We start from the raw sequence: 72089 nt of genomic DNA on the forward strand, positions 1-72089 counted from the left end.
TTGTCCCTTTTTATTCTCTTTTTTTTGGGCCTTCTTTTTTTTATTTGGCCTTTTTGGGGGGGGCAATGCTCTATGAATGATCATCATCACACTTCTATTTATTTACAACTCAATGATTGCAACTCGATACTAGAACAAAGTATGACTCTATATGAATGCCTCCGGCGGTATACCGGGATAGCAATGAATCAAGAGTGACATGTATGGAAAATTATGAACGGTGGCTTTGCCACAAATACGATGTCAACTACATGATCATGCAAAGCAATATGACAATGATGAGCGTGTCATAACAAACGGAACGGTGGAAAGTTGCATGGCAATATATCTCGGAATGGCTATGGAAATGCCATAATAGGTAGGTATGGTGGCTGTTTTGAGGAAGATATAAGGAGGTTTATGTGTGAAAGAGTGTATCATATCACGGGGTTTGGATGCACCGGCGAAGTTTGCACCAACTCTCAATGTGATAAAGGGCAATGCACGGTACCGAAGAGGCTAGCAATGATGGAAGGGTAAGAGTGCGTATAATCCATGGACTCAACATTAGTCATAAAGAACTCACATACTTATTGCAAAAATCTACAAGTCATCAAAAACCAAGCACTACGCGCATGCTCCTAGGGGGATAGATTGGTAGGAAAAGACCATCGCTCGTCCCCGACCGCCACTCATAAGGAGGACAATCAAAGAACACCTCATGTTTCAAATTTGTTACATAACGTTTACCATACGTGCATGCTACGGGACTTGCAAACTTCAACACAAGTATTTCTCAAATTCACAACTACTCAACTAGCACAACTTTAATATCACTACCTCCATATCTCAAAACAATCATCAAGCATCAAACTTCTCTTAGCATTCAGCACACTCATAAGAAAGTTTTTTACTAGTCTTGAATACCTCACATATTAGGATTAATTTCCCAATTTAAGCAAATTAGCATGCTGTTTAAGACTCTCAAAATAATATAAGTGAAGCATGAGAGAATAATAGTTCTATAAAACAAAACCACCGCCGTGCTCTAAAAGATATAAGTGAAGCACTAGAGCAAAAACTATATAGCTCAAAAGATATAAGTGAAGCGCATAGAGTATTCTAATAAATTCCGAATCATGTGTGTCTCTCTCAAAAGGTGTGTACAGCAAAGATGATTGTGGTAAACTAAAAATCAAAGACTCAAATCATACAATACGCTCCAAGAAAAACACATATCATGTGGTGAATAAAAATATAGCTCCAAGTAAAGTTACCGATGGAAGTAGACGAAAGAGGGGATGCCTTCCGGGGCATCCCCAAGCTTTGGCTTTTTGGTGTCCTTAAATTATCTTGGGGTGCCATGGGCATCCCCAAGCTTAGGCTCTTGCCACTCCTTGTTCCATAATCCATCAAATCTTTTACCGAAAACTCGAAAACTTCACAACACAAAACTTAACAGAAAATCTCGTGAGCTCCGTTAGCGAAAGAAAACAAAACACCACTTCAAGGTACTTTAATGAACTCATTCTTTATTTATATTGGTGTTAAACCTACTGTATTCCAACTTCTCTATGGTTTATAAACTATTTTACTAGCCATAGATTCATCAAAATAAGCAAGCAACACACGAAAAACAGAATCTGTCAAAAACAGAACAGTCTGTAGTAATCTGTAACGTAACTAATGCAAACTTCTGGAACTCCAAAAATTCAGCCAAAATAGGACGAACTAGACAATTTGTTTATTGATCAGAAGCAATTGGAATCGATATTTTATCACGTTCTGATGATTTTTAACAATTATTTTCGTGAACAGAAAGTTTCTGGAATTTTCAGCAAGATCAAATAACTATCATCCAAGAAGATCCTATAGGTTAAACTTGGCACAAACACTAATTAAAACATAAAAACAAATCAAAATAGAGGCTAGATCAAATATTTATTCCTAAACAGAAGCAGAAAGTAAAATAAAATTGGGTTGCCTCCCAACAAGCGCTTTTCTTTAAAGCCTTTTTAGCTAGGCATTGAGATTTCAATGATGCTCACAAGAAAGACAAGAATTGAAGCACAAAGAGAGCATCATAAAACACGTGACAAACACATCTAAGTCTAACATACTTCCTATGCATAGGCATCTCATAGGCAAACAAATTATCAAGGTAAGCAAAAACTAGCATATGCAAGGAAGCGGAAAGAAACAATAGCAATCTCAACATAACGAGAGGTAATTTAGCAACATGAAAATTTCTACAACCATATTTTCCTCTCTCATAATAATTATATGTAGGGTCATAAGCAAATTCAACAATATAGCTACCACAAAACATATGCTTAACACGATCCACATGTATGCAAAGTTGACACTCTTCCAAAATAGTGGGATTAACATTAGCTAAAGTCATGACCTCTCCAAACCCACTCTTATCAAAAACTTCATAAGATTGATCAAAATCCAAATATGTGGGATCTAAAGTTGACACTCTTCCAAACCCACTTTCAATACTATTGCAAACATTATTATCAATCTCATATTCATCATGGGGCTAAATAAATTTTCAAGATCATGAGAAGAATCACCCCAATCATGATCATTGCAACAAGTAGAGGACATAGCATCCCCAAGCTTAGGATTTTGCATATTATTAGCACAATTTACATCAATAGAATTTATAGTAAAATCATCGCAATCATGCTTTTTATTCAAAGATCTATCATGAATCGCTTCATAAAGTACTTCTTCCCAATTTTCAGATTCACGAATTTCAAGCAAAACCTCATAAAGATAATCTAGTGCACTTAACTCACTAGCAATAGGTTCATCATAATTGGATCTCTTAAAGAGATTAGCAAGTGGATGAGGATCCATAAACTTTTAGCAAGCGAAGATGCAAGCGAAAAGAAGGTACATGGTAACACAAGATCGAACAGAAGGAGGGCGAAGAAAAGGCAAAAAGGGCGAATAAAACGACAAGGGTGAAGTGGGGGAGAGGAAAACGAGAGGCAAATGGCAAATAATGTAATGCGGGAGATAAGAGTTTGTGATGGGTACTTGGTATGTTGACTTTTGCGTAGACTCCCCGGCAACGGCGCCAGAAATCCTTCTTGCTACCTCTTGAGCACTGCGTTGGTTTTCCCTTGAAGAGGAAAGGGTGATGCAGCAAAGTAGCGTAAGTATTTCCCTCAGTTTTTGAGAACCAAGGTATCAATCCAGTAGGAGGCCACGCATGAGTCCCTCGCACCTACACAAACAAATAAATCCTCGCAACCAACGCAATAAAGGGGTTGTCAATCCCTTCACGGTCACTTACGAGAGTGAGATCTGATAGATATGATAAGATAATATTTTTGGTATTTTTATGATAAAGATGCAAAGTAAAGAAAGCAAAATAAAGACAACGCTAGAAATAACTTGTTGACGGGAGATTAATATGATGGAAAATAGACCCGGGGGCCATAGGTTTCACTAGTGGCTTCTCTCAAGAGCATAAGTATTACGGTGGGTGAACAAATTACTGTTGAGCAATTGACAGAATTGAGCATAGTTATCAGAATATCTAGGTATGATCATGTATATAGGCATCACGTCCGAGACAAGTTGACCGACTCCTGCCTGCATCTACTACTATTACTCCACACATCGACCGCTATCCAGCATGCATCTAGAGTATTAAGTTCATAAGAACAGAGTAACGCTTTAAGTAAGATGACATGATGTAGAGGGATAAACTCATGCAATATGATATAAACCCCATATTGTTATCCTCGATGGCAACAATACAATACGTGCCTTGTTGCCCCTACTGTCACTGGGAAAGGACACCGCAAGATTGAACCCAAAGCTAAACACTTCCCCTATTGCAAGAAAGATCAATCTAGTAGGCCAAACCAAACTGATAATTCGAAGAGACTTGCAAAGATAACCAATCATACATAAAAGAATTCAGAGAAGATTCAAATATTGTTCATATATAAACTTGATCATAAACCCACAATTCGTCGGTCTCAACAAACACACCGTGTCGTGGTTTTGTCACGGCAGATGTCCTAATGAGAGGACTTAGTCGTGAGGCCAATGCATCTATGTGGTAGCTTGAGAGGGGTTGAGCGTAATCGAGAGACGCAACACACAAGACAAGGATTTAGACAGCTTCGGGCCCCGGGAAACATCATCCGGTAATAGTCCTACATGCTGTTTGAGGCTGGGTCTCATTATCATCATGAGGGAGTCGTCGGTAAACCGGCCCTTTGTGTCTATCCCTAGAGATTGTTTCTTCTTTTTTCTCTCCCTCTTTGGGGAGCCCTGCCCCTCCTTATATATGTTGAAGGGGCGGTTTACATGACTAGTCCTAGTTGGATTAGGATTACTCTATTACAAGTGGAGTCCTAGTCTTGCTTCCTTTGTAGGAGAATATTCCTTGTGTCTTCCTCTTAAACTGGCCCACCATAACATGAGCCGGCCTTTCATGAACCGCCCGTTGGGCCACCGGGTCTTGTGGCTCCTTTGACCCGCCTGCCGGATTACCAATGACTCGTAAACTGCCAGGTCCAAGCGGGTCGCCAGTGAATCGCCAAACTCCAGCCGGGTCATACATCCGGCGATTTATACCGCGGGGTATATCCCTGACATTAGCCCCCAGTTTAATTTGGATTTATCCATGTTAAACTGATCCTGCAACATAAACACAAGAACGAATTTGATAGGTTGCGGTCCGGGTTAAATATTCTTGTAAGCCGGCATCTGATCATCCTTAAGTCCTTGTTATTTCCTTCTTCTAGAAAATCTGAGTCAATAGACCAGCTTCATAATCAATTTGCTTGCAGAAGATATTTTTTAAATAAAGAATCCATTTGAATCGGCCTTCAATGCTCTGATTTGACAAAAATATTGGTCTTCAAATATTCAACTGATATCCGCCGGTTTGAAAATGTAGAACTTGCCGGTTTATCATTGTCAAAATTGTCGGGTTATAAAAACTGATAATTCCAGGTCATGATTGTTTCCAACGCCGGTTCATGATTGTTGCCAACGCCGGTTCATAATTAACTAAAAATTGGAAGATATTTCTCCCTTATATCCATATTACCTGTAGCCCCCAAGTCTTGAACAGAACAAAGTGATGATTTGAGACTTGTTTCCATATAATTACTGCCACTTTGAAGAAATCCATGTTCATCTCAGTCACTAGTAAAAACTGAATACTCCATATATGTAGCCCCCAAGTGCCGGGTTGTCTTGCTTGCAGCAACCTGGGACTTGAAATTGCCTTATGCTCATAAAAACTTCAACCAGTGTAGCCCCCAAGGGCCGGGTCATTATGCAATAATGAGCAGGGACTTTATATATACTTCATTGAAAATAACATCATATGATGTAACCCCCATCATGGTGCTTGAATCCACGTCCACAAGGTTAAGAGCTTTGTGCTTTACCAACTGAGCAATAAACCTTTCAATAATATATGAAAATTTGATTACCTTGAATTGTTTTAGAGGAGCAATTGGTAGCCCCCAAGGGCCGGCTCATTATGACATGATGAGTCGGGTCTTCAATAAGACTAATAAAAATGACTTTGCATTAGCCACCAAGTGTCATGGTGCATGCTTGCAGTGACATGAGACTTGCATATTTGATATAATCTTAATTTAAATAATGTAGCCCCCAAGTGCCAGGTCGTAAGCCTGCAGCGGCTCGGGACTATTCCTTCCATTGTCTAATAAATCATATCTATTGATAATATAATAGCCATTGCGCTAAAGCGACTTTGAGAACCTTAATCATAATACTAGTTATTGATAACCATAATAAAAATCCAGCCATGTTGGCTATTTGAAGATTTGAGTAATATAATCCAATGATTTATGAGCGCATGATTCCAATGGCGCAATCCAAATATATGCTGGCGACTTATAATCCCAAGCCAGTCCGCGTTAATAAACACTGGATAATTTATCAGCATACTGGCGACTTATAGTCGAAAACCAGGCCGGGTTAATAAACACCGGTGATTTATAATCATGCTTTACTCAACCTGTTTCTGCATATAACAAGTTTAAAGTGTCCTGGCGGTTTGCCGCCGGACGGGTCATAATGCCCAACATATAACCCGGGTTTATAACCAAGGCTGCACTTAAGAATAATCAAATATGAAATATATCATACCTGTGACATTGAATCACATTGTTGGTTTACCAACTTTTGTAATGAGGGTGATAACCCCAATCTTGAGTAATGATAACTCCTTTCATATTGTGCCGGTTTATGATAAAACCGTACCGGGTTGTGATAAACACCGGATTAACCATACATAATACTGGCGACTTGTAGTCAAAACCAGACCGGGTTAATAAGCGCCGGATTATAACTGATCATGTACTGACAACTTGTAGTTGAAAATCAAGCCGGGTTAATGAACGCCGGTTTATCAAAAACAGTATAAATCTCATCAAAGGAGAAAAAACTTGGCAAATAAAAGCAGATGAAAACTTGTAGTCGAGGCTTTTCACGCGCTGCCAGGCCCCAAATTCGAGGCTTTTCATGGGCTTCCAGGCCACTGAGTTAAACCATTTCACAAAGCCTTTTAAGATGGTCCTCAATCCTTAACCAATCATCGTTTTAACTTGACAAGTTCAGGGTCTTATTTTAGAGTAACTTGTCAAAGTTCGAAGGGTCATACCAGGTTTACCTGGGCGGAGTGACTTACTTAAATAGGCAGGCTAACCCGGGGTTTTAGGTGTATACACCAGGCTTCCAAGCCATGGCTTGATAGCCTATTACAAGTGTAGATTCTTTGTTCATTGCGACAGCAAAGAATCCCCAAGTAACATCTTGAGCTGTGCTCAGTGGGTGCCTATGTTTGAGTTGTTCTTTTGTAACACTCTCTTTGGCCCCGAAGTAGTTTTCTGGTGTAGCTATGGTTCGGACACGACCAAGCCCCCAAGTGATTTTTCTGGTGGCCTTGCATCGATCAAGAGGTGTAGCTATGGTTCGAATACGACCAAGCCCCCAAGTGATCAATAATATGATAAGCCAATAAGGCATGATACCCATGTTTGAACCGCGCACCATGGCAGCAGGTCCTCTTCGGCAACTTTTAACTTTTTGCAAGAGATAAATTCTTCTTGAACTGGGATTTTGAACCGGATATTGAGAGCTTCAAAGCTTTGTGGGAGACATCTTTCCCTTGAACCAGATTGTAAACCGGAATCTTCATTTTCAGCCGGAAATTTTCTGACGGCCTTTCAACTCGAACTTGCGAGAAGTTAATTCCTTTTTGAACCGGACACTTTTAAACCGGATTTGAGAGCTTCAGAGCTTTGTGGGAGAACAGATTTCCCTTGAACCGGATTGTAAACCGAATATTTGAGAGTTTCAGTGAGACTGACTTCCCTTGAGCCGGATTTTAAACCGGAATCCTTTCTGATGACCCGGAACTTCTTCATTGAGCCGGGATTTTGTAATTGTCATATACTTTCTAAGCCGGAAATTTTCTGACGGCCTTTAAATTTTCATCAATATAACAGTAGCCTCCGGGACCGGGTTATCTTTCCCTCCATCGTCCTGGGGTTCTTAAATTTGCTGAAACTGGCAAGATTTGCTGAGTCATGTCATCGTAGCCCCCGAGTCTCAAAGGTGACTCGAGGATTTGGCTTGAGACTCTCCATATTTGACTGTGATATAAACCGGCATAACTTGTATATCATTGGTGTTGATAGCACGATGTGAATCCACATAATGTTGAGGTGACTGCGGCAGGTTATAAATGTTCCCATATGAGCCGTGTCAGCAACTCGGCCAATGGTTCCTTCTGACTGGCTCCTTGAAGTTTAACCAAACTGTAGTGGCGGCGACTTGTGCGCCTGTCCATTGAGTCATCCAGTGCAGACGGCGGCTGATAGTATATGATAATCTGCCTCCATTTTGTTTGAAAGAGAAACCGGGCTACCCAAGCTGTGACTTGCTCATACTTAATAAACAGCTCATGCAGACAGGTCCGGACGGCGGCTGATAATATAGACCGGACCACATGGTGGCGGTTTGTATACGTCCATTGGACAGCTTGCATGAACGGGTGTGACCCTGACATGCTGACATAGATTGGTCCGCAAGAATGGCAATTTAGGCGCTTCTATTGAGCGGCACGGAAAGAACAATCATCAATGATGTAATGCCACTTTGAAATAATTGTCCTGCATATAAAAAAGATACAAACCAACGTAATTGTTCTTTGACAAAAACAATATGTGTCCAAACTAGATTTAGATGGATTTCACCTGATATGTTAGGCCGGAAATTATCCGTCACGGACTTGATGATCACCGGATGAAGCTGAAATCAATCACGGGTGAACCGGCCGCAATGTGGTAAGCCGGTGCGGACGGGTGAATCGGCCGTGACGTTTGTAAGCCGGCGCGGACAACGAGTCGGCCGCATGCACGGACGAATGTAAACTGAACAGCGGGGGCGGTGATTTGCACATGTATCCGTCGAGCAGCATGGCTCGGAGGAACACCAGTGCAAAATTATGCTGGCACGCGCTCCATGTCCGCGGTATAATAGTACCCTTGTCATAAATAATTATCCTGCATAAAAACATTGCAGACGACGGCAAAGATAAATTGCTCTTTGACAAAAAACAATATATGCTAAATAAACAAACTCAGATGGATGTCACCTGATTTGCTTGGACGACCGATGATCAGTACTGCGCACGTCGCCAGACTTGTCCAGGTCATAGTACCTCCTTGGTAGACCAACTTTGATGTAATAGTTGGCATAGGAATTTGTGCGCTTGAACAATTTGATTCCCCTCACGAATTAATAATACATCATCATGCTTTGGTTAATCTGGATATCGTCGAAGCTTGTTGTGTATCTGGCCTCAGCCAATATTATACTGATCTTGGACTGTCTTGCTTGATGGGAGTACCAGTACACACGGAACGACGACAGCACCTGGATATTTCGTCAGAGCACTTGTGGAGACTTAGCGGACTGTGCGATCACAAGCAGCCGTGATTTTTTTTGTGCGTCCCAGACCAAACGAGACTGTAGTTACGCGGCAAAGGTAGCAGCGAGGCGCAGCAGAGGCGCGCAGACAGCGCGGCTTCTGACGACGGCGGCTTGAAACGGCACGGTGAGCAGATGGCGGTTCAAACGCAGCATCGGAGGCGATTTGGCGCGGACGCAGGGCCACTTGGAGGCAGTGGAAGCGGGCCCACAGCAGCGGGTTAGATTCAGCCGGCGGGGGCGACTTGTGACAGAGGCGAGGTGAAAACGCAGCGGAGGCGGGTTGGCCATCAGAGCGACCTACCGCGATGGCGGCGGAAACCGGCCCGGCGCGACAGAGTGACTCGTAGCAGAAGACGAGGCGGCGGTCTTGGCACGGGCGTGGTCGCGGTGGCTCAACGGGGTCCATCAGAAACGGACACGGCGACTCACCCGGGGCGGCCCAAGGTGGACGGCTCGACGGCGAGGCTGGTGAGGTGTGGATGAATCGGCAGCGGTTTGGAGAGGCGCGGCAGGGGCCATGGCCGTGCGACAGTTGGAGGTGCAGCGATTTGACCTGGCGGCGGCCGTCAATGTAGATGAGCCAGCTTGAGGCGGTTTGCCGTAGAAACGGAGGTGGCCTGCCACGATGGAATGGCAAGAGGCGTGCGTAGCTTTATTACAGCAGAAGCTCGGCGCTGCGGCGGCGATGGTAGGCCGGGTCAACTCGTGATGGCAGGTTGAAGCGCAGTGCAGGCGTCGGGTTGCAGAACCCAACTGTGTCAGAGGCGGGTGGCGGCGACTTGCACGCCGCGGGCGACTCGGCAACGGAGCAGAATCCAGGTCGTGGTCTTGCTGTACAGATTACCCCTTCCAAAATCTGAGTTACGAACAGTAACAGCAGAGTAGTACTATAGCAGTATTGCCTTCATAAGAACAGTAGCATAATTATCCATTGGAAATAGTACTTCTCCGGACCACAGTAGCATCAGTTTAACAGATCACTTTATGAAACCACCTCGGGGCTTGACCCTTGCCCACACGCGCATGTAGATTGATCTGACGCGGTGTACGACAGCTGGAGCACAATTCCTGTCGGCCTCGGCGATATGCGACTAGCAGCAAAAAAAAATGATCTTCTATCTGGATTCGACGGATCGCGTTTCATTGGCGATACACACAGGAATGCCAAACCCTAAATTCCCTTGAACTCAAAACTCATACTGGACAGTTGCAAACTTCTCGATCCCTGGGAGCGATCCCTTCAAGAACTCAACACCACCGTGCGCGGGCCCCACGGTGGGCGCCAACTGTCGTGGTTTTGTCACGGCATATGTCCTAATGAGAGGACTTAGTCGTGAGGCCAACGCATCTATGTGGTAGCTTGAGAGGGGTTGAGCGCAATCGAGAGACGCAACACACAAGACAAGGATTTAGACAGCTTCGGGCCCCGGGAAACATCATCCGGTAATAGCCCTACATGCTGTTTGAGGCTAGGTCTCATTATCATCACGAGGGAGTCGCCGGTAAACCGGCCCTTTGTGTCTATCCCTAGAGATTGTTTCTTCTTTTTTCTCTCCCTCTTTGGGGAGCCCTGCCCCTCCTTATATATGTTGAAGGGGAGGTTTACATGACTAGTCCTAGTTGGATTAGGATTACTCTATTACAAGTGGAGTCCTAGTCTTGCTTCCTTTGTAGGAGAATATTCCTTGTGTCTTCCTCTTAAACCGGCCCACCATAACATGAGCCGGCCTTTCATGAACCGCCCGTTGGGCCACCGGGTCTTGTCGCTCCTCTGACCCGCCTGCCGGATTACCAATGACTCGTAAACCGCCAGGTCCAAGCGGGTCGCCAGTGAATCGCCAAACTCCAGCCGGGTCATACATCCGGCGGTTTATACTGCGGGGTATATCCCTGACACACCGCAAAAGAAGATTACATCGAATAGATCTCCACAAGAGAGGGGGAGAACATTGCATTGAGATCCAAAAAGAGAGAAGAAGCCATCTAGCTAATAACTATGGACCCGAAGGTCTGAGGTAAACTACTCACACATCATCGGAGAGGCTATGGTGTTGATGTAGAAGCCCTCCATGATCGATGCCCCCTCCGGCGGAGCTCCGGAAAAGGCCCCAAGATGGGATCTCACGGGTACAGAAGGTTGCTGCGGTGTAATTAGGTTTTTGGCTCCATATCTGGTAGTCTGGGGGTACGTAGGTATATATAGGAGGAAGAAGTACGTCGGTGGAGCAACATGGGGCCCACAAGGGTGGAGGGCGCGCCCAGGGGGGTAGGCGCGCCCCCCTACCTCGTGCCCTACTGGTTGATGTCTTGACGTAGGGTCCAAGTCCTCTGGATCACGTTCGTTCCGAAAATCACGTTCCCGAAGGTTTCATTCCGTTTGGACTCCGTTAGATATTCTTTTTCTGCGAAACTCTGAAATAGGCAAAAAACAGCAATTTTGGGCTGGGCCTTCGGTTAATAGGTTAGTCCCAAAAATAATATAAAAGTGTATAATAAATCCCATTAATGTCCAAAACAGAATATAATATAGTATGAAACAATCAAAAATTATAGATACGTTGGAGACGTATCATGGAGGCACAATGCTCCCCAAAATGCCACTAGGGCCACCGTAATCTCCTCACGCCCTCGCACAATGCAAGATGTCGTGATTCCACTAAGGGACACTTGAGGGCGGTCACTGAACCCATACAAATGGCAACTCTTGAGGGCGGTCACCGAACCCGTACACTTTGGCAACCCTTGGGGCGGTCACCGAAACCCGTACAAATCGCTCGGAGCAATCTCTACAACTCAATTGGAGACCCCGAAACTTGTCCCGAAGCTTTCCACCACAATGATTGAGCTCCACAACACTAATTGTCTAGGTCACCAAAGCACCCAAGAGGAACAAGCAAAAGGGTGCCCAAACACCAAGAGTAATAAGCTTCTCACCTTCACTTCCACGTACCACCGTGAAGAACTCAAACCTATGCACCAAATGTAATGGCAAGGCCACATGGTGTGCCCAAGTCCTCTCCAAAATCCCACCACAACAACTAATGTTATGGAGGAAAATGAGAGGAAGAACGAAGAAGAGAACACAAAGAACTCCAAGATCTAGATCCAACGGGTTCCCCTCACATAGAGGAGAAAGTGATTGGTAGAAATGTAGATCTAGATCTCCTCCCTCTTATCCCTCAAGAACTAGCAAGAATCATTGGAGGGATTGAGAGATAGCAAGCTCAAAGAAGGTCAACAATGGGGGGAAAACACGAGCTCAAAGGATAAGAACCATTGGGGAAGAAGACCCCCTTAAATAGGCTCCCCCGAATCCAACCGTTATGTGCATAAGTCGTGCTCAAGCGGTACTACTGCTCGGGGGAGCAATACTACTGCTTAGCATGGTCAAAACAGCCCAACAAGACAGAAAAAGTTCCGCCAGAGAGGTACTACCGCTTATAAGAGGTATTACCGCTTGGGGAGGTAGTACCGCTTAGAGCTGAAAAACTGCCCAAGCAAAAGAAGGATGCTCCAATACTTAAACTGCTATAACTACTGCAAATGGACTCCGAAATCAGCAAACTCAAGCTTGTTCGATAGAAGACGACAAGTACTATCCAACAGCGACTGGATAAATTAAAAACTAGTGATGGAGAATAAATGCCAATAGGATAAGGAAGAGGACCTTCCCCAAGCATGAACCGACAAACTCTCCAACACCGAAAACTCAAATATGAAGCATGCGAACTCTGTTTTTGATGAGATTGAGTTTGATAAGAAGACGAATGAAAACTCTAAAACCTCACAAAGAGAAGAGTCAAATAAGAACCAAGAAAGACGATGCAAGGATCCAATGGTTTGAGCTCTCGACAAATGATAAGATCAAGCTACTTACTTGAGAGCCCTCCTTGATAGTGCGACAATTGATCCTATAACTCGGTCTCCCAACTACCACCATGAGACCGGTAACATATAAAACCTATCAAGGGTAAACCTTTGCCTTGCGCATAGTCCACTTGAGCTAGGTGATGATGATCTTGACTTTCTCAAGTTGGACCACCTTTCTTGATTGTGTTGGCTCGATGAAGACTAGTTGATTGCTCGCCCATACTCCACTATGGGTGAGCAACTCTTTGGCACATCTTCACAAGTCCATTTTCACCACAATGGATGGCAAGCTTCAAGCATGATCTCTTCGTGATGCTCCACTTGAACTTGCACACCGCAATCTTGATGACGATCACCACTTGATGTCATCCTCCATGGGTTGTATGAGATCTTCCTCTTGACGCAAGCCCATGGAAACACACCTAACCCCACATAGAACTCTCACGTAGGCCATGGTTTAGTACACAAAGCGTAATGGACAATGCTTACCATACCATGGGATCACTTGATCCCTCATGGTACGTCTTGTACACTTTGTGTGTTGATCAACTTGATTCACTCTTTGACTTAGTCTTGATCAACCTCGTATCATGTCTTCTCTATGACCAATCTTTGGATAATTCCTTGAATAGCACCTCGGTTATCACATAATCTACTTGAAACCAACAAATGGACTTCAACAAATGTCTATGTACAAACCTACAAATATAACTCAAGGCAACCATTAGTCCATAAAGAATGTCATCAATTATCAAAACCACACATGGGGGCAGCATGCTCTTTCAGGATCCTTGACATGAGGAAGTGCCTTTGTCCTACCCCAGGCGAGGGATCGAGCCACAAGCAGAGCAGTGGTGGCAAGCGTCACAAGAAGTAGATGATTTGATGATCGTGTCTCCTAGTTTAGTATGCATGTAATTGTTTATTGAGATGTGTGCAAATGTTATCTATAGTCAGTTATGTAATTGGGTGTTTATTTTGGTTATGCAACCATGTTGTTGTTCTGTAGACAGAGCATAGATGTTGTGCAGACAGAGCGAATCACATCGCGTACGGATTTAACTACGGAACCCATCGGTAATGATTTCATCAATCGCTGACAATTTTTTAACAGCAAGCGGTTGCCCACAACACACACAACTTATTAGCAGGAATCTTCTGTATTATTATCGGTCATCCCACACAATTCTAATGACTTACCTGTTTTCAGGTATCACACACATCTTTTTAAGCTGAATCGTTTGTGTTCTTCTGGATCATCGCAAATAGTTCATCTGAGTGACATGTATGTCGCCTATCGCACACATCTTGTCCTAGGTAATCGTTTGTGTTCTTCTAGCTCATCGCAAACAATTCACCCGAATGACATGTATGTCGTCTATCGCATACATCTTGATCGGAGTAACCGTTTGTGTTTTTTGGCTCGTCGCAAACAGTTCATATGGATCAACTGTATGCCATGATTCGCACACGCAACTCTAATTTGAATCGTGCTTGATGGATCCGTCATCGCACATAGTTCATTTTATTGGTGACGGTTTTATTACCATGCCACTTGCGATTAATGCATCGCACACAGTTTGGTCGATTGGTCTCCTATACATGTGTCGTCTTAGGATCTTCCTGCAGTTGTGCAAGTTGGGTTTGTCCGACCCCATGTTCATAATATGTGTTCGCATTATTGGTTCTACATCTTCATTTCAATGACCTATGTAACATGGTCATCAATCAATTCATGTGGTAGTCGTATTCATATGTGTCCACGTATGAACTCTAACTAGGGACTAGTTTAGAATAATCATTAAACCACAAAGTTTTACAAACAATTCACATACTTATCAATCAATACAAATGATATTATTCAAGTACAATTCAACAATTCATGGATACAATGAAATATAATCATCTCTATGACTGCCTCTAAGGGATATTTCCAACACATGTGTCTATCATCCTCTCAATAATTTTGGCCTCACCAGCCCCATACATCGGGTGACACATGGCACCAAGTGAGGTTGTGGGTGGGACCTTCATGCACTCACTTTCAAAACAAGTTAGTGTGTGCGCAAAAAAAATCTCCAAGTGAGATCAAGAAGAGATTTATTTTCATCATTGTCCAATAGCAATAGGGAATTTCCTTGCTAACATAGAAATCTAGGAGTTTTGCACATCACCATTAAGCAGACGAACTAAGATACGATAGAAGAATGCGTTTGTCCGGAGGTTCCCTAGTACGTCTCCAACGTGTCTATAATTTTTTATTGTTTCATGTTATTATATTATCAATTGTGTATGCTTTATATGCCACTTTATATCATTTTTGGGAACTAACCTATTAACTCAATGCGCAGTGCCAGTTGTTGTTTTCTGCTTGTTTTTGGTTTTATAAAAAATCCATACCAAACGGAGTCCAAACACAATGAAACTTTTTGACGATTTTTTCTGGACCAAAAGAGACCCCGGGAAGCTTTGGGGGAAGTCCAAAAGCCAGACAAGGCAGGGGGCACGCCCCAAGGGGGAGTCCTGCCCCCTTGTGGGCCCCCTACTGCTCCGGTTGACCTAATTCTTGGCCTATAAATTCACATATATTCGGAAACCCCTAGAAGCGAGACCCGAAACAATTATTCCGCTGCCGCAAGTCTTTGTTCTTCCGCGATCCCATCTGGAGGCCTTTTTCGGTACTCTGTCGGAGGGGGAATCGATGATGGAGGGCCTCTACATCAACCTTGTTGCCTCTCCGATTATGCGTGAGTAGTTCCTCATAGGACCTGCGGGTCCATAGCAGTAGCTAGATGGCTCTCTCTCTCTCTCTTTGATCTTCAATACAATGTTCTCTTCGGAGACCGATTCGGTGTAATCCTTTTGCGGTGTGTTTGTTGGGATCCAATGAATTTGTGGGTTTATGATCAGATTATTCATCGAAAGTAATTGAATCTTTTCTGAACTTTATTATGTGTGATTGTTATAGCTATGTAATGCTTCTCGATCTATCCATTTAGTTTGGCCACCTAGATTGATTTATCTTCAATGGAAGTGGTGCATAGTAGTAGGTTCAATCTTGCGGTGTCCTCACCTCATGACAGAAGGAGTAGTGAGGCAAGTATTTGTATTGTTTACTAAGGGTAAAACTATGGGGTTTCAATCATATTGATTGGTCTTATTTTGTGTACATTATGTCATCATGCTTAAAGCATTACTCTGTTTATTATGAACTTAATACCTAGAGAGGCAAGCATACAAGCGCTCTCGAAGTGGAGTAATAGTAGTAGATGCATAATCGTTTTGGTCTACTTGTCACGGACGTAATGCCTATGTATTGACCATGCCATGAATATCATCATAACAGCGTTTTTCTATCAATTGCCCAACAGTAATTTGTCTACCCACCGTGTTATTATGCTTATGAGAGAGATGCCTCTAGTGATGCTATGGCCCCGGGTCCAATTAAATTTATATTTACTAAAGCCCTAAAAATACCTTGCTGCGATTTATTATCTTTTATTTTACTTTTATATTATCTATCTATCACTACCAGATTTGATCCTTATAACCGGCAAGAACGAGGGGATTGATAACACCTTTGCCTCCATTGGGTACAAGTATTTGCTTTGTGTGTGTAGGTACCGCTTATCTGTTTCTCGTGGAGTCTCCTATTGGTTCAATAAACCTTGGTTCTTGACTGAGGAAAATATTTCGCTACTGTGCTACATCACCATTCCTCTTCAGGGAAATCCCGATGAACGATATAAGTAGCATTCCCTCTCAACACGACATTTCAGGCATACTAGTAGTATGATTGGGATTTTGCGCGTGACATTAGAAGGAAATTGGTACAACGTTGGTCGTTCTTCCCCCTTTGAGCTGCTAATTCATATTGTTGGACCAAAATCATGTGAAAGCTCTAGGATACAATTTTACATATGATTGATTGGAGATGTCCTGGCATATGATACACGTAAGCAATACACCGATGTTATTTTTTCGCGAATACGTAAAGCTTATGTATCATTGCATTGAAATAAGGAAAGCAGAGAAGTACATAAGAAGGTACAACACATAGCACGGGCGCATACATGAGAAGGCGTGGACATGAGGGACTCGATGGGGAATGAGTTAGCTGCAACGGCTAGCTCCCGCGACCCCGCTCCACCCCACCAGCCCCCACCGGCGGCGGTCGCTCCAGCCTCATCGGCTACCCTCTCTGCTCTGCGCGTCCCCCATCACGCATCGCTGAAGCCCCCCGTCGCGCTCCCCCGTCACACACCGCTGAAGCCCCCCGCAGGCAGGTTCAGAGCGGAGAATGGGGTTCATCGGCGCGCGCCCTTGCCTACCACCGAAGCCGCGTCGTTGCGCTCCGCCCCGGTTCCCCTTGTCGGCGCCGTCTCCTGCCAGCAATTGAAGCCCCCGGCGCCGAGCTCCGCGGGTCTCCCGCAGCTCCTCCCAGCCCTGGCGGATCTGACTCCCGCCTCCCCGCCGCCTCCGGCGGGCCGGATCCCCGCGATGCCCCCGGTGCCCGACGAGTTCGTGGTGGAGCTCAAGCACCGTCCTGCTCCCTCGTGCGCCGCCGATGGTGATGAGGTCGAGGATGGGAAGCTTGGCCCAATGTCTCTGCCGGCGGGATTTGTCTCCCGCGATGCGCATGCAGCTTCAGCCTGGTTTCGTCGTGGGTGAGGCCCCGACCCTGCAGTCGCCTCCAGTCGCCACGAGGATGCTGTCAAGGACCTGTCCATACAGCCGCCTCCAGCCACCGCGCAAGACCTCGAAGTTGGTGCTGATCCCCGGTCTCCAGATCTGGTAGCTTGTGGCACTAACAATGTCTGCATCCAGGAGATGGCGCCGCAGTCGCCCGCAGCTGGTGAGGAGGGCTTCTGTCGTGGTGTTGCTCGCGTGTCGTCGAGCGATTCCGCGCCGCTTCCTTGCGATCCCGCAGAGACGGTGGGCATGCTGCCAGGGGATGGTCCCTAGATCTTCGTGGGGACAAAGCGTCACTGTGACCGTGAGCTCTGCAGCCAAGCTTCTGATGTCTTGGCCAGGAGTGGTGCCAGGCTTGTGCAAGCTGCTGACTTTAGGGGTCGAACTCACGGCCGTTGTTTCCATTGCTTGGCTCCAGACCACAAGGCTGCCTCTTGTCGTGACCCTATTCGATACCTCACCTGCCTGCGCTCTGGGCACCGTGAGAGGGACTGTCGTCGTCGTCGCATTTCCTCCATCAGAGCTCGCCGCAATGCGCGTGCCTCCCCAGCTCCGCCTTCTCCTTCCTCATCTGGACGCTCTTGGGCTTTCGTTGTTGCCCCCGCAACGAACGCCCAACCTCCAGAGTGTGTGATGTCTTCTGAAGATCCTAGTGAAGGTTGTGATGGTTATGATGTTGTGGCAAGGTCCGCTGATGCTTTGCTTGCACCTTTTGCCGTTGAGCTGCAATCCTTGGTGGCGAAGGCGCTTCACCCTTTGAGCTTGTTGGTGGCCCGTGCAACCAGCTTATTGGAGCAGGCGGAGGTCTCCAGTGGTGACAAGGGGTCGATCCAAGCCTCTTTGCAGGGACCCTGCTTCCCTGACTCGGACGCTCATGGCTCGATGTTGACTGCATTGGCGCCGTGGGTGGCAAAAGATGGGGACCAAGGTGTCGAGGGCAGCATGGCCACTAAGTGTAGCGTGGCCATTTCTACTGCGGGCGAAGTGAGGGATGTTGCTGAGGGATGTGCCTTGGCGACTGAGAGCGAGGGCACTTTGCATGACTTCGCCGAGCTGCTCACAGGTCTGACTCCAATCATCCAAGGTTTGTGTCGCCTGGTCAATGCGAAGAAGGTCAACCAGCGGATCAGTGCCCCCTTGGGGGGCAACCCTACAGGATGTTAGTCGCTAGCACGCAATTGTTTCCCCGGTGGCTGTCATTTTGGGAGTAGTCCGCTTGTGGTTTCGCGGGATGGCTTGTTGTTGTGTGCCATCTGCGATATCTCCGTTGGTTTTGAGTCTTGTGGGTTTTGGCCCTCGATGTATCGGTTTTCGCCCGGTTTTCCATCAATTAACCGGGCAACTACCTTCTTCTTAATTAATGAAAAAGGCAAAGTTTTTGCCTCTGTTTCAAAAAAAGGCGTGGACATGGGACCCGGAGCAGAGAGACACATGATGCTCAGCCCAAAAGAAAAAGAAAAAGACCACAGCTAAACCACCAAGCCTGACCCAAGTAGAGGGGCAAGCCAAACCGGCAAAACGTCGAACATCTCTAAATCCAACACTGTGGACACTGCGAGCAAGCAAGATGGTACCTTCAAGAAGGGGAGCAACGTCATGACGCCGCCGCCATTCGAAGAACCAGATCAAGGGTTTCCCCCGGTGCTCGAAGAGGGGCACGGATAGAGGCCATGGCAGCGCCTCCGAGAAGGGAAATGACACCCGCGGATGCCGTCGCTGCCAGCGTCGGCGAGCCGATCAGGGATTTCGCCCTCGCCTAAGTCCGAGCGATCCCATTGCCGCAGATCAGGGTCCAATGTTATGGCATGGCATTCAACACCTGAAAGTAGGTATATCTTTTCCTTTGTAATTCTACCCTCGCCAACGCCAATGTGAGACTATGACACACACACACACAGAGAGAGTGTGTGTTATCAATCGCCCCACAAGTTTTGTTTCATCTAAGAAAGCATTCAATATTTTCCTCCCTTGTCCACTAGCAAAAGAGAATATTTCCTGCTAACATGGAAAGTTGGGAGGTTCACACATCACCATTTTGCAGACAAGCTAAGATTCAATGGAAGAATAAGTTGGCGGGTAGGTTGCCTCTCACCCACGAGGTTTGAGCCTATTGTAGTATGACACATGGAATTATGTGTATGACAAAAGTTTATTAGGAGGAAATCGGTATAGCATTGCCTTGCCTAATTGCTCTTTCTCCCTGTGTGTTGATGGTTGTTCTTTCTGTTTCAAGTAATTGATGTGACTTAACATGTTATTGATTGGAGATGCCCTAACGAAATGATATACGCAAGCAATACATCGATGTTACGACATGGCACCTAATAATTGTACTAGCATGGCGCATACAGTTGAATAGCAAAACCGCATGGAACATGTGGTTAGCCAGCACTAGAATAACATGCCCGCAAAAAAATCTTGAATAACATACTGCAGAAATCATTTTTAAATGCTAAGAAAAAAATCAAGAAAAATGCGGGAAAAAGTTGAAACATGTTCTTGAGAATTTTATTACTGTGAAAATGAATAGAAACGTCTCCAAGGAGAACTTTGCTGCACAATAAGCTGCATAAATTTGTAAGAAGTTTGTTATGAAATATAATTCATTTTAGAATTTATGCACGACTTGCAAATGGACAAATTTTAACATTTTTTATGAGATAATGCATTTAGCATCTTTTTCAATTTGTACACCGATTCTCTACGTGTACAATCATTTCCGCAGCTTTATAATAACATGTACTCATAGCAAGTACTGTACCTTAGCCGAATTAGTTATCGGGTGATGTTCACAGGACAGTGATGGTAGCACACCACAAGTACAGTGAAACACACCTACACACGGATACACATGTAAGCAAGGACCGACGTGTCGACCCGACGCGGCCACTCCGGCTTGCCGCCACATACATATTTTCAGCACCTCGCCCTCCGGCGACTCGGCGGATAGCGGCGCCAGATCACGGCGGACGGCGACGGCGCCTGGGGCTCGACGTGGCCCGGTCCGCCCCGCGTGCTCCCTTGTGGCGCGTAGGCATCGGAGACCACGACCGTGCATGGCCCGTAGTAGCCAGCTACCAGGTCCCTCCCGGAGCCAACCTGCGGCCGCCTGTCGATTCGGCGCTGCGCTACGCGCCTCCGTGAATTGATCGCAAACAGTGACCCTAGTACAGCCCGGTCTGGCCCCTAGCTGCGCGCGAGCCTGTGTGTGGGCTGCCCCTCGGCTCCTCGCCGGTCCACAGGTTCCCCGCGCCGTCGCTGTTGATGTCACTTGCGGGTGCCGTAGGGTCGGCAAAACAGTGTGAATTTTTTGTAGCTCGGGAGAGGTTGCGGGTTGCACTGGATATGCACGGTGGTTGGGGACAATCCGTGGGCGTGCCAGCGTACAGCGACTGATCGTGGTCGAAGACAAGCGAGTTTACTGTGCGTGCGGGTGGGTTTCGACAGGTAATCCGGCTGGATCTCTCTTCAGATAAACCTCAACAAGTTTTAAGGAAAAAGGTGGATAAAGCTCGCCAAGTTTAACTCTTGCACGCCTTCTCTGCCTGCCTCCCCCGTTGTTTCGAAATACAGTACACAAACAAATACACACGCTTATTCTTATGAACACACGCATACTCTACCCTTATGAGCACCTTCGAGAGAATAAGCCAGCAGGTCTTAAGATTAACAAAGTCATCACAAACGCCTCTGTCGGCAGGAACGTCGCCACCTCTGGTTTCTCTTCTTCCTTTTCAATTTTTCGGATGCAAAGTAGTCGTCTCCTTTTTCATGAAAAATCTCTTTCAATTGCAAGAATTCAACTTTTGAATACTTCAACTTGCAAACTTAATCTTTCACATACAAGGGAGTCCAGATAACTTGCTTTTGCCAAATATCTGCTTAAGGCCGTTCCTGCTAAATATCTGCTAATTTAACTCTAATATTACTCCCTCAATCCTTTTTATTTCTAGATTCTGTACAACTGTCCTCGCCACAAACTCCCGACCATATATTCTGAAACATACTTTGGATGGCATTGTGTTTGTACATATGTGCTTTCATTTGTCATCAAAAGGGCAATTTGGTAATACAACAGTTTACAGAATGACTCTAGCACCACACCTCATCCGCCACCTCGTCCCTTGGTCCTTGCCCACTTTACTGGAAATTTATCTACAGAAGAGAACATATCAAGGCACCTAAAGGGCATAGTAAACTAAAAACTTCAATTATGATCCTATGCAGAGATTCTCGAGACCAAAACCCAGGAACGCTTCGTTTTCAGTACTGATCAAGTGATAATACTGTTACATCAAACTTGGCTCAGGGCATATGCGATAGTGTCTGATTGCCAGCGTCCAGGATGATCTCATCATGTGCAGGTGTTATGCTGCACAAATGTTTCAAGTTAGCCAAGCTCATGCTCAGGACATCAAATTCAAATTGACGATGTGATGCATGCTTACCTCAGATAGCTCAAAGCTGACATTCTGTACAGCAGCGTGAACACAAGGAGATGCAATCCAATAGTGTAGAAGAATATAAATGTCCGGGCAAATCTGTGAATACAAACAGAACACATGCTACATTAGTTTCTTGTTTCAGTCCGCTTCATTGGTCAAATACAGAAATTCAAGCAATTCATTAGTGTAGGAGAATATAAAAGTCCAGGCAAATATGTGAATACAAACAAAACACTTGATATATTTATTTTCAGTCCGCTTCATGGATAAAATCATACAATAAAGAAACTCAGGCATCATGTAATACAAAATGGCAATCACTTGTACATTCTTATCCATGAAGGGCTAGGATTAATCAATGGTGGCCAGTTTTAAAGTTTAGACATGAGCACAATGACCAAATATAAAAATCTAAACAAAGATTCAGACGAAGGGTATAATTTAAGAAGTTGGAACCAAATTAACTACTCCCTCTGTAAAGAAATATAAGAGTGTTTAGATCACTAGCTAAACGCTCTTATATTTCATTACAGAGGGAGTACATCTCAGTGGCAGATCCATGCACACCTGAGTCATCGGTGTTGTACTTATTTAATTCAAAAAAGACATACAACATTGGGAATGGTCAAATAAAAAACTTGGCATGTATAGCTCTGCTGTTTCTACAACAATTTAAAAGTTATCATCAAAGATCGGTAATACAACAAATACAAAGAAAGGAAAACCTGAACTGCACACCCCACAAAAAATGAAAGTATCATACTTGTTACCGAGGAGAAAACGGCCACTACTGAGAGTGATCTTATCTCTTAGACCAAGTTCCTTGTATCTTTGATCCTTTTCCTGGATATGGCAAAAAAAGAACATAATTGAGCTGTGTACAATACCAGAGATAACATGTGTTGCTGATGATATGTTCAAATATATCTACCTTCCTCGAGAAAGCTGCAAAAGGATTTATGTCATCCTCGTACATTTTCTTGTACTTTGTTTCAACGTCTGAAGAACCACTTTCAATATCTTCTGCGTACTGCAAGGCGCAACATAACAAAGGTCAAATGCTAGACAATGTGAAGTATGTAAAGTCCATCATAAGGATTTATGCTAAACCTTCTTTGGTCCTCTAGAAACAATCTTCTCATGACTGTAGTCCTGGACGTATCGAATCTTTCCGTACAATTGAACATTATCAGCTTTTGTTTTTTCCAATTCTACAGCTAGCATTTCATACTTCTCTTTTAATCTCCTCAGTTCCTGGGATAAGTAAAAATGACAATACATGGTCAGTGGTGATGCATTTTCATATTTCATGAAGCAAAGAGACGTCATGGGATAAAAAAAATCCAAGAAAAGCCTAACAGAATCACAACTTTCAAGAAAACCAAGGAAAATGACCCTCTTATATCATTACCAAACCTTGTCGAAAATAGAAGCCTATAATATATACCTCTTCGGTTTCACGTAGTCGTGTACGGAAACGGTCCCTCTGATTGCAGATGACCTTGAGCATGGAACTTTGATCTTGGTCTGGTGATGAATTCCTTGGATCAGTACCCTGTAAATAAATGAAAAGAAACAAGTGAAGCTACACATGGATGTAGTGACCATCTGATTAGACAATTCAAAATCAAATGCACTGTTACAAAAAAAAATGAGTATTGGAATGATTTTTAGGCACATTCGGTGTTTGCCTTAACATCTAGAACTGTGGATACTGTTGATAACAACTGCATATACTGCTAAATATTAAAATCACACGCATGTTTGCAAAATCAGTGTATCAAGAGTTTTTTCTGGGAAACTGTGGTAGAGGCGCTAAATATTTCAGTGTCTGGTAATTCACTAACTTTTCAATGTTTCAGTGTTGTGTATTAACAGTTGTAACGGTAACATTTATGACAATTGCAGATCTTTATACTAGCTTTAAGATGATGTCTATGAGGACTTAAAGTTGATCATCTGAACTGTGTTTCCCGTGCATTTATTGTCCACGGCTGAATTATGCAGCTTCTAAGAGTAATGCAGAATTAAAGCGACATGGTTAGCTATAAGTGAACCCAAACTAGAATTTTACCTCCGATACTTCATTTGAGCCTATTTCTTGAAGATCCCAACCATTCAAAAGAGAACTCCTCCTATCAGTTGAACTGCAGCCCTGTAACAAAGTAAATAAACATATCAGCTACACATGTGCTTCAAGAAACAAAAGGCATAACAAATTCTTTGGTTTCTTAAGTATCGAAATCCAGGATTGTGTAGTTTATTGGAATAACATAATATCACTATTCAGACTGTAGCACTAAATAAGGTAACCGTATATGCAGAAGACATGCTCGTAAGGATTATATATTCAACTTCAAAGGACAATAGGATCAACTGGCAATATGTGAAATATCGCAAGGGTAAGGAGAGCAACCTTTAATATGTCATCCTCAAGTTTCAGAATCAATTTTTGCTGCTCTTCAACCTTTGAAGTTAGTTCAGCGATCTTTTTCTCAGCTTCCTCAAGAAGACTTGACTTCTCTGATATTTTAACCTTTAAGAGATGAAAAAAAAAATTACAAGACAGTTCCAGCAGAGAAGATAACATGTATACATGACAAATACTGATTGTCCTCCAAAGAGCCAAACCATTTTCCAGCATATAAACTAGGTACCAACCTTCAACTGTGTAAGTTCATGCTCCATTTTGCGGTTCTTATCAAGAAGCAAAGCTTCCAGTTTGCTCATTTCTTCACCATTAGTTGCTAGCTCCCAGTCTTCAGCTTCAATTGAGTTGTACCCAACAGCCTATTGGAAAAAAAATAGGAATTTCAACAAGCATGGGGACAGAAAATCAAAGATAGTGAGGATAATATGGAGGAATAACAAAATGTATCTCAAGCATATCTCTGTGATCACCAACAAAATGATGTGGGCAAATTTAGTATAAGATGCAACACTGAAAAGCTGATCTCATGTATCATGTGTATTTGAAATTTCACGAAAGGATAAAGAGGCAATGAGTTCAAGTTCAGATCCAGTTGATTATGGACGGTACGTCGTCAAACGTACGAACTAAAGTAGATGGTTTAACAAAAACATGTTTATCCATAGAGCTTGTTTTGTTCCAACCTGCAAAATCTGAACCTTTTTCTTGAGATCATCAACTAGTCTAGTCGTAGGTCTTTCTTGAAGTTCTTTCTTCAACTCCGTTATCGCAGTTTCCTACAAAGAGAAAGTAATTAGCAAAACAACAAATAAGTGGACCATGGGTGCATAGATACAAATCATTCCAAGAGCATATATATGGTGGATCGACTCGTGACTGGAAAATGGCTCACACATATAGTAGAAAAAGTGACTTATTATTATCTTCATTTTCTCTGTGTGATTTTTTCAGGTTCAGATGCAAGGCTGTAGCCATGTCTATGAAACTCACCTATCACAGAATGTTGATAGTGATAGAAGCAAAGAAATTAATATATTGAACAATATTTGGAATATGGATTGTAAGTAAATAGACAGGTTCATGATACACATAAGAAGACTACTGTGCCCTTCAGATGATGGAAAAGAATAAACAGGGGGACTCTCTAAATAAGAGAATGGTTGAGTCCCTCACTTATAGCTTGGCAACCAGTAGCCAACATTAAGAGTAGTGAGTTGGTTACTGACAACTGAATTTTGACATAGCAATTTGACTGGGTACCTTCTCACTGAGTAAAGCAGTCAACTTCTTTACTTCATTCACATGCATTTCTTTCTCACTTGATAAAGTACTTTCAATGTTACGCAGTTCTGCATTCAACTCTGATATAATCTTCTCCTTGGCATTCAAAGAACTCTCAAGTATATCACTTGGGTCCATGTAATCACTGCATAATTGCATAGTTCAGATAATAAGTTAGTATTAAGTTCTAGATAATCATAAAGGCCCAGCTAAAATAATAGCAATACTGCTGAAAGTCACTGTATCAACAGCATTATGAATGATAAAAATTATGCAAATACACACTTGCATGCATATTCATTCATACACAGGAAAAATGCAAACAAAATTACCTATTATTACTTGTGTCTTCATTTGTTGTCTGCAACTGAGACCGTAAATCCCCCTGCAGTGAACATAAGAATAAAATCGTATGTTAGGGAAGCCAATAATAGATGTGCACATAGTTAAAAAAGGCGCGCCTAAGCGAGCGCTTAAGCTCGCCTAGGCTCTAGGCATTGGCAAAACGCATTGCGCATAACTACACTTAATCTGCGCATAACTGCGCATAAGCATGCGCTTTGGTCAGTAAAGCGCAAGGCGGTGGCAAAACGCACAATTAACGCCTAGCGCTTTTTTGAACTATGGATGTGCACATTTTGGTCAACACATGACATGTCAGTCATAAATTCAATGTATTCACCGACTGAGGATTATTTGATAATAGTCTATCACCATAAGTTTGGTGCAGTAGTATGAGAGAATGTGCATAGATCTCAAGGCACAGATCTCGATTGCCATAGTGGGAAAATTGCAACCATATGAAAAGGGATTTTCCTAAAGCCAAAACAGCAACATGCAACATTACCTTTTCTCTCTCAAGGCTAACTAATCGTGATTGAGCGCGTTCAACTTCATCCATCAGAAGGCTCACTTCAGCTTCCTTTGCTGTCCGGTCCTCCTCTGAACAAAATATAGAACTTCATTAGAACTTCCATAATTATTGAACCATTAAGCATAGCGATCGTCAAGGTAACACAACTAAAGAAAGGAAGAAAACCTGATTGAGTACGAAGCTCAAACAATTGGCTTTGTGCCGATTCATGTAACTTCTGCATATTCTTGACACTTTCTGTAGCTTGCCTTAGTTGGTCCTGCAACGCCCGTTCCCTACAATCATGGCAATCGAAAATTCAAATCAGCATATGCATCATCATATATGATGTGGCAAATTCTCGAAATCAAGAAGCTTAAATTTAAATTGTGATAATCGTTAAGCAATTATTTTCTTCGTTGCAATTATTTATCATACCTATCTTTCAGGGCTTCGAGAGTTTTCTGACTATCTTCTGCCAAGCTTCGCTGTTTCATTTCAACCATCTCTCTAACTTTTTCTTCCATCTAAAATCACAAAAATAAAATAAAACATTAGAAAGTAAAAGAGATATGATTCAAGAAACAGGAAGTGTGTTAAAACTATGTGGAACAAGAAATCAGCAATGTTTTTTCATCAAAGTAGTTGCTCGCTATATACAAACTTCATAAACTGGAAGGAATGTATATATTTCAGCTGCAAGTGCAATGCCACTTGCATATTTACAAAATATTTTGACTAATGGTGTTATGTCTAAAAAGCAGTATTAGTGGGCCAATATATTCGCAGACAGACCATGGTACAACTGTTTTTAGTTCAGGTGAAATTTGGAATTCATGCATGAATGTAAAAGGACTTAAGTTTTCTATCATGAAAAGTATGAGGCTTCTGAAACTTTGTAAACAAGAACAATACGGCCATTCAAGTATGAAAATGAAAATTAAGAATACCATTGTATGGATACAGGAAGTCAATTGGATAATTTCATAAAGCACCAGTGTGAAGGAACTAACATTATTCGACTGTGAAACTGACACCGTTCATGCAGAACATCAAAACCAGAAGGAAAACTAACTAAAAAACAGAGCGGGAAACCAAGTGACCTTGGAACAGACCTGTTGTTCTAGTTGGCGGTTTCGCTCCTCAAGTCGCCTAATCGTCGCCTGTTGGTTCTTTAGGTGCGCAGATTCCGCCCGGTATTCTTCAAGCTCAAGTTTCATCTTCCGGTTTTCAGTCTCCAGTTCAGATAGTTTCTGGTCTTGATCCTGAATGAATTGAGATCATTAGCAACAAACTTTGGTGAAATCTGACTGAATGTCATTTATTATATTCGAAGAAGATGCTAGTTATTGACATTCAAGCAAAGGAATAAACAAAACTGAACACGTCAGACTTTTGTTGGAGGAAACTGCAGTGCCATATCATGTTTTTTTCCAAAGTTGCTAACTCTGATCTGCACTAGTGTTAACACGTGACCGCTACTTTTAAGTTGGAACAAACTAACTCGCATCTATATTTGCAGATTAACAGCTTCCCACCTATAGTTTAATTTAGTGCAAGTTGACACATATTATAGCAAAAGTTCTATGTTCGGAGAGTGACGATAGAATCATACAAATAATTATCTGTTATTATCAGATATCAGTAGGTGTCAATACTGAATACCAATAAGATGGCAAGTGATTATTGCGACAAGGCAAGATATTAAGTATTGGTGGCAACTTGCAATTTAGAGAAGTCGGGACAGCCATGAAGGCAGTTTCCTCTATGAATACAACAAACAATGCCGAATTAGAGAAGCTACGGTAGAGAGTAAGTTTGAAAGACATACAGCCATAGAAGCAAGAGCTGGATATGGATCAGGGGCTTCATAGAGCTTCTGATAGATGTTGAGAAATGCATTTTCTCCAAACTTTGCTCTCTTTGTGAGATTGTCAACTTCCTCCTGGTAACTCTTAAGCAATGAGTTGAACAAACTAAGCTTGTCATCTGGAGATGCCTTCTTGAAGTCCCGAGTATTCTCAGCAAGTCTACGTCGGTTCTTCTGGCTCGTCTCTTGATTCTCCGCAATCTTTAAACCCTGCTCATCCAAACCACTTCTTTCTTTCTCCAAATCAAAGTCTAAATTGTACAAGAGACAACAGTCAGATTCTCCACCATGGATAGCATAAAAATTTACATGGCGAAAGCATCAACCTACATTCCACATACAAGAACTAAATAAATCAATAAGTTATCTACAGTAAATGAGCATTCACACTTGGAAGCTATTTAGGCGTTGTAGCTTTCCAAACCCCCACATGGGAACCACGGTATCGATCACGTGGCATGACAACTCACAGCTACTCTCCCTACTTGGTATGGATCAAATAATTCAAGGAGACAATAAAAGTTCATGACGTCTGTGAACAATCACTAACTCATTGTTCGAATGATGTAGAGTGGCTATACATGGCCTATGCACAAAAACTAGTAATATCTATTATTTGCTTTTTTCGATCAGTGCAGAAACTAAACTAGGACAGCAAAAGCTTGCCAAGCTTCATAGAAATAGCGAATTTAAGTTTGAGACGAAGACTCAAGCCTTCTCTACTGAAACTACTTGGTCTCACTGTCACGAGCATATCATACAGTTGGAGCCAACTGAGGAGGTGGCAGGCAAAAACATGCCAGTAGCAGATTTGAATGCAGGTGGAAAATGTAAGCATCTCAAGGAAATTAAGATATCTCCAGTCGCGATTAGTTGCAAAAACCCCGCAGATTCTGCACCTACGAGCCAGTACAGGTGCGCGCAACTGGGAATCGCGATGCTCCGCGGCAATTCAAAGCAACCGTCCTTACAGGCACACCAGTTCGAACCAACATCACCGCCTATTCGAACGAAGCGAAGGTGGGATCGACGCGGACCTTTCCAGAAGCTGCAGACGACGGCGAGAGGCGACGCGGAGGAGGACGGGGGCGGAGGAGGGGGCGGCGGCGGCGAGCGGTCGCGCTCCGCCGCGGCCGCCTGGGCCGGCGAGGGGTCCATCGGACCAGTCGGGCGCTCCGGGATCTGGGCACCTGGATCTGGCGGGATCCGGTGGGGTGGGCAGGGCGGCGCGGCGACGACGCGCGGTGCGTGCGGTGAGTATATGTGATCTGCTTTACAAGTGGTTTTCTTTTCTTCAGTACGTAAGTTGTTGGCTTTGTTGCGGCGATGGTGCGTCTGCTCGCTCTCCTCTTCCTTCTGTCTGCTGGCCGCGTGGGAGGAAACGTTCGAGTGACGTTTATCTTTTTCCAAGTTCTTTTTCCTGACATAGATCTGAAACACCTGACATCAAATCTCGCCACATGACAAGAAATCTTAACCTCGTCGTCCCAAGGTTAGAGCCTGAAATTCTATGTCGCAGCTCCGTCAACTATGTCCAGACGGACGAACTCGAGGAGATTATAGCCCGAAAAATAAACTCAAAGAAGAAGCGTCGCCGTCCGTCCGAGTGCCGCACCTACGAGGACTAAAAAAACCTAACCTAAACTACTAATCGAGGCGAAGGCACCGAAATTCCTCTTCCCGCCACCGGCCGCCGGAGCGGCGGGTAGAGGGGAGGCAAATCCACGGGCTCTCTGGTGAAGCTTGGAGGGGAGAGTTTGCCCTAACCGCCTAGGGGTAGGGGAAGAAAATGAGAGGAAGCCTTGCACCTTGCAGGTTGCGAGAGCCTTTCTAGTTAGAAGTATTTTAAAAGACACGGTAAACATTTCATCTAGGGTTTTATTTTACGAAAAAAATCATCAGAGGTACAAAGCACACAAACATAATAATAATGTATTGAGGTCTCTGAACCACAGAACGAGCGTTGACATACCGTCGCCTCTCTCTCATACCGGAGCCAACCTCATCATGTTGATGACACCTGAGAAGTTTGTGTGCATATGCCACTAAGGACTGGCACCCTAAAGTTGCAGTTGTCGTCATTAAACCTTTGAATAGATCTGAAGAACTTTGACATCAAATATCATGGTCGCGCACACACGGCGATAAACCCCAACCTAGCTGCCCCGAGGAGCCAACAAGAATCTACACCAGAGCTCTGCATAATCTGTCCCAACGGACGAACTCGAGGAGGGTTGGAGCCCGAAAGACTGACTCGGAGATGAGGCATCGACATTCGTCGAGCGTCACTCTTGTTAGGACTGAAAAAATATATACTAACCATAGCCAAGGCACCAAGATTCCCTCCCCACCCCGGGTTGTCGGAGCGGCAAATAGAGGAGAGGCGAATCCACGAGCTCATTAACAGATATCGAGGAGAGGAAGACTTTGCCCCGGTCGCTTTATGAGAAGGGAAAGAAGAGGCTAGCGATTGGTCAACATTTCCTCTAGGGCTAAAATGCCATTCTATGGAACCATAAATTAGATATTGAATATAATCGGTATGGCGATGGAGAAATCATTAGCAACACATCTCTATTTATGCTCCTAAGCAATTTTGAATTTTGACTTGAGCCGTGGAATAAAGAACAAATAAAAGGTAGTGCAAAAGCAACTACAAACTTTGGAACACGCAATAGCAAAACAAGAATCTGCAACGGTTTATTGTACTAATGGAAAGTGAGAGAAAAATAAGAAGAAAAAACAGGCTTGCTTAGGGTGTTTACATTAAAACTATCTTAGCGGTATCAGGTAGGATAAATGGTGAGGTGGGAAAGGGAGAAATGAAGAGAACATAAAAACTTGACTTCTCATAGCTAAGAGTTGATCTCTTATAAGAAGATAAGACATATCTCTCATCCGAAATTGCTCGATGCCACATGACAATTACGTACAAGCATATGCCTAAGTCCGAACGAAAGTTCTCGACACTCCATCATTATTGTGCATTCCTGAAGAGCAATAAAAAGTGACACCAGGAATGGTGACGCTCCGCCTAAAAGACTAATGTCAAATCACTCCTCTTCTCAAAGAGCAAGGATGGAGTAGATGGGGAGGAGGATGGGAGATCTAGAAAGACATACTAACTTCATAGAGGCTCGTAGGACGAAGAAAGAGTAGGAGAGGCTTTCAAAGGGAGCAAAGTTTTATGCCTAGAGAGAAAAGTCTGAGATGATTTTGTCGAGGGATGAGTTGGTAGAGATAATGTGGAATTGGCATTGAAGAAAGAGCACCGCTACACATGTAATAAGATCGGTACGATATTTGTACTAACACACAATAGTAACCATCCATGTTAGGAGTGCGAAGTTTGTGTGGACGGGGGCATTGGAAGACTTTATTTCAAATGATTCAAAAACAGAATTTCTAAGTTTAAAAAAATCTATGAAAACCTGTACATATTCATGGTGGATGTGTAAAATTTCATTCAAAAATATTATGAATTGCAAGCTGCACAAAAAAAACAAAATTCCGGCCCAACAATAATAAGAAAATGGTGGCCCATTCCCATGTATGTATTTTTTTTGGTCTATGCCGCAAGTATATTGTTATGAAACTTTTTGTGACCGTGTTGTATATGTATTTGTGTATGTATAATCTTTTTCAAAAAAATCACAATTTGGAAATATGCTCTTTTGTAAAGTCCACCAATGCCCCGTCCTCCATTTGCACTTTTCGTCCATGAGAAAACGAGGGACTATTTGGGCCTACAACCATCCATCTGACCATTGTACGCAAATCGGACACAAAGCATCATACATGAAGTAATCCCGTTCAAGAAACAGGAGAAATTAGCAATGAAGTAATCCCGCTCAAGAAACAGGAGAAATTAGCAAGGTGGTAAGAAGTCAAAGAGAATGAGAAGAGGCAGCCGAGGAAGCAAGAGTAAGAGGCAGGCAAGACATTCAAGGAGATGAAGTTGTCGAAGAAAAGGTACAAACTGATGGACACAAATGGGATGGATGACAAAGAATCACTTTTGGGAAATTAGAAGGGCCGTAATATCGGCTTCCCAGATGTGCTTGGCTTTTGTTTCTTTGGAGTACCATCATATATATCTGCTCATTTAATTGAATTTTAAATTTGAGTCACAAAATCAAGACCAAGTTGAATTGTTTTCAGTAAAAACATAAAGGGGATTTATATATCACCAGTAAATACACAACAGGATAAATATATAATACGAAATACATTTCATAATTTAACTAAGGGAATAAAATCGATTTTATAGATGCTGATATAATTTCATATCAAATTTATCAAACTTATTGACTTAGAAGAATCCTAGAACTCAATTATTTTGAGAGGGAAGTAGACAAGAAAACTCAGCTGTTGCCTCATTAGAAAGGCAAGCTTTGGGGGTGCTTGACGCCAAGTATGATCAATCATCAACAAGCCATGAAAATTGCTAATACAGCAATACTAATAATGTGCTGCAATACAGGAAATAGTTTGAAATCTGCTAATGAACTAAGAAGCGACGATGTCCACATGACCGTCCTCATGACTGTAGTCCACTAGGTACTTCAGCTCGACACGCTTCGCATAGCACCATCCTACCACATCTTATGATTCACATAGTGCAACCGACCCTAGTACATCTTATGATCCGAATGATACAGGTAGCTGCGTAAATGGACTCAGAAATAAACTTGGGCACGCTCGAGGGCCAGCCAATCAGTGCCCCTCTCCCTCAGGCTTTGAGGCGGCTTCCTTGATCTCATCACCACCCTCCTCCTGGAAAAGTTGAACAGGATTATGAGTAACAAGGTTTTCAACACCACCCATGACAGAGTCAATACAGGTAGAAGTTTCAATGGGGACACATACTGCGTTATCGGAGGTCCAGAGAGTCAAGTTGTCACGAAGAAGTTGCATGATCAAGGTGCTGTCCTTGTAGGATTCCTCGCCGAGGGAGTCCAGCTCAGCAATGGCTTCATCAAATGCCTACCAACAAGTAAACATTCCAGAATTAATCGCATTCTACATATACAACAGATGTATAGACTGAGACCCTTTTCCTTGATGTCAAGTGATGGTTCAAACTATACTTTCAATAGCATGAATCATTTCAACTGGTTGGCATAGTTAACAAAGATTGTTGGTTAAGCTTTCATAAAAAACTTTAAACTGATATAGTACCATAAAGTAAAGCATAAGAAATGCTGAAACAACAATTTCACCAGAGATCAGAATTGTACTATATAGCTTCCATGAGAAATGGCACCAAGGTATGCTCCCATCAAATAAAAGAAGTAACAAGCAGGGCAAAATAGTTTCCACACAGAAGAACTCATCACCAAAAGATGTGATGTATAAAACAGAAGACTAACCTGCTTGGCAAGGTTGCAAGCACGGTCTGGAGAGTTCAGGATCTCATAGTAGAACACTGAGAAGTTGAGTGCAAGTCCAAGCCTTATCGGGTGGGTGGTAGGCAAGTCAGCAAGCGCGATGTCCTAAATAATAACAAGTAAATTAATGTCAGCATGCACACTCAATGAAACAATACACACAAACAAAAAATAGCCTGCACAGTATATCCCAACCAGGAATGACAGAACATGTATTCAACTTTGCAAGAGAAAGATGATGATAAAGCAAACTGGTACATGATACTGTATGTTTCAAATTAGCAAACAGTCCATGAAAGCTAACCTGGGCCGACTTGTATGCTACAAGAGTGTTCTCAGCTGCTTCTTTCCTCTCAGCACCCGCCTTGAACTCCGCAAGGTACCTATGGATTCACAATCAGGGAGTAGAAAGTAAATTGCTGTACATCGAAGTATGCAACATCTATGGACTGGCCTAATTCTCTGTATGCAGGAAGTAAATACCTGTGGTAGTCACCCTTCATTTTCAGATAGAACACCTTGGACTCTGCTGCAGTGGCAGAGGGGACAAGGTGGGAGTCCAGAAGCTTGAGGATGCCATCACAGATCTTGCTGAGCTCGGTTTCAATCCTGGTACGGTACTCCTTGATTGAAGCAACATAGGCCTCGTTCCCACGGCTCTCCTCCTTCTGCTCAATGGAGGAGATGATCCTCCAGGAAGCCCTCCGGGCACCAATCACATTCTTGTAAGCCACAGAGAGCAGGTTGCGCTCCTCAACAGTGAGCTCACCAACATCAGCGGTCTTTGCGACCTTCTCCATGAACTCAACCATTTCCTCGTAACGCTCAGCCTGCTCGGCGAGCTTGGCCATGTACACATTCTCCTCACGGGTTGCCTCAGCGGTAGACATTTTCCCTCTTCTTTGTTGCAAACTAGTTCAGTGCCTGCAAGTACAAATTGTCACTGTTACCACTTGCCCATATATGTACCATGCTACGAAAAGCAGTGCATATGGGATCAACAAGCAAACTAATTCCAGAATCTGAAGAAAATGAACCAACGAAAGTGAATATACAATTGCTACAAATCATCCTCTTTCCCAGATTCGCAAGTGGTGTGAGCAGTTTTCATATGATACAGTATAGTTAGAGAGCTAGCCCAACTTTTACAACCTAGGTAAGGAATCACTTTAGAGGAGTGTATGCATCTAAATATCCTACTACATCCTCAAAAGGAGCCATCAATACTGGCCTTTGATTCTTCGACTTTTCTGATATTCTATTGGACAAATCTAATCTAAAACCACCGAGCTTCAGATTGAGAAAACAATATTCCACAGGATAACAAGCAAACAGAACTGGAAGTTGAAATTAGATCGGCACAAGCAAATAACAACATGCATCCTTCTCTTAGCAAGGGAACTAGATCTAGACCTGATTACAGGAGATTCGCATCCCATCTACCGAGATGCGCGCTGGATCTACAGAACTAGTAATACAACGAACATCAGCACGGTGCGCATTTTCATATTTCTGGGCAGATCTCGAATCCTTGCCAAAATCCCCCGTCGATCCCCACTAAACTCACTACAAATAGAGGGGAAATACGCTCAACAAGCCGTATTTCAGGCAGGAAAAGCGCTGCTCTCGGAAACCCTAACTTGCGCGTCAGATCGGATCTCGAACCCTAACCGATCCAACAAACCAACACTAGATCTAGCACGATCCAGGCCAGGATCTAGCCTGACGCACACAAATCAGACGCAAAAACGGAAACGGAAATGGATCCGTCGCAGAGCGAGCGGAATCGCTTCACCTCGGATCCCCGCGACCAGAAGCAACAATCAATCGGTGGCTCGCACCCACAGCAAAGGATTGGGAGGGGAAAGGAGGGAGGGAGGGGAGTACCTTTCCTCTCGCGCTTCGCTGCTCTCACGGGCTTCGGCTGCGGATCTCGGGTGCGCGCTGTGGGTTCGTGGGGGAGGCTGGGGGGATAGGAATAGGGAGGAGTGGGGGAGAGGAGGGGTGCGGGATGGGGGATAGAAAAATAGGAGGGCGATGGGTGCGGCCCCTCGAGAAGCTCGCCTGGCTACGGGGGCAGCCGTCCAATCGCGGGCCGACGCGTCGCGCCCGGGCGGCGACACCGCGCGTGGGCGGGCCCGGTCAAAGCGGGAGTCCGCGCGAGCCGGGCGCGGGGGTGGCCGAGCGGCGTGGGGCGTGTCCAGTGGACCGGTGGGGGGAGGGGACGTACGTGTCGGCGTACCATTGGACCGCCCTCCTTTGGAGCTTTTGACCTCACGGGGGAGGGTGTGCACCGATCGCGCCCCCGTGGTCACATCGCATGCTACGCCCTGTGCCCTCAACAAATACACCAACCGCCGCCGCTAGGGCTGTCTGTGATTGGATCCAAATCCAAAGCTGGCTTGCTAGGGGTTGTCAATTTTTTTGTTTTCTAGTTATTACTCTTAATTATTATTTTTGCAAAATAGTATAGTTTTTACTCTTGATTTTACGTGCGAGGATAGATTATTGGTTCCGATGATCAGTGCGGTGATGATACTTTGAACGGGGGTAAAAAAAGATACAATACTAAGATGTCTTAGTTTTTTTTAACACAGTACAGACGCAAGCGCTCGTATACACGCGCATACACTCATCCCTACAAACACACACGCACACCCTACCCCTATGAGCACCTCCGAAATACTGAGCCGGCATATCATCTTGAAATTTACGAAGTCACCGTAGGCAACTCGTCGTCGACGGGAACGTCTCCTCCCACTGAATGCGCATCGCCGGAAATCCTGAAATAAATCCAGAAATAAATGCGAGCACCGGGACTTGAACCCTGGTGGGCTGGGGATACCACAGTCCCTCTAACCATCCAACCACAAGTTGGTTCGCACTAAGATGTCTTAGTTAAAAGGTTGAGAAAGGTATACTTCTTTTTCGATAAAACTTTCGGTCTATTCATCAACTGTGAAGGTAGTAAAAAGAACATTAGAAGTAAAATTTGCATCCAGGTCCGTTGATCACCTAGCGACGACTACAAGCACTGGAGCGAGCCGAAGGCGCGCCGCCGTCAACACCCCTCCCTCGTCAGAGTCGGACAAACATTATTGTAGTAAACAGTCGGGAAGTCATCGTGCTAAGGCCCTATAGGACTAGCGCACCAGAACAGCAATCGCCGTCGATAAAGAGAAGCTTAGATCGGAAGGATCCAACCTAAAGACACACACACGTAGACGAACGAAGGCTGGATCCATCAAGACAAACGCCGACTGGATCCCTTGAGATCTGTTGGAGACAAACCTCCACACGCCTTCCGGCGATGCTTGAAACATCACCGGGAGAGGGGCTAGGCGGGGAGGACCTTATTCCATCTTCAAGAAGCCGTCACCGCCTCGTCTTCTTGAGCATGGCATAAACCCTATCAAAATTCAGAAAAGCACCTAAAAACGAAGCCCTCCGGCACGAAAAGGTCGGGATCCACCGCACCTCCATGGTCCAAGTACCATAGGGGACGAGGGGGACCGGCGGCGGCGGCGACGAGAGACAAGAAAACCCTCTATGTGAGTTTACATGAGGGTTGGAGCGTTCGATCTGCGGGATTTGTTAAAACAAAAAAATAGTGTCGGGTATTTGTGGTCGAGAAAGGTATACGATGGGTCAAATTTAGTTTTACATCCATTGTGTCTTGTTAGGGCATCTCCAAGGCGGACCCGCAAACCTCCCGTAGCCGTCCGGACCGCGGAAGTCATCCAACGCGGTCCTGTATCGGTCCGCAGGGCGGTCCGGACGCGGTTTCTCCCGCAAACTGGAGACAAACATGGGGGGCTTTGCGCGAGTCCGTGTTGGGGAACGTAGTATTTAAAAAAAAAATCCTACGATCACGCAAGATCTATCTAGGGGAAGCATAGCAACAAGCGGGAGAGTGTGTCCATGTACCCTCGTAGACCGAAAGCGGGAGCGTTAAGTAACGCGGTTGATGTAGTTGAACGTCTTTGCGATCCAACCGATCAAGTACCAGACGCACGGCACCTCCGCGATCTGCACACGTTCAGCTCGGTGACGTCCCTCGAACTCTTGATCCAGTTGAGGTCGAGGGAGAGTTTCGTCAGCACGACGGCGTGGTGACGGTGATGATGTAGTTACCGGCGCAGGGCTTCCCCTAAGCACTACGACGATATGACCGAGGTGTTGAACTGTGGAGGGGCATCGCACACGGCTAGGAACAATTGATGTGTGTTCTAGGGGTGCCCTCCCCACGTATATAAAGGAGGGAGAGGGAGGGAGTCAGCCTAGGGCACGCCCAAGTAGGAGGAATCCTACTTGGGCCCATAGTCCAATTCGGCCCCCCTTACCATATTTGGACAAGGGGAAAGGAAGAAGGGGGGAGGGGAAGGAAGTAGGAGTCCTACTTCATACTTTCCTTTTCCTCCTCTCCTTTCCCTTTCTCCCAACGTGGCTGGCCCTATAAGGGGTGCACCAGCCCCTTGTGTTCCCTTACTTGGCCCATTAAGCCCATATCTTTGTCGGTGGTTGCCCGGAACCCCTTCCGGTGACTCGGTATCACCCGGAACACTTCCGGTGTCCGAATATAGCCTTCCAATATATGAATCTATACCTCTCGACCATTTCGAGACTCCTCGTCATGTCAGTGATCTCATCCAGGACTCAGAATAAACTTCATTCATCAAATCACATAACTCATAATACAAATCGTCATCGAACGTTAAGCGTGCGGACCCTACGGGTTCGAGAACTACGTAGACATGACCGAGACACATCTCCGGTCAATAACCAATAGCGGAACCTGGATGCTCATATTGGCTCCTACATATTCTACGAAGATCTTTATCGGTCAAACCACATAACAACATACGTTGTTCCCTTTGTCATCGATGTGTTACTTGCCTGAGATTCGATCGTCGGTATCCTCATACCTAGTTCAATCTCGTTACCGGCAAGTCTCTTTACTCATTCCGTAATGCATCATCCCGTGACTAACTCATTAGTCACATTGCTTGCAAGGCTTATAGTGATCTGCATTACCGAGAGGGCCCTGAGATACCTCTCCGAAACACGGAGTGATAAATCCTAATCTCGATCTATGCCAACCCAACAAACACCATCGGAGACACCTATCGAGCATCTTTATAATCACCCAGTTACGTTGTGACGTTTGATAGCACACAAGGTGTTCCTCCGGTATTCGGGAGTTGCATAATCTCAGTCTGAGGAACATGTATAAGTCATGAAGAAAGCAGTACCAATGAAACTGAAACGATCATAATGCTAAGCTAACGAATGGGTCTTGTCCATCACATCATTCTCTAATGATGTGATCCCGTTCATCAAATGACAACACATGTCTATGGCTAGGAAACTTAACCATCTTTGATTAACGAGCTAGTCAAGTAGAGGCATACTAGGGACACTCTGTTTGTCTATGTATTCACACATGTACTAAGTTTCCGGTTAATACAATTCTAGCATGAATAATAAACATTTATCATGAAATAAGGAAATAAATAATAACTTTATTATTGCCTCTAGGGCATATTTCCTTCAGTCTCCCACTTGCACTAGAGTCAATAATCTAGTTCACATCGCCATGTGATTTAACACCAATAGTTCACATCACCATGTGATTAACACCAGAGTTCACATCGTTATGTGACCAACACCCAAAGGGTTTACTAGAGTCAATAATCTAGTTCACATCGCTATGTGAGTAACACCCAAAGAGTAATAAGGTGTGATCGTGTTTTGCTTGTGAGAGAAGTTTAGTCAACGGGTCTGCCACATTCAGAGCCGTATGTATTTTGCAAATATTCTATGTCTACAATACTCTGCACGGAGCTACTCTAGCTAATTGCTCCCACTTTCAATATGTATCTAGATTGAGACTTAGAGTCATCCGGATTGGTGTAAAAACTTGCATCGACGTAACTCTTTACGACGAACTCTTTATCACCTCCATAACCGAGAAATATTTACTTAGTCCTCTAAGGATAATTTTGACCGATGTCCAGTGATCTACTCCTAGATCAAAATTGTACTCCCTTGCCAAACTCAGGGCCCGGTACACAATAGGTCTGGTACACAGCATGGCATACTTTATAGAACCTATGGTTGAGGCATAGGGAATGATTTTCATTCTCTCTCTATCTTCTGTTGTGGTCAGGCTTTGAGTCTTACTCAACTTCACACCTTGCAACACAGGCAAGAACTCTTTCTTTGACTATTCCATTTTGAACTACTTCAAAAACTTGTCAAGGTATGTACTCATTGAAAAAACTTATCAAGCGTCTTGATCTATCTCTATAGATCTTGATGCTCAATATGTAAGCAGCTTCACCGAGGTCTTTCTTTGAAAAACTCCTTTCAAACACTCCTTTATGCTTTCTAAAAAATTCTACATAATTTCCGATCGACAATATGTCATTCACATATACTTATCAGAAAGGCTGTAGTGCTCCCACTCACTTTCTTGTAAATACAGGCTTCACCGCAAGTCCGTATAAAACTATATGCTTTGACCAACTTATCAAAGCGTACACTACTGCAGGATGCTGCTAACGCGACACTACGATCAGAGACCCTTCGACGAAACTATGTGCGATGCCATAATCGCAAACGGTGGTGTAAAATAACCGTCAAAAAAGGTGCAAAACGTTTGCGATGGAGGATGCGTCAAACACGGTTCAGATTTTAGTTGCGTGTGCGATGCAGGGCATACGGTTCAGTTCAATTAACTGTTTGCGATGAGGAGGAACAAAAGAAACGGGCAGCCAGATGAAGGTGTGTGTGATGTACAGCATACGGTTCACTCGGATGAACTGTTTGTGATTAGGCAACACAAAAGAAACGGTCAGCAAGATCAAAGGTGTGTGCGATATACGGCATGCGGTTCACTCGGATGAACTGTTTGCGTTGAGACATGATAACAGAAACGGTTCAAATAAACAAGATGTGTGTGATACGAGGCAAACAGGTCTGTAATCATAAACGTGTGCGAAGACCAATAAGAACACAGACGATTACTGCTAACAAGCCGTGTGTGTTGTGAGCAAACGATTGCTGGTATAAAATTGTGAGTGATTGATGAAAACATCACCGACGGGTTCCATTGTTTAGTCCATGTGCGATGTGATTTTCTTGTCCGCACACCATCTACGCTCTGTCTACAGAGCATCAACATATATACTTAAAAAGACAGCATTGCATAACCAAATTAAGCATACAATTACACAAGTGACTACACACATAACATTTGCACACACCAAAGTAAGCAATTACATGCATACTAAAGTAGGAGAAACGAGGATCTAATCATCTACTTATTGTTGCGACGACGCTTGCCATTGCTCTGCTTCTGGCTGGATCCCTGGCCGTTTTGGGGAAGGAGGCACTTCCTCATGTCAACGATCCGCCTGTACATGTCGTAGCTCGTGTACGCCTCCTTGGCCGCGTACACGACGTGAGCTTTGTCGAGTTTCTCCATCCAGGCCGAGTGACAGGCACGCTTGTCCTTGTTGCACGAATCCTTCATGTCTCTGTAGCAGGGGTCGATGATGGCCTCGGCGAGGTGAACCAGTGAGTCCTTCTCATGCTCCTTGCTGCCCCAGATCTTGTATTGGCCCTGGATGCCGACAAGATTCTGGCAGGCGATGCCCGAACTCTCAATCGCCTTTACATCATTGGTGATGTCCACCGTAGCGAACATGTAATGGGGGCTGTTGACAAACCTGGCGAAACGCTCGCAAGGCCTTGTGGCCAGGCAGTAGTGGTAGACGAGGACGTGGTGGCGCACGCACATCTGGGCGATGACGACCTTGGGACGAGACCCGGCACGAGCGCGGGTGTACTCGAGGTCGAACCCGACCACCTTGTACTTCTCCTTGGCAAGCAACAACTCCATGATGTGGATGGAGTGCTCCACCCAGACCGAATCGTTGGTGTACACCACCGAGAGGTCCATGAACCTTCTGTGGGTGTCCACCACGGCACGCATGCTGAACTGCTGCTCGTCGTCGGCAGCCGCTCGGAGCGCCATTGGAGCCGCGCAGGATACCCTCTAAGAATTTTTCGTGGTGGGTGTGCTTCTTGCAATGGCGGGGCGCAATCGAAAGGTTGAAGAGACACAAGGGTAGGTTAAATGGCCGCTGTAATAAATGGGGGCCGGCCGACCTGTAATCGTCATGTCTTGTCACGACATTCATAGCGGAGGATTCCAGAATCCAGTGCACGCTTGACAACACCGCACCCCAGGCGTGGGCTCGAAGAGGCGCCAAATCTATCGTCGGTGAGCCTGTTCCCGCGCTACCGCGTTGTTTATCGCGCAAGCTTCCCGCACGGCTAGTTTGGCCATGTGTCGGCTAGAAGAGGGACAAATCGTGGGCGTTTATTGGCAGAAAACTTTGTAAAAACGAAGTGTGTGGAATGACTTCGGTCATAAGTTTACCTTTGGGTGATGAGGTCAAAGTTACACAGAAGGGTGATGATGGACAATCGAGTGCGATAATTAATTCTGCGCTCTACAGTGCACACGGTGGAAGAAACCAACTGTGTGCAATGATGTCGAAGATCGCAGTCGAGTTAGCTATACAGATCGTGTGCTGTGAGATCGACAAGGTAAACTGATTCGAGAATGGTTAATAAAATCTAAGACCATTGCATATTAAGGTCAAAATAGTGCTAGCAATATACGAGTCTCATACGATGCCATTTCAATGATTGTACCACAAAAGCTCGAAATGTTACAAGGTTCAAATTCTAGAGTTATATGGCTCAAATTCAAAGATTACAAGGTTCAAACTGATATTAGAAATGAAATTCAGCTCATCAGCTGCAAACGCTCGCGCTGATGCGCTGAACATGGATATCAGAGAGGTTCAAACTAATATCACCGCTTCTAAGTCTGGCTTCAAAACCTCACAATTTTTGCAAAGGGGTCAGCCACTGAGAAGTCATGTATGGGGTTGACCCGATGACTTCCAATTACTCTATCATCTGAAGTTCCAAAATGAAATTCAGCATTTTTGGAGCTTACTCCATTCTGCCGCAGGCGCCGGCGCTGATCAACAGACCATTCATTTTTGCGAAATAAATGTAGGGCAAACCTCATTTCCTTCAGCACCCTTGCTCTGAGAACAAAGAACCTGCCGAATATAATCTCCGGTAAGGTCCCTCGGTAGGATTTCAAAGTACTTTCTGAGAGATGCAGATCTAGGCATTCGACGTGATTGTTATATTGTATCACATTATCCACCAGTGGGCCTAATCTTATCTGCAAAAGAAGAAAACGTGTTAGTGCCTACATGCAGTTTTGAACATTACTACACGCCTAGCTATTTGGTTTGCAGGATTTGTAAAATGCACTAACATGCCATCTTTGATCTGACATGATTAACATGGGCATTTGATTACATTCTAGAAAAATGTAGCCTTCTTCACAAGAGGTTGGAGTGGATCAAAAGTTCCCTAAGAAAACTAGTACAGATGAATCCAAAGGATAAATGCTTATTGATTGTAACCATATGGATCAAGCAACCAATATGGGGGGTACATGTATGTACTGAAATCCTCCAAAAGAACCTTCAGAAATCGTAGTACATTGTCATTGTAAACTTGGAAAAAGGTGTCACAAATTGAACTCCCTTATGGTTAACATTTAACAGGAAAGGAACATCACCTCGATATATAGCTTCTCCAGGCACGGAAAGCATCTCAGGAAACTGACAACTTGCTTCAGATCGGGCCCGATAGATTTAGTACTAAGACCTTCACTGTGCGCAGTTTCGGGGTCAAGCTTGTCGGAATCATTTTCTGAATGACAGACGAACAAACATCTTCAAAATTAGAAATAATGTTAATTTGTAGAAGGAGAGGTAGAAGGCGGCTGTTGTATCTGAACGGGTGTGGATCCAATAACAAGTTCGGAGTATTTGTCAGACGAGTAGCCCACCACTGTCAATTTTGGCGCAGAAATGACATTGATTCTTGTTGGACCTTCTTGATCAACTACAAGTAATCTCTCAAGTGCAGGTGTGTCCTGGATGACCATACCGTGGTCCACCTTTTGTGATGTCTTCCTGCCACACCAGCAACACACATAAATAGTCCGGAGAGTCATGGAGGTGATGTGGAAGGTACTCAACCCATTGATCGCCTGAAGACGAACGTACTCGAGTGCAGTACAGCCACGGAGCGGGCGCTCCATGTCACCCTTTGAGAGGCAGACGGCGACGAGCTCGAGTGCTTCAGTCGTGGTAGAATAAGAGTGGGCGCGTCATTAAGGGCGGGAAATGGCAGTTCCTGAACTTGGCGATGCGCAGCGTGGGCGCGAGGCGGAGTGTGGACGTTGGCAGCGACTGCATATGCCCATCATCAAAAGTGAGCTCCTTGAGCTGATCTAGGGCGGGGGATCAGAACCAGTCGTCAAGATTGGCTCGGTCCTTGCCGTTGGAACGGAACTTGCCCATTCTAAGGCCTTTGGTTGGGCCAAGGTGACTGCTGAGGATCTTGGAGAACGCATCCAAGCTTTTGCAATAGCCATGGCAGAGCTCGTGGGTGTCGATGAGGTCGAGAGGGCTGGAGTTCCACAGGGGGCGCCACCGCCGGGAAAGGAGGGTTGTCCGCGCCCCATATTTGATTGGGAGGAGGGAGAAACATATCATCGGGGAGGCTGCTGATTAAGTCTAGGCCTGCTGGAGTCGCTTGCGGTTCTAGCTCGCCCCGCCTCCGCTTGTTGGCAGCCCCATTCTCCACCTCCGGAGTCTCCTTGTCAGCGGTGCTTTCTGATAGAAATGGGAGTACATGGAATATTTAGTTAAAACAGGGCAATAGAAAAGTGTATTGGTAACTAGAAGTTATTAGGTAGGAATATAGTAAGAAAAGGGAATAACAATTGGTTGCTTAAATACTACACAATTCATTTGACATTGCTGGGTAAGTCAACATATGCAGATAGTTGAAAAGAAAACTTACTTCGAACAAAGTCTGGACGGATGATTTTGTCGGGGAAGTTAGCATATATCTCATGACCAGGCCCTTCTATGTGCAGTGCAATTTTAGTGCCAGCTTTCAGTACATAAAACTTTGCAATTTCATTCCAAAAGCCAGTGCCAAAATAGGAGTCACCACGTTCATCAAGTCTTACAGTAGCAACGCTTGTAAATCCATGGTTTGTGTGCACTATGACATTCGTGGAGCCTTGATGTATGTAAAGGGAAAAATTGTGCACTACATAATCTGTTGCATAGCGAGGGATGTCCTGCAGAAAATGGTAGGATTGTTCTTCGCAAAAAAATGGTAGGATTGTTAAAGAAAATATGGTAACATGCAAATATGGGCCCAAATTGAAAGAACTATACAACAATTGAAATCGAAGGACAAAAGTCTAAAATTAAACAGATAGTATAAACATGATGTCATGGAAATATGAGAGTAATCGAAAGAACAATACATCATTAATTTGCCTAATGTAGAAAGAAGAGGGAAAATCCCCTTTGACGTATATGGTGCATGTGGCACCTTTTATCCAAATGTAGCAATATTTAGAATATGTTCAGGAAAGTAGGCCATGCCAGCCGATTTAGCGTGAGACTGAACATACCGCGCGCGTCCTCAAGTTATCTGGTACGATGAGATGGAATCTCTAGCGGCGGTCGCCAAGTCCTGAAGTGTCGGCGCACTGTACATTCTATGAATGAAAGAAAACCCTCAAATCCGCTCGAATAAAAATGAATTTCACGGCGATTTCAGCCTGGTGATTAAAGGAGGCAGATGAACTGGGATAAAAGATGAGATAATATCTCGTTAAATTAGTTACCTTGTCGTCCATGAGAAAGAACCCTCAGTACGACAGAGTCCCCAACCGAGCGGAGCTGGGTCGACCGCGAGCAGCGTCGAGAAAGTCGATGGCGATAGGCGGCGGCAAGCGGAAGTGGCGAAATGCGGTGGGCTTTGCCGGCAGCCTGGCGGCGGCAGGCGTCGAGCTAAGTGTTTACCGCCGCGATAGGCGGTGCCATGGCATAGACGCGGAGGAGCTTGTGCAGGTGTGAATGGGGAAGGTACCGGAGGGGCCGAGGGGGTGGCGGGCAGGGTGAGGGTTTTTGTGACGTGGGGATGGTGAGGGTTTTCTCTTTTCTTTTTTGAATTGGGTGGTGAGGGTTTTCTGTCCCACAATGAATTTTGGGGGCGACGGTTCGCTAGAGCGAACCGTGTGTGATTGACGCAGCAGGCAAAATGAAAGTCATTGCACACGGTTCCAATTTTGGGAACTGTGTGTGATTGACGTACTACCTCCGTCCTGGTTTATTGGTCCCCCGTTGTAATTTTTACCAAAATTTAACAAAATATTTAACATACTCAGACATAGATAATAAGCGTACACGTACATAAGCATAGTTCAACCATAAGTACATAGTTCAACCGTCATTAAGCATACTCAAGCGTACATAATTCGATCTATTCCACATCTCATCTCACATGCGGCCGGCACGATCCTGAAGCTTCTCCAGGTACTCGACGTACGCGCCGTGCGCCACCCTGCGAGAATACTTCTGCTTGAAGGAGCCAACGGCCCGTCCTCTTGCATGCGCCAAAACACTTAAATACGCGTCATGAATCTTGTGGTTGCAAAATGAGCATCCATAGCCATCGTTCCAAGTCCTAATACACCTGTTATGCATTCCTGCATAAAGCTCCCTCAGGATTCGCCTTTTGTACCTCCTCTGGGCATCTTCATCCTCGCTGTCCACATCGTCAGACAGCACCTATACAAATAGTAAAACAAATTTGGCATCAAATCACTGATTACATGTCGTGAAGTAGGATTAGGAATTTATGGCTATTTATTTATGCATATCGAGATATTATGGTTCGATTTTTAAGCACAGTCGTCTATATATAGACCAATCTTGAAGAAAATAATGGCACAAACATATGTAGGTTATTCAAAATCAATTGTCAAGTCCTGGATAGGAATTATTAGCACGAACACTAACCCTAGTCGGATTACTAGCAGAAATCATTTGCACAGATGAAACAACTAATCACTTATCACCTGTACCATTCAAACAATCAATACACTACACAGATCTAACGAAACTTACTCAGATTTCATGGATTGGGAGAACATAACCACATGATTTCTATTCCAAAAGGGGGGGCAGGAGTAACCAGAGAAACCCAATGATCTATTTGACACATAAATGGGTATAGATGACTAACCAGCTGTCCGTCGTCGTAGGAGTCGTCGCCGGAGTGGTCGTCGGAGTCGTCGCCGGAGTGGTCGTCGGAGTCGGTGTGGAACTCCGCCTCCGACTGTGGAAGCTCGACGCTGTCGACGATGTCAGGGTGCAGCGATAACTCGCCGGTGGTGACGGCAACCTCTGTCTCCATCTCCACGCCGTGCTCCAGTGCTTTAGCAGCCCCGGCGTCGCCACTCCCTCCGATGGGGTGCTTCGGCGGCATCCTCATACACTGACGGCTTTGAGGACTGAGAGCGGCGTCGAGGATGCAAGCGGAGAGAGAGGATTGTGTGTGCGTAGCGAGGATGGGGGGTGCGGCCGCTCGGGCACCATTAATATGGAGTAGTGGGAGTTGTGGGAGAGAGGTGGGCGGCGGTCAAACCGATGGCTCGCCTCCCGGTGAGCCTGCGCACCAGACTGCTGGCATGCCTACCAAAGTTTCACACAGCTACTCGCACGCCTTCCGATGACACTGCGCAGCGAGCACGCCTCCGTCAATTCACACACCTGCACGCACGCTGATACGTCTCCAACGTATCTATAATTTTGATTGCTCCATGCTATATTATCTTCTGTTTTGGACATTATTGGGCTTTATTATCCACTTTTATATTATTTTTGGGACTAACCTATTAACCGGAGGCCCAGCCCAGAATTGCTGTTTTTTGCCTATTTCAGAGTTTCGTAGAAAAAGAATATCAAACGAGTCCAAACGGAATGAAACCTTCGGGAACGTGATTTTCGGAACGAACATGATCAAGGAGACTTGGACCCTACGTCAAGAAACAAAGCAGGAAGCCACGAAGTAGGGGGCGCGCCTACCCCCCTAGGGTGCGCCCTCCACCCTCGTGGGCCCCACGTTGCTCCACGGATGTACTCCTTCCTCCTATATATACCTACGTACCCCCAAACGATCAGATACGGAGCCAAAAACCTAATTCCACCACCGCAACCTTCTGTACCCACGAGATCCCATCTTGGGGCCTGTTCCGGAGCTCCGCCGGAGGGGGCACCCATCACGGAGGGCTTCTACATCAACACCACAGCCTCTCCGATGAAGTGTGAGTAGTTTACCTCAGACCTTCGGGTCCATAGTTAGTAGCTAGATGGCTTCTTCTCTCTTTTTGGATCTCAATACAATGTTCTCCCCCTCTCTCGTGGAGATCTATTCGATGTAATCTTCTTTTGCAGTGTGTTTGTTGAGACCGATGAATTGTGGGTTTATGATCAAGTTTATCTATGAACAATATTTGAATCTTCTGAATTCTTTTATGTATGATTGGTTATCTTTGCAAGTCTCTTCGAATTATCAGTTTGGTTTGGCCTACTAGATTGATCTTTCTTGCAATGGGAGAAGTGCTTAGCTTTGGGTTCAATCTTGCGGTGTCCTTTCCCAGTGACAGTAGGGGCAGCAAGGCACGTATAGTATTGTTGCCATCGAGGATAACAAGATGTTTTTTTTATCATATTGAATGAATTTATCCCTCTACATCATGTCATCTTGCTTAAGGCGTTACTCTGTTCTTATGAACTTAATACTCTAGATGCATGCTGGATAGCGGTCGATGTGTGGAGTAATAGTAGTAGATGTAGGCAGGAGTCGGTCTACTTGTCTCGGACGTGATGCCTATATACATGATCATACCTAGATATTCTCATAACTATGCTCAATTTTGTCAATTGCTCAACAGTAATTTGTTCATCCACCGTAAAATACTTATGCTCTTGAGAGAAGCCACTAGTGAAACCTATGGCCCCCGGGTCTATCTTCTCCATATTAATCTTCCAACACTTAGTTATTTCCGTTGCTTTTTACTTTGCTTTTATTTTACTTTGCATCTTTATCACAAAAATACCAAAAATATTATCCTATCATATCTATCAGATCTCACTCTCGTAAGTGACCGTGTAGGGATTGACAACCCCTTATCGCGTTGGTTGCGAGGATTTATTTGTTTGTGTAGGTGCGAGGGACTTGCGTGTAGCCTCCTACTGGATTGATACCTTGGTTCTCAAAAACTGAGGGAAATACTTACGCTACTTTGCTGCATCACCCTTTCCTCTTCAAGGGAAAACCAACGCAGTGCTCAAGAGGTAGCAAGAAGGATTTCTGGCGCCGTTGTCGGGGAGGTCTACGCAAAAGTCAACATATCAAGTACCCATCACAAACCCTTATCTCCCGCATTACATTATTTGCCATTTGCCTCTCGTTTTCCTCTCCCCCACTTCACCCTTGCCGTTTTATTCGCCCTCTCTTTTCCGGTTGCCTCTTTTCATTCACTTTTCCCTTGCCATGTCGGAACCAAAAAGAGTTGGGGTTCCTCTCCCAAGTTTTAGCACTTTAGACAATCCTGCTATCTTATATAAACTCATAAATAAAAATACTATGGAAAAACCTGCCGGAGTTATCAATGAAAACCTTAGTAATTTTGATGAAGAAGATTCTGGAATATTTCGTTATTTACTCGATGAATCTTTGAAAGATGCTTGGGATAGGCTATTAAGGATCTGGGCTAGCTATGTACCTCAATACCAAATTGAGGTTTACTTAAAGAGCTTTTATGTTGGGTTGGCCGCTTCGTTCAAACAAGTTTTAGATTCTATTTTTGAAGAGGGTTTTCTCGAAGGGGACCCCATAGATACCTATGAAAAGATGAAAACTATATTTGGGCACCCCATTAACGAGAAAGTTGAAATCACATCTCTTTTGCTTTCTTACCAAAACGAATCTATCAAAGAGATAAAAGCTAGCCTAGATGCCAATTTCCGCAACATACTTAATCTTTCTTCTACCATTAATGGCCATGTACTTTGTCAAAATAGAAAGATTAATTCCATAGATAACAAGTTTGCTCTCTTTTTCCCTAAAACTAAAGATGGCAATACATAGATCTATCCTTGCTATTATGCCTAGCTAGGGGCGTTAAACGATAGCGCTTGTTGGGAGGCAACCCAATTTTATTTTTTGTTTTTTGCCTTTTGCTTTTGTTTAGGAATAAATATTTGATCTAGCCTCTGGTAAGATGTGTTTTTATGTTTTAACTAGTGTTTGTGCCAAGTTAAACCTATAGGATCTTCTTGGATGATAGTTATTTGATCTTGCAGAAAATTCTAGAAACTTTCCATTCACGAAAATAATTGTTAAAAATCACCAGAACGTGATAAAATATGGATTCCAATTGCTGCTGTTCAATAAACAAATTGTCTAGGTCGTCCTATTTTGGCTGATTTTTTGGAGTTCCAGAAGTTTACGTTAGTTACAAATTACTATAGACTGTTATGTTTTTGACAGATTCTGTTTTCCGTGTGTTGTTTGCTTATTTTGATGAATCTATGGCTAGTAAAAGAGTTTATAAACCATAGAGAATTTGGAATGCAGTAGGTTTAACACCAATATAAATAAAGAATGAGTTCATTACAGTACCTTGAAGTGCTCTTTTGTTTTCTTTCGCTAACGGAGCTCACGAGATTTTCTGCTGAGTTTTGTGTTGTGAAGTTTTCAAGTTTTGGGTGAAAGATTAGATGGATTATGGAACAAGGAGTGGCAAGAGTCTAAGCTTGGGATGCCGATGGCACCCCAAGATAATCTAAGGACACCAAAAAGCCAAAGCTTGGGGATGCCCCGGAAGGCATCCCCTCTTCCTGTTGGGGAACATAGTAATTTTAAAAAATTTCTACGCACACGCAAGATCATGGTGATGCATAGCAACGAGAGGGGAGAGTGTTGTCCACGTACCCTCGTAGACCGATAGCAGAAACGTTTAACACAACGCGGTTGATGTAGTCGTACGTCTTCACGATCCGACCGATCAAGTACCGAACGCACGGCACCTCCGAGTTCAGCACACGTTCAGCTCGATGACGTCCCTCGAACTCCGATCCAGCCGAGTGTTGAGGGAGAGTTTCGTCAGCACGACGGCGTGGTAACAATTTTGATGTTCTACCGACGCAGGGCTTCGCCTAAGCACTGCTACGATATTATCGAGGTGTAATATGGTGGAGGGAGGCACCGCACACGGCTAAGAGATCAATGATCAATTGTGTGTCTAGAGGTGCCCCCTGCCCCCGTATATAAAGGAGCAAGGGGGGGGGGTCGGCCGGCCTAGAGGAGAGGCGCGCCAGGAGGAGTCCTACTCCTACCGGGAGTAGGACTCCCCCCTTTTCCATGTTGGACTAGGAGAGGAAGGGGGAAAAGGTGGAGGGGAGGAAGGAAGGGGGGGCGCCGCCCCCCTCTCCTTGTCCTATTCGGACTGGGGGGGAGGGGCGCGCGGCCCTGCCCTGGCCTCCTCTCCTCTCTTCCACCTAGGCCCAATAAGGCCCATTAAGTTACCGGGGGGGTTCCGGTAACCTCCCGGTACTCCGGAAAAATCCCGATTTCACCCGGAACACTTCCGATGTCCAAACATAGGCTTCCAATATATCTCTTTATGTCTCGACCATTTCGAGACTCCTCGTCATGTCCGTGATCACATCCGGGACTCCGAACAACCTTCGGTACATCAAAACATATAAACTCATAATATATCTGTCATCGTAACGTTAAGCGTGCGGACCCTACGGGTTCGAGAACTATGTAGACATGACCGAGACACCTCTCCGGTCAATAACCAATAGCGGGACCTGGATGCTCATATTGGTTCCCACATATTCTACGAAGATCTTTATCGGTCAGACCGCATAACAACATACGTTGTTCCCTTTGTCATCGGTATGTTACTTGCCCGAGATTCGATCGTCGGTATCTCGATACCTAGTTCAATCTCGTTACCGGAAGTCTCTTTACTCGTTCCGTAATACATCATCCCGCAACTAACTCATTAGTCACAATGCTTGCAAGGCTTATAGTGATGTGTATTACTGAGTGGGCCCAGAGATACCTCTCCGACAATCGGAGTGACAAATCCTAATCTCGAAATACGCCAACCCAACAAGTACCTTTGGAGACACCTGTAGAGCACCTTTATAATCACCCAGTTACGTTGTGACGTTTGGTAGCACACAAAGTGTTCCTCCGGTAAACGGGAGTTGCATAATCTCATAGTCATAGGAACATGTATAAGTCATGAAGAAAGCAATAGCAACATACTAAACGATCGAGTGCTAAGCTAACGGAATGGGTCAAGTCAATCACATCATTCTCCTAATGATGTGATCCCGTTAATCAAATGACAACTCATGTCTATGGCTAGGAAACATAACCATCTTTGATCAACGAGCTAGTCAAGTAGAGGCATACTAGTGACACTCTGTTTGTCTATGTATTCACACAAGTATTATGTTTCCGGTTAATACAATTCTAGCATGAATAATAAACATTTATCATGATATAAGGAAATAAATAATAACTTTATTATTGCCTCTAGGGCATATTTCCTTCAGTCTCCCACTTGCACTAGAGTCAATAATCTAGTTCACATCGCCATGTGATTTAACATCAATAGTTCACATCACCATGTGATTAACACCCATAGTTCACATCGTCATGTGACCATCACCCAAAGGGTTTACTAGAGTCAGTAATCTAGTTCACATCGCTATGTGATTAACACTAAGGTGTGATCATGTTTTGCTTGTGAGATAATTTTAGTCAACGGGTCTGTCACATTCAGATCCGTAAGTATTTTGCAAATTTCTATGTCTACAATGCTCTGCATGGAGCTACTCTAGCTAATTGCTCCCACTTTCAATATGTATCTAGACCGGGACTTAGAGTCATCTAGATTAGTGTCAAAACTTGCATCGACGTAACTCTTTACGACGAACCTTTTTGTCACCTCCATAATCGAGAAACATATCCTTATTCCAGTAAGGATAATTTTGACCGATGTCCAGTGATCTACTCCTAGATCACTATTGTACTCCCTTGCCAAAATCAGTGTAGGGTATACAATAGATCTGGTACACAGCATGGCATACTTTATAGAACCTATGGCCGAGGCATAGGGAATGACTTTCATTCTTTTTCTATCTTCTGCCGTGGTCGGGTTTTGAGTCTTACTCAATTTCACACCTTGTAACACAGGCAAGAAACTCTTTCTTTGAATGTTCCATTTTGAACCACTTCAAAATCTTGTTAAGGTATGTACTCATTGAAAAAACTTATCAAGCGTCTTGATCTATCTCTATAGATCTTGATGCTCAATATGTAAGCAGCTTCACCGAGGTCTTTCTTTGAAAAACTCCTTTCAAACACTCCTTTATGCTTTGCAGAATAATTCTACATTATTTCCGATCAACAATATGTCATTCACATATACTTATCAGAAATGCTGTAGTGCTCCCACTCACTTTCTTGTAAATACAGGCTTCACCGCAAGTCTGTATAAAACTATATCCTTTGATCAACTTATCAAAGCGTATATTCCTACTCCGAGATGCTTGCACCAGTCCATAGATGGATCGCTGGAGCTTGCATATTTTGTTAGCATCTTTAGGATTGAAAAAACCTTCTGGTTGCATCATATACAACTCTTCTTTAATAAATCCATTAAGGAATGCAGTTTTGTTTATCCATTTGCCAGATTTCATAAAATGCGGCAATTGCTAACATGATTTGGACAGACTTAAGCATAGATACGACTGAGAAACTCTCATCGTAGTCAACACCTTAAACTTGTCGAAAACCATTTGCGACAATTCTAGCTTTGTAGATAGTAACACTACTATCAGCGTCCGTCTTCCTCTTGAAGATCCATTTAATCTCAATGGCTCGCCGATCATTGGGCAAGTCAATCAAAGTCCATACTTTGTTCTCATACATGGATCCCATCTCAGATTTCATGGCCTCAAGCCATTTTGCGGAATCTGGGCTCATCATCGCTTCCTCATAGTTCGTAGGTTCGTCATGATCAAGTAACATGACCTCCAGAACTGGATTACCGTACCACTCTGGTGCGGATTTCATTCTGGTTGACCTACGAGGTTCGGTAGTAACTTGATCCGAAGCTTCATGATCATCATCATTAACTTCCTCACTAATTGGTGTAAGCATCACTGGAACTGATTTCAGTGATGAACTACTTTCCAATTTGGGAGAAGGTACAGTTACCTCATCAAGTTCTACTTTCCTCCCACTCACTTCTTTCGAGAGAAACTCCTTCTCTAGAAAGGATCCATTCTTAGCAACGAATGTCTTGCCTTCGGATCTGTGATAGAAGGTGTACCCAACAGTCTCCTTTGGGTATCCTATGAAGACATATTTCTCCGATTTGGGTTTGAGCTTATCAGGATGAAACTTTTCATATAAGCATCACAACCCCAAACTTTAAGAAACGACAACTTTGGTTTCTTGCCAAACCACAGTTCATATGGTGTCGTCTCAAATGGATTTAGATGGTGCCCCTTTTTTTATGTGAATGCAGCTGTCTCTAATGCATAACCCCAAAACTATAGTGGTAAATCGGTAAGAAACATCATAGATTGCACTATATCCAATAAAGTACGGTTATGACGTTCAGACACACCATTATGCTGTGGTGTTCCAGGTGGCACGAATTTGTGAAACTATTCCACATTGTTTTAATTGAAGACCAAACTCGTAACTCAAATATTTGTCTCCGCGATCAGATCATAGAAACCTTATTTTCTTGTCACGATGATTTTCCACTTCACTCTGAAATTCTTTGAACCTTTCAAATGTTTCAGACTTATGTTTCATCAAGTAGATATACCCATATCTGCTCAAAATCATTTGTGAAGGTCAGAAAATAACGATACCCGCCGCGAGCCTCAACACTCATCGGATCGCATACATCAGTATGTATTATTTCCAATAAGTCAGTTGCTCACTCCATTGTTCCGGAGAACGGAGTCTTAGTCATCTTGCCCATAAGGCATGGTTCGCAAGCATCAAGTGATTCATAATCAAGTGATTCCAAAAGCCCATCAGCATGGAGTTTCTTCATGCGCTTTACAGCAATATGACCTAAACGGTAGTGCCACAAATAAGTTGCACTATCATTATTAACTTTGCATCTTTTGGCTTCAATATTATGAATATGTGTATCACTACGATCGAGATCCAACAAACCATTTTATTGGGTGTATGACCATAGAAGGTTTTATTCATGTAAACAGAACAACAATTATTCTCTAATTTAAATGAATAACCGTATTGCAACAAACATGATCAAATCATATTCATGCTCAACGCAAACACCAAATAACACTTATTTAGTTTCAACACTAATCCCGAAAGTATAGGGAGTGTGCGATGATGATCATGTCAGGAACTACTTCCAACACACATCGTCACCTCGCCTTTTACTAGTCTCTGTTTATTCTGCAACTCCCGTTTCGAGTTACTACTCTTAGCAACTGAACCAGTATCAAATACCGAGGGGTTGCTATAAACACTAGTAAAGTACACATAAATAACATGTATATCCAATATACCTTTGTTCACTTTGCCATCCTTCTAATCCACCAAATAGTTGGGGTAGTTCCGCTTCCAGTGACCAGTCCCTTTGCAGTAGAAGCACTTAGTCTCAGGCTTAGGACCAGACTTAGGCTTCTTCACTTGAGCAGCAACTTGCTTGCCGTTCTTCTTGAAGTTCCCCTTCTTCCCTTTGCCCTTTTCTTGAAACTAGTGGTCTCGTCAACCATCAACACTTGATGTTTTTCTTGATTTCTACCTTCGTCGATTTTAGCATCACGAAGAGCTCAGGAATTACTTTCGTCATCCCTTGCATACTATAGTTCATCACGAAGTTCTACTAACTTGGTGATGGTGTCTAGAGAATTCTGGCAATCACTATTTTATCTGGAAGATTAACTCCCACTTGATTCAAGCGATTGTAGTACCCAGACAATCTGAGCACATGCTCACTGCTTGAGCTATTCTCCTCCATCTTTTAGCTATAGAACTTGTTGGAGACTTCATATCTCTCAACTCGGGTATTTTCTTGAAATATTAACTTCAACTCCTGGAACATCTCATATGGTCCATGACGTTCAAAACGTCTTTGAAGTCCCGATTCTAAGCCGTTAAGCATGGTGCACTAAACTATCAAGTAGTCATCATATTGAGCTAGCCAAACGTTCATAACGTCCGCATCTGCTCCTGTAATAGGTCTGTCACCTAGCGGTGCATCAAGGACATAATTCTTCTGTGCAGCAATGAGGATAATCCTCAGATCACGGATCCAATCCGCATCTTTGCTACTAACATCTTTCAACATAATTTTTCTCTAGGAACATATCAAAAATAAACACAGGGAAGCAACAACGCGAGCTATTGATCTACAACATAATTTGCAAAAATACTATCAGGACTAAGTTCATGATAAATTTAAGTTCAATTAATCATATTACTTAAGAACTCCCACTTAGATAGACATCCCTCTAATCCTCTAAGTGATCACGTGATCCATATCAACTAAACCATGTCCGATCATCACGTGAGATGGAGTAGCTTTCAATGGTGAACATCACTATGTTGATCATATCTACTATATGATTCACGCTCGACCTTTCGGTCTCAGTGTTCCGAGGCCATATCTGCATATGCTAGGCTCGTCAAGTTTAACCTGAGTATTCTGCGTGTGCAAAACTGGCTTGCACCCGTTGTAGATGGATGTAGAGCTTATCACACCCGATCATCACGTGATGTCTGGGCACGACGAACTTTGGAAACGGTGCATACTCAGGGAGAACACTTTTATCTTGAAATTTAGTGAGAGATCATCTTATAATGCTACCGTCAATCAAAGCAAGATAAGATGCATAAAAGATAAACATCACATGCAATCAATATAAGTGATATTATATGGCCATCATCATCTTGTGCTTGTGATCTCCATCTCCGAAGCACCGTCATGATCACCATCGTCACCGGCGCGACACCTTGATCTCCATCATAGCATCGTTGTCGTCTCGCCAACTATTGCTTTTACGACTATCGCTACCGCTTAGTGATAAAGTAAAACAATTACATGGCGATTGCATTGCATACAATAAAGCGACAACCATATGGCTCGTGCCAGTTGCCGATAACTCGGTTACAAAACATGATCATCTCATACAACAAAATATAGCATCATGTCTTGACCATATCACATCACAACATGCCCTGCAAAAACAAGTTAGACGTCCTCTACTTTGTTGTTGCAAGTTTTACGTGGCTGCTACGGGCTTAGCAAGAACCGTTCTTACCTACGCATCAAAACCACAACGATAGTTTGTCAAGTTGGTGCTGTTTTAACCTTGGCAAGGACCGGGCGTAGCCACACTCGGTTCAACTAAAGTGAGAAAGACAGACACCCGCCGGTCACCTTTAAGCAACGAGTGCTCGCAACGGTGGAACCAGTCTCGCGTAAGCGTACGCGTAATGTCGGTCCGGGCCGCTTCATCTCACAATACCGCCGAACCAAAGTATGACATGCTGGTAAGCAGTATGACTTATATCGCCCACAACTTACTTGTGTTCTACTCGTGCATAACATCAACGCATAAAACCTGGCTCTGATACCACTGTTGGGGAACGTAGTAATTTCAAAAAAATTCTACGCACACGCAAGATCATGGTGATGCATAGCAACGAGAGGGGAGAGTGTTGTCCACGTACCCTCGTAGACCGATAGCGGAAGCGTTTAACACAACGCGGTTGATGTAGTCGTACGTCTTCACGATCCGACCGATCAAGTACCGAACGCACGGCACCTCCGAGTTCTGCACACGTTCAGCTCGATGACGTCCCTCGAACTCTGATCCAGCCGAGTGTTGAGAGAGAGTTTCGTCAGCACGACGGCGTGGTGACAATGTTGATGTTCTACCGACACAGGGCTTCGCCTAAGCACTGCTACGATATTATCGAGGTGTAATATGGTGGAGGGGGCACCGCACACGGCTAAGAGATTAATGATCAATTGTGTGTCTAGAGGTGCCCCCTGCCCCCGTATATAAAGGAGCAGGGGGGGGGTTCGGCCGGCCTAGAGGAGAGGCGCGCCAGGAGGAGTCCTACTCCTACCGGGAGTAGGACTCCCCCCCTTTTCCATGTTGGACTAGGAGAGGAAGGGGGAAAAGGTGGAGGGGAGGAAGGAAGGGGGGCGCCGCCCCCCTCTCCTTGTCCTATTCGGACTGGGGGGGAGGGGCGCGCGGCCCTGCCCTGGCCTCCTCTCCTCTCTTCCACCTAGGCCCAATAAGGCCCATTAAGTTACCGGGGGGCTTCCGGTAACCTCCCGGTACTCCGGAAAAATCCCGATTTCACCCGGAACACTTCCGATGTCCAAACATAGGCTTCCAATATATCAGTCTTTATGTCTCGACCATTTCGAGACTCCTCGTCATGTCCGTGATCACATCCGGGACTCTGAACAACCTTCGCTACATCAAAACATATAAACTCATAATATAACTGTCACCGTAACGTTAAGCGTGCGGACCCTACGGGTTCGAGAACTATGTAGATATGACCGAGACACCTCTCCGGTCAATAACCAATAGCGGAACCTGGATGCTCATATTGGTTCCCACATATTCTACGAAGATCTTTATCGGTCAGACCGCATAACAACATACGTTGTTCCCTTTGTCATCGGTATGTTACTTGCCCGAGATTCGATCGTCGGTATCTCGATACCTAGTTCAATCTCGTTACCGACAAGTCTCTTTACTCGTTCCGTAATACATCATCCCGCAACTAACTCATTAGTCACAATGCTTGCAAGGCTTATAGTGATGTGTATTACTGAGTGGGCCCAGAGATACCTCTCCGACAATCGGAGTGACAAATCCTAATCTCGAAATACGCCAACCCAACAAGTACCTTTGGAGACACCTGTAGAGCACCTTTATAATCACCCAGTTACGTTGTGACGTTTGGTAGCACACAAAGTGTTCCTCCGGTAAACGGGAGTTGCATAATCTCATAGTCATAGGAACATGTATAAGTCATGAAGAAAGCAATAGCAACATACTAAACGATCGAGTGCTAAGCTAACGGAATGGGTCAAGTCAATCACATCATTCTCCTAATGATGTGATCCCGTTAATCAAATGACAACTCATGTCTATGGCTAGGAAACATAACCATCTTTGATCAACGAGCTAGTCAAGTAGAGGCATACTAGTGACACTCTGTTTGTCTATGTATTCACACAAGTATTATGTTTCCGGTTAATACAATTCTAGCATGAATAATAAACATTTATCATGATATAAGGAAATAAATAATAACTTTATTATTGCCTCTAGGGCATATTTCCTTCACTTTCGTCTACTTCCATCGGTAACTTTACTTGGAGCTATATTTTTATTCACCACATGATATGTGTTTGGCTTGGAGCGTCTTGTATGATTTGAGTCTTTGCTTTTTAGTTTACCACAATCATCCTTGCTGTACACACCTTTTGAGAGAGACACACATGATTCGAAAATTATTAGAATACTCTATGTGCTTCACTTATATCTTTTGAGTTATATAGTTTTTGCTCTAGTACTTCACTTATATCTTTTAGAGTACGGTGGTGGATTTGTTTTATAGAAACTATTGATCTCTCATGCTTCACTTAGATTATTTTGAGAGTCTTAAATAGCGTGGTAATTTGCTTAAATAATCATAATATGCTAGGTATTCAGGATTAGTAAAAACTTTCTTATGAGTGTGTTGAATAATAAGAGAAGTTTGATGCTTGATGATTGTTTTGAGACATGGAGGTAGTGATATTAAAGTCGTGCTAGTTCAGTAGTTGTGAATTTGAGAAATTCTTGTATTGAAGTTTGCAAGTCCCGTAGCATGCACGTATGGTAAACGTTATGTAACAAATTTGAAACATGAGGTGTTCTTTGATTGTCCTCCTTATGAGTGGCGGTCGGGGACAAGCGATGGTCTTTTCCTACCAATCTATCCCCCTAGGAGCATGCGCGTAGTGCTTGGTTTTTGATGACTTGTAGATTATTGCAATAAGTATGTGAGTTCTTTATGACTAATGTTGAGTCCATGGATTATACGCACTCTCACCTTTCCACCATTGCTAGCCTCTTCGGTACCGTGCATTGCCCTTTCTCACATTGAGAGTTGGTGCAAACTTCGCCGGTGCATCCAAACCCCGTGATATGATACGCTCTTTCACACATAAACCTCCTTATATCTTCCTCAAAACAGCCACCATACCTACCTATTATGGCATTTCCATAGCCATTCCGAGATATATTGCCATGCAACTTTCCACCATCCCGTTTATCATGACACGTTCATCATTGTCATATTGCTTTCCATGATCATGTAGTTGACATAGTATTTGTGGCAAAGCCACCTTTCATAATTCTTTCATACATGCCACTCTTGGTTCATTGCATATCCCGGTACACCGCCGGAGGCATTCATATAGAGTCATACTTTGTTCTAGTATCGAGTTTTAATCATTGAGTTGTAAATAAATAGAAGTGTGATGATCATCATTTTCTAGAGCATTGTCCCAAGTGAGGAATAAAAAAAAGAGAGAAAGGCCATAAAAAAAGAGAAGGCCCAAAAAATGAGAGAAAAAGAGAGAAGGGACAATGTTACTATCCTTTTACCACACTTGTGCTTCAAAGTAGCACCATAATCTTCATGATAGAGAGTCTCTTGTTTTGTCACTTTTATATACTAGTGGGAATTTTTCATTATAGAACTTGGCTTGTATATTCCAACAATGGGCCTCCTCAAGTGCCCTAGGTCTTCGTGAGCAAGCAAGTTGTAGTTTCTTTTGTTGAGCTTTCATATATTTATAGCTCTAGTGCATCCGTTGCATGGCAATCCCTACTCCTTGCATTAACATCAATCGATGGGCATCTCCGTAGCTCATTGATTAGCCTCGTTGATGTGAGACTTTCTCCCTTTTTGTCTTCTCCACATAACCCCCATCATCATATTCTATTCCACCCAAAGTGCTATGTCCATAGCTCGCGCTCATGTATTGCGTGAAGGTTGAAAAAGTTTGAGATTACTAAAGTATGAAACAATTGCTTGGCTTGTCATCGGGGTTGTGCATGATGAGAGCATTCTTGTGTGACGAAAATGGAGCATGACTAAACTATATGATTTTGTAGGGATGAACTTTCTCTGGCCATGTTATTTTGAGAGGACATAATTGCTTAGTTAGTATGCTTGAAGTATTATTATTTTTATGTCAATATGAACTTTTATCTTGAATCTTTCGGATCTGAATATTCATACCACAATTAAGAAGAATTACATTGAAATTATGCCAAGTAGCACTCCGCATCAAAAATTCTATTTTTATCATTTACCTACTCGAGGACGAGCAGGAATTAAGCTTGGGGATGCTTGATACGCTCCAACGTATCTATAATTTTTGATTGCTCCATGCTATATTATCTTCTGTTTTGGACATTATTGGGCTTTATTATCCACTTTTATATTATTTTTGGGACTAACCTATTAACCGGAGGCCCAGCCCAGAATTGCTGTTTTTTGCCTATTTCAGAGTTTCGTAGAAAAAGAATATCAAACGAGTCCAAACGGAATGAAACCTTCGGGAACGTGATTTTCGGAACGAACATGATCAAGGAGACTTGGACCCTACGTCAAGAAACAAAGCAGGAAGCCACGAAGTAGGGGGCGCGCCTACCCCCCTAGGGTGCGCCCTCCACCCTCGTGGGCCCCACGTTGCTCCACGGATGTACTCCTTCCTCCTATATATACCTACGTACCCCCAAACGATCAGATACGGAGCCAAAAACCTAATTCCACCACCGCAACCTTCTGTACCCACGAGATCCCATCTTGGGGCCTGTTCCGGAGCTCCGCCGGAGGGGGCACCCATCACGGAGGGCTTCTACATCAACACCACAGCCTCTCCGATGAAGTGTGAGTAGTTTACCTCAGACCTTCGGGTCCATAGTTAGTAGCTAGATGGCTTCTTCTCTCTTTTTGGATCTCAATACAATGTTCTCCCCCTCTCTCGTGGAGATCTATTCGATGTAATCTTCTTTTGCAGTGTGTTTGTTGAGACCGATGAATTGTGGGTTTATGATCAAGTTTATCTATGAACAATATTTGAATCTTCTGAATTCTTTTATGTATGATTGGTTATCTTTGCAAGTCTCTTCGAATTATCAGTTTGGTTTGGCCTACTAGATTGATCTTTCTTGCAATGGGAGAAGTGCTTAGCTTTGGGTTCAATCTTGCGGTGTCCTTTCCCAGTGACAGTAGGGGCAGCAAGGCACGTATAGTATTGTTGCCATCGAGGATAACAAGATGTTTTTTTATCATATTGAATGAATTTATCCCTCTACATCATGTCATCTTGCTTAAGGCGTTACTCTGTTCTTATGAACTTAATACTCTAGATGCATGCTGGATAGCGGTCGATGTGTGGAGTAATAGTAGTAGATGTAGGCAGGAGTCGGTCTACTTGTCTCGGACGTGATGCCTATATACATGATCATACCTAGATATTCTCATAACTATGCTCAATTCTGTCAATTGCTCAATAGTAATTTGTTCACCCACCGTAAAATACGTATGCTCTTGAGAGAAGCCACTAGTGAAACCTATGGCCCCCGGGTCTATCTTCATCATATTAATCTTCCAACACTTAGTTATTTCCGTTGCTTTTTACTTTGTTTTTATTTTACTTTGCATCTTTATCACAAAAATACCAAAAATATTATCCTATCATATCTATCAGATCTCACTCTCGTAAGTGACCGTGTAGGGATTGACAACCCCTTATCACGTTGGTTGCGAGGATTTATTTGTTTGTGTAGGTGCGAGGGACTTGCGTGTAGCCTCCTATTGGATTGATACCGTGGTTCTCAAAAACTGAGGGAAATACTTACGCTACTTTGCTGCATCACCCTTTCCTCTTCAAGGGAAAACCAACGCAGTGCTCAAGAGGTGGCACACGCCTCCCCGTCTGCCTGCGCGGCGGACTGCTCGCATGTGTCCCGTCAACTCACGCCTGCTCGCACGCCACACGGGTCACGCAGCGGCACGTATATTGTTTTTCTATTTGGATGATTAATGATGCCGCTTTATTGCTTAACCGAAGCATGAGACGTATCCATTGTTGGACTAACGCTCACGGTTCGAATAAATAATCCGTTTGGGATATTGGTTCCCAATTATTAATAATCTGTTGTTTGTAATTAGATAAAGATATCAAAACTGGTCTCAAATTTGACAAAAAAAAGTACAATGCCACTTTGTATTGGTGTCCATATGACAACACGATAAGTTTCATGAACTTCAAATAAGTTTTGGATGTACTAGAATTTAAAAATCAAGATTCTCAATGTTTGAAATTTGTTGCACGGGGAGTAAACATGCACCCAATGAGACACATGTGTTTTTGCAATCCATTTAGGTGCACTGTCACGTGTGCATGTAGCTCAAATTTGATTTTTGCACATTATACCCATAGAAAATCAATCAATCAATGTACTAAAACGTCTTAATGATCGCTGTGATTTCTTTGAAATTAAAACGTCCCTCCTTTGGTAACATGTATGTTCACCGCGGGATAATTAATTTAACCTGCATCGTAGTTGCGGTGGATTCGCGGTGTGTGTGTGGGTGTGTGCGTATGGGGGTGGCGGGTGGCTCGCAGTACACTACGAGTTGTGAGCCACCGTGTGGGTTGGCCATTTTGTTAGGCAGGCTGGTGTCACATCAGAGTCGTGAAATCGTTACTTAAAACATTACACAACCCTTTCGTATATAAATGTTTTGGCCACATGCAGTCGATGGTTGTCCTACACGACACTCAATACTCGCATGTGACGCTTTCTATGGGCCCGCGAGGTCGTCATCCATCACTTTGACGAACAGCTGGCAGTGAGGTTAATTTGACTAGCAAGGTAGAATCTTTTTTGTTTGTGTTATGGTGGTATATAGTACGCGTAGAAGAGGTGGGAGGGGACTAGCTAATATACTATACGTATGTGTGCGTGAACAAGTACACCTCACTCAGTGTCGGGACTTTTTGGTTACCGAGGCACGTGCCACATCAAAATTGTGAAATTGGTTATTCAAACATCACACAACACCTTTTTGGGCCACATGCATATATATTGTAGCTAGGACACTCACGTGTGACGCTTCCATCTGTGGGCCCACGAGGCCATCGTCGATGCATGCATGCATGCATCACTTTGACCTACATCGGGAGAGGTTAATTAATTTCACCATCGATGAGGATTCTTTTGGGTTGTACATATATTACGGCAGGAGCATATAGTATGCGGTGAAGAGGGGGGAAGGGGACCATCATATGTAGTACGCTTGATATGAACCTCGCTCTGTGTGGGTGCATGGTTTACGGTTTTTGAGGCATGTGGCACATCAAAGTAGTGCATTTTGGGTATTCAACATATATATGTTTGGCCCACATGCAAAGCGGTGGTGGTTGTCCTCTCGCACCCACTTAAGCGGTTATCAGCGATATCGATGCTTTCCATCTATGGGCCCGCTTGGTCCATCACTTCTTTGTGCCTGACAACAAGAGAGGTTAATTTGACTTAGGAGGGGGATTATTATTTTTGCTCTGGGATGACATGCATGATACACTTTGAGCACACACACATGCATGTGTATGCATGAATCCCTCCCATCGAGTCGAAGTGGCTAGTACAATGACACCATCATGAACCGATCTCGCTCTGTGTGGGGAGCTAGTGTACGATTTTTGACACACGCGCCAAATGAATGTTGTGTATTCAAACATGCATGCACGCATCATGTCCATACATATGCATCTGGTGGTTGCCTTCGAACGATACACTCCCTCGCGTTGTTATCGGCGACAAGCCTATATATTCGTGGGCCCGCATGGACATCCATGATCACCTTGATCAACAACAAGATAGGTTACCATGGCGGATTCTTCATTTGGTTCGTGTTATCGTAGTATAGGTCATGGTGAGGTTCAAACCTAATTAAGTTTGAGCGTATATACTATGCACGCATGCATGCATATATGAATCCCCGTCGTTGGCTTGAAGTGTGGTGTAACATACATATGCATCGTCAACCTAACCCTCACTCAGTGTGGGGATTTCAGTTCAAAATCACGGTGCCACATCAAAGTTGTTCCATTGTTACTCAAAAACACACCTCTCCATACATATGTTTGGGCCAGACGCATGCAGTGGTTGTCTTCGGGGACTAGCTACTTGCATTATTATTGGCGAGCTAGCCCATCTCCGGGGTCGCATGGACAGCCATCACTTTGACCAACAACAAGAGAGAGGTTGTATGACCAAGGTGGATTATTCTTGGTCCGTTTTACGATCCATCTTGGTGAGATATATGCCTCTCTGGCCCGCCGACTGAAAGTGTGTGTGTGTGGGGGGGGGGGGGGTTGCTACATCACACTTTGCTAGGTGAACCTCGGTTGGGGGGGCATGCATTCATAACTTAATTAGGATTCCCTTCGTGGCGACACGAGGGGGGTGGGGAGCTGCTAGCTACTTCGCACTTTGCTAGGTGAACCTCGGTTGGGGGGGAGGGGCATGCTCATAGCTTAGGATTCCCTTCGTGGCGACACGAGGGGGGCTGCTAGCTACTTCGCACTTTGCTAGGTGAACCTCGGTTGGGGGGGGCATGTGCATTCATAGCCTAGGATTCCCTTCGTGCCGACACGAGGGAGGGGTGGCTGCTAGCTACTTCATACTTTGCTAGGGTGAACCTTGGTTGGGGGGGGGAGGGCATGCATTCATAGCTTAGGATTCCCTTCGTGCTGACACGAGGGAGGGGGTCTGCTAGCTACTTTGCACTTTGCTAGGTGAACCTCGGTTGGGGGGGGGGGGCATGTGCATTCATAGCTTAGGATTCCCTTCGTGCCGACACGAGGGAGGGGTGGCCACTAGCTACTTCGCCCTTTGCTAGGGTGAACCTCGGTTGGGGGCGGGGAGGGCATGCATTCATAGCTTAGCTAGGATTCCCTTCGTGCCGACACGAGGGAGGGGGGTTGCTAGCTACTTCGCACTTTGCTAGGTGAACCTCGGTTGGGGGGCATGCATTCATAGCTTAGGGATCCCTTCGTGCCGACACGAGGGAGGGGGGCTGCTAGCTCTACTTCACACTTTGCTAGGTGAACCTCGGTTGGGGGGCATGCATTCATAGCTTAGGATTCCCTTCGTGCCGACACGAGGGAGGAGGGGGGCTGCTAGCTACTTCGCACTTTGCTAGGTGAACCTCGGTTGAGGGGGAGGGGGCATGCATTCATAGCTTAGGATTCCCTTCGTGCCGACACGAGGGGGGGTGGTGGGGGCAAGCAATACCGTGCGCTTTGCGAGAGAGGTGCCACATCGAAGTTGCATTTGGTATTTGAAAATCAGACCACCCTTTTGATACATAAATTTGGTCCACATGCAAGTGTGTTCGTGTTCTGACCCTCTCCCGCGTCATTTTTCGCCAAATTTATGAACATTAGACAAGTCGGATGACGCAACAGACACGGTTCACTCAAACTAACCATGTGCCACACCGGTGCACCTGTCACGCACACATCCGCACAATACATTGGGCTCCACGAGGCTCCCCCTCTAAAAAATATCAGCCCGCCTCGACGGTTTTTCTGTTTCATAGCACACGGTTGTTATCTCCGGACCATGTGCGATGTTTCTTGCTCCCAGTCCCGCCTGCATCGAAAATATCTGCCCGCCTCGAGGGTTTTTCTTTTTCATAACACACGGTTGTTATCTCCGGACCGTGTGCGATGCACTATCATCAAAATTTTCAATAGCCCGACATTTCACTCCCGCGTAGTACAATTTTCAGTACCCGCATCATTTCCTCAAACACCCCGCGCCCCCTCCACACACACACACACACACACACACCAAAACCTCCTCGGGCGTGCGCGCGCGCGCGCACACACACACACACCCTCCCTCGCGTGAAACCCTAGCAAAGTCCCCGCCGCCGCCGCAAGGCCTCCATTGTCAACATCTACCGGTTTGCCCGTGCAGCTTACCCACCGATCTCCATACCCAGGCCGCCTTGAGTTTCTTAGATGACGCCTGCCAAACGCCCCCTTTCCCACAGATCCCCATCCCCACCCCCACTCCAGAGCATCGCAGCCTAAGCCCGGCTACGCTTCCCGTGAAGCTCGAGGAGCGTCTGGCCCAAAAGAGGTGTATAGCGGTCTCTTCGCCTGACGTCGCCGAGGAAGCTGACGACCATTACTGGCGGCAGGCACTCACGCAGCGGGCTAGAGTATGCGAGCATGTCTCATCCGCCGGCTATGACATCGAGGTCATCGACAGCGACGCCCTGACGCGGGCTGTGTCACAGGTTAAGTGGCCCACCCCAACCCCTCGGGTTCAACCGCCGTCGATCTCATCCATGGTCCCGCCGCTGATCTCCTCTGGCTTGCTGTCAACAATTTGCTATTCTACATCGCCATCGATCCCCTTTTGTCATTTCTGAAGGACACGTTCTGCAACGCTGGCTTGGGATCCACAGCTTCCAAGTCAGACCTTATCGACGGCGACCACGAGGAGGGCACCCTCTCCGGCTCTTCCAAGGGGAAAGATCCCATCTGCTCTTCCAAGGGGAAAGCGCCCGTCTGCGACATCAGGGAGGGCACCCTACAGCCGTGCTCTTCCAAGGGGAAGGAGCCCATCTGCGACAACATGGAGCGCATCCAGGGTCCGTGCTCTTCCCACGGGAACGAGCCCATCCGTGACAAGTGAGGAAACCCATGATTTGTTTTGCCGTGCCTCTTCACAGGAGGAAACCCATGATTTGTTTTGTCGAGTCCCTTTTGTAGTGTAGTGAGAATATGTCCAGTTTTAATTGCTATATCTGGTTGTTTGCAGTATGCCTTGTTTATTTCAGTTGTTCACAATGTGATGCTCTATATGTGCAATTATTTACTGTGCAGTACATTTCATCAATCCAGTTTTAAACATACCGATAGGAATGCATATATTCGCTTGTTGTTAAGCCTGTTATAGCTAGCATATGCCTCTTTTAAAGGTTTTTGATTGTTCGGTTGTTTGTAGTTAGCATATGTTCAGTTTCAAATGCTATCTTTGGTTGTTCGTAGTATGCCTTGTTTATTCCAGTTATTCACAACGTGATGTTCTATATGTGCAAGTATGAACTGTGCATTTCAATTTCATCAGTACCAGTTTCAACAATACCACTATGAATGACTACATTTGGTTGCTGCATCTTGTAGTTAACCCGCCTTTCCATTTATATTTAACCATAACCAGTGTACTTAGACCGGCACAATACCAGTTTGAATGACCATGTTTGCTTGTTGTTAAATTTTAAGCCTGTTGCAGTTAGCACACCTTTCCACTTGTTTTGCTTTACTAGCGTGCTTAAACCTGCACACTCACTACAAAAGAATACACTTCCGTGATGATACGTGTTTGTCACGGTAGGTCACGTTTTCTGTCATGCATGTACATCCATGACAATTTTATGATAGAATCAAGATAGTCATACCTGTGCTATCGTAGAAGTGTTCCATGACATTACCAAAATTATCATCACGGAAGTGTCGACTTCCATGACGATAAATCGCGCGTCACAGAAGTGCTTTCGTCAAGGGTGACCGACACGTGTCATCCACCGTAACGGAACGTCGTTAAGCTATCGGGTCCGGTTTTGGATCCGATAACCCGTTAACAGCCCCGACCAATGGGGATTTTCCACGTGTAAAATCATCATTGGCTGGAGGAAACACGTTCGGCTCACCGTTGGGACAGATGTCATCCACTCATTGGACCCAAGGCGCCTATGATACGTCGACACGTGGCACGGCCCAATAGAGGCCCATTCCTGTGAAAAGGCCGGCCCATTTGACTTGGTCAAACGGTGGCGGGCCGGCCCACGGAAAGCCTGTTAACGGCATGTTTGCATATAGCCCATTTACAGCCCGCTAACTCATGGCCCGTTACGGCCTTCCGGAATTAGGCCCAGTAGCGTCATCTAGGTCGTCCAATATGATTCCAGCCCGTTGTAACTTCTGGCCCATGTATGGCCCATGACGTATTTTGGCCCATATGAGTCCCTTTGTAACTCTTGGCCCATCAACGGCCCGTGGTGAAACCGGCCCGTAATGAACAGTGTATCGCTTTATACCCATTAGCGGCCCATTATTCCATTAGGTCGTTTCCAGCCCGTGTTACCTTTCGGCCTTCTCAGGGCCCATTTATTCTTGGGCTCATTTCCAGCATTCGGTTACTTACGGCCCGTTACTGGCCTTTTCTGCTTGTGGGCCAAATTCAGCCCGTGGATACAGTCGGCCCGTTAATCTGTTGGGCCATTTTCATAGCATCATCAAATACGGCCTATTAACGGCCCATTATGGTCAGCCCATAAAACGTATGATTTCCACTCTAGCCCGTTTACGGCCCCTTATACGGCCCGTACAAGGCCCATAGATGAGACGACCCATAGCAGGCCCATGGATCCTACGGGACGTAGAAGGCCCATTGAACCGACGGCCCATAGAAGGCCCATTGATCCGATGGCCCATAGAAGGCCCATGGATCCGATGGCCCATAGAAGGCCCATGGATCCGACGGCCCATAGAAGGCCCATGGATCCGACGGCCCATAGAAGGCCCATGGATTCGTCAGCCGATAGAAGGCCCATGGATTCGTCAGCCGATAGAAGGCCCATGGATCCGACAGCCCATAGAAGGCCCACGGATCCGACGGCCATAGAAGGCCATGGATCGTCCGTCCCGTAGATGGCCCATGGATCGTACGGCCTGTGGATGGCCATGGTCACTACAACGTTTGGGCGAGTTGGCCCCCGTTTGAATGATATAGCATATCCTATATACATAAGAAGTTCACCCCCACTACCTTATTTATCTAAGCATGCAAGCTATCCACATCATCATCCATTCTCCTCTTGCCACATCAGCACTAATCCTCCACTCTGCTAATCCACCACAATCCACCATGGCATTTTTTTCTACCCTCATAATCCACCATGTCGCCATAAAATCCTGTTGTCGTTTGATAGCCACGGAGTAGCCCAAAAGTTTCATCTTACAGAATGACCACGTCGGCGATCCATTACCAGCAGGGGAAGAGAGACCATCCGCAGCCTGGCTAACAATACAGAACGACAACAGGGGAAGAGAGACGGACCGCAGCAGGGGAAGAGAGACCGATCCGTCTCCCTTCCTTTTGTCGAACCCATCAATCACTGTTTCCCCTCTATATAGTCCGGCGCGGCGGCTGGTATCCCATCTCCTTCTACTCCGGCAGCCTCCCCATCGACAACACCCCCAAGCGCCCCAATCCGCTGCATACACAGTAGCACGACGAGGCCAACGACGAGGTTGCGTCTCCGTCGGTGTCACCGCAGATCCAGACCATGGAGGCCCGTATCTCAAGAGGCTGATATGTTCCATGTCATGCTTAAGAAGGTCAGCAGCTTCAATCCAGCTAACTATGTAGCCTACGTACATAGACAATCCAATAAGCACAGCTCCATGGCTCCACCACATGCAGTAGCTTGATTGATTAATTAGAAGGCATTGCAGCACCGCATGAGAAGTAAAAGGAATCTAGGATTACCCGCTCTTTTGTGTTGCAGGTACTGTGCAGAGAAGTCCACGGCGGTGCCATCATCCCGACATGGATCAGGGAGGACCCTCTATCTGGAAATTGGGAAGCCAGATTTGGAGTTTGTTTTTTGCCTGCGTGGCTTCAATTTTATGGAAGTGAACCCTTGCATCGTATCCCAGTCGGTGACTGCGATTGGTGCATATGTTGTCTTTGGTAGTAGTAACTGAACATCAAATTGGTCGCCACGCCCCGACTCGCCATTGGACTTTGGTAATCAGGATGCTCTTATTCACTTTTTTATCTAGATTGATGGATGTTCCACCCAAAATTTACGAGACAGCCGATGACTATGAAGTGTTTTCTCACTTCTCTTACTTCTATCTGTCACAAGTTACAGATTCAAGGTATGTATCACTGGACCAAGATCAAAGATCGGGTCAGCTGCAGTCATAAGATCATTTCTCTACATGACAACACTTCTATTTTTAACAAGGTTTGGTAATGATATGAGATGGTCATTTTCCTTGATTTTCTTGAGAGTTGTGGTTCTGTTATGTTTATTTTATCCCATAATGTCTCTTTGCTTTGTGAAATATGGAAATGCATCATTGTTAACCATGTATTGTCATTTTTTGCTCATCCTAGGAACTGATGAGATTAAATATAAGTTTGAAGTCTAGATGTAGAATTGGAAGTTCATAATTTGCATGGAAGGATTCTAACACCAAGACTACAAGATGCACGCACGATCTCCGCCCCGCCGGAGGACCTTTAATGGCCAATATTGAAGTTCATTTTTCACTTTTTGGGCAGATCTAAGTTTGATTTACAACAAGAGTCCCACATAATACACGATAAGTGTCTGAAAATAGCAATTTGTACATAACTGATCATAGGATTTTCAATTCTGAATCCCTGCACTTTATGTGTTTATATACATTAAATTTTATGTAAACGACGTGAGATTATGTACATGACTATATTTAGTAAAAAAATATTGGATCGCATAATTCCTAGTTTTGCAATCTTTATAACTATATGCTAAGTAGTTAGTACTCTGTCCCTTGCAAAAAAAAGTTATCTTAATATCAAATATCTAATATGCAAATAAAGTTATTCAATTTATATATTATCATGTGAATAGGACTAACAATTCTTGCAGCAACGCGCGGGGAATCATCTAGTTCAAAAAATTATCCTAGTCTATACTATCACCTCTAAAAAACATACACTATACAATAAAGAGACTAAGGCATAGAAACGTAGAATAATCCTACACTATACAATAAAGAAATTACAGCCGATTATACCCACTAGGCATTATGGTTCGGCACCAGTGATGATAAAGCATACACAAACAGCAAATTACATACACTGGGCAAATACAGCTCATACATCATGGACGCGCATCAACATAACTTACCATTTGAACTATAATCTCTTCAGAAAATAGGATTGGCCGGATTTAGATAGCACAAATTTCTGTCTGCAAAATCTCCAATTCCTTCATTGTTACCTCAGTGTCCTGTTTC

At 44.4% G+C, this 72089-nt stretch overlaps 2 protein-coding genes across 2 annotated transcripts; both read right to left on the minus strand.

Moving 5' to 3' along the window:
• Window positions 1–21478: 21478 nt before the first annotated feature.
• On the minus strand, window positions 21479–29805 carry LOC109741909 (protein CASP). The gene is made up of 18 exons (XM_020300997.4): window positions 29471–29805; window positions 28395–28684; window positions 27679–27828; window positions 27002–27090; window positions 26750–26859; window positions 26558–26652; window positions 26043–26095; window positions 25690–25855; window positions 25113–25205; window positions 24660–24788; window positions 24415–24534; window positions 24073–24153; window positions 23446–23553; window positions 23109–23252; window positions 22930–23028; window positions 22762–22841; window positions 22002–22094; window positions 21479–21925 (listed from the first exon to the last, which is right to left on the minus strand). Exons 1-18 carry the CDS (start codon window positions 29589–29591, stop codon window positions 21859–21861), a joined length of 2088 nt encoding a protein of 695 aa, XP_020156586.1. The 5' UTR covers window positions 29592–29805; the 3' UTR covers window positions 21479–21858.
• Window positions 29806–32850: 3045 nt separating this feature from the next.
• LOC109741910 (14-3-3-like protein A) lies at window positions 32851–35938 on the minus strand. Its single transcript, XM_020300998.4, has 6 exons — window positions 35711–35938; window positions 34307–34747; window positions 34128–34206; window positions 33806–33928; window positions 33303–33419; window positions 32851–33209 (listed from the first exon to the last, which is right to left on the minus strand). Exons 2-6 carry the CDS (start codon window positions 34711–34713, stop codon window positions 33150–33152), a joined length of 786 nt encoding a protein of 261 aa, XP_020156587.1. The 5' UTR covers window positions 34714–34747; window positions 35711–35938; the 3' UTR covers window positions 32851–33149.
• Window positions 35939–72089: the final 36151 nt, after the last annotated feature.

Source organism: Aegilops tauschii, chromosome 4 (assembly GCF_002575655.3).
Source record: "Aegilops tauschii subsp. strangulata cultivar AL8/78 chromosome 4, Aet v6.0, whole genome shotgun sequence".
Lineage (NCBI taxonomy): Eukaryota > Viridiplantae > Streptophyta > Magnoliopsida > Poales > Poaceae > Aegilops > Aegilops tauschii.

Excerpts from the sequence above, each read along its gene's own strand:
- LOC109741909 (XM_020300997.4), bottom strand. The coding sequence starts at position 29,591 with ATGGACCCCTCGCCGGCCCAGGCGGCCGCGGCGGAGCGCGACCGCTCG. Across the intron at positions 25,206-25,689 it reads CTGCTTTACTCAGTGAGAAG|GAAACTGCGATAACGGAGTT; the intron begins GTACCCAGTCAA and ends TTCTCTTTGTAG. Across the intron at positions 22,095-22,761 it reads CGTTTTCTCCTCGGTAACAA|ATTTGCCCGGACATTTATAT; the intron begins GTATGATACTTT and ends TTGTATTCACAG.
- LOC109741910 (XM_020300998.4), bottom strand. The coding sequence starts at position 34,713 with ATGTCTACCGCTGAGGCAACCCGTGAGGAGAATGTGTACATGGCCAAG. Across the intron at positions 34,207-34,306 it reads ATGAAGGGTGACTACCACAG|GTACCTTGCGGAGTTCAAGG; the intron begins GTATTTACTTCC and ends GTGAATCCATAG. Across the intron at positions 33,210-33,302 it reads TCTGGACCTCCGATAACGCA|GAGGAGGGTGGTGATGAGAT; the intron begins GTATGTGTCCCC and ends CAACTTTTCCAG.